The sequence below is a fragment of the Nicotiana tabacum genome, chromosome 8 (genome assembly GCF_000715075.1).
Source record: "Nicotiana tabacum cultivar K326 chromosome 8, ASM71507v2, whole genome shotgun sequence".
NCBI lineage: Eukaryota > Viridiplantae > Streptophyta > Magnoliopsida > Solanales > Solanaceae > Nicotiana > Nicotiana tabacum.
This window is the reverse complement of record NC_134087.1, coordinates 179418503-179490591: the sequence shown is the minus strand read 5'-3', so window position 1 is coordinate 179490591 and position 72089 is coordinate 179418503. Positions and strand designations below refer to the sequence as shown.

General features: G+C 38.2%; 3 protein-coding genes across 3 annotated transcripts; all 3 read left to right on the top strand.

The window, feature by feature from the left end:
* The first annotated feature begins 21215 nt into the window (after nucleotides 1-21215).
* LOC107831711 (persulfide dioxygenase ETHE1 homolog, mitochondrial-like) lies at nucleotides 21216-25811 on the top strand. Its single transcript, XM_016659498.2, has 9 exons — nucleotides 21216-21615; nucleotides 23205-23333; nucleotides 23444-23551; nucleotides 24017-24151; nucleotides 24858-24899; nucleotides 25028-25087; nucleotides 25170-25223; nucleotides 25503-25527; nucleotides 25613-25811. The coding sequence occupies exons 1-9, from the start codon at nucleotides 21379-21381 to the stop codon at nucleotides 25687-25689; spliced, it is 867 nt and encodes a 288-aa protein (XP_016514984.1). The 5' UTR covers nucleotides 21216-21378; the 3' UTR covers nucleotides 25690-25811.
* Nucleotides 25812-27083: 1272 nt separating this feature from the next.
* LOC107831710 (large ribosomal subunit protein eL20z) lies at nucleotides 27084-30560 on the top strand. Its single transcript, XM_016659497.2, has 4 exons — nucleotides 27084-27368; nucleotides 28492-28573; nucleotides 29859-29973; nucleotides 30262-30560. The coding sequence occupies exons 1-4, from the start codon at nucleotides 27164-27166 to the stop codon at nucleotides 30307-30309; spliced, it is 450 nt and encodes a 149-aa protein (XP_016514983.1). The 5' UTR covers nucleotides 27084-27163; the 3' UTR covers nucleotides 30310-30560.
* Nucleotides 30561-47142: 16582 nt separating this feature from the next.
* Nucleotides 47143-48500, top strand: LOC107831708 (uncharacterized). Its single transcript, XM_016659496.1, has 3 exons — nucleotides 47143-47469; nucleotides 47512-48063; nucleotides 48213-48500. Exons 1-3 carry the CDS (start codon nucleotides 47143-47145, stop codon nucleotides 48498-48500), a joined length of 1167 nt encoding a protein of 388 aa, XP_016514982.1.
* Nucleotides 48501-72089: the final 23589 nt, after the last annotated feature.

Below are 72089 nucleotides of genomic sequence, written 5' to 3'. Positions count from 1 at the left end.
GCAATGAACCTACTGATGTAATTCAACCTCCCTAATAAACTCATCACCTCAGTTTTATTCCTTGGGGTGTCAATTCTTGGATAGCTTTGATTTTTGATGGGTCCAATTCAATACCTCGATGGTTGAGTATAAATCCCAACAATTTTTCAGATGGCACACCAAATGCGCATTTTGCAGGATTGAGCTTAAGATTGTACTTACGAAGCCTTTGGAAGAATTTTCTCAAATCTTTGACATGATCAGACTGTTTTCTAGACTTTATGATTACATCATCCACGTAAACCTCGATCTCCTTGTGTATCATGTCGTGGAATATGGTTGTCATTGCCCTCAAGTAAGTTGCCCCAGCATTTTTCAAACCGAAAGGCATGACCCTGTAGCAATATGTTCCCCATGGTGTGATGAATGCCGTCTTCTACGCATCTTTCTCATCCATTAAGATTTGATGATAGCCCGCATAACAGTCCACAAAAGACCCAAGCTCATGTTTGGCGCAATTGTCAATCAGAATATGGATATTTGGCAGTGGGAAGTTGTCATTGGGACTTGCCTTGTTGAGATCACAATAATCAACACACACCTGGTCTTGCCATCCTTCTTTGGCACATGTACTACATTGGCTAACCAAATGGGATACCGAGTGACCTGAATGACTTTTGCATCGAACTGCTTGGTAACCTCTTCTTTGATCTTCACACTTATATCAGTTTTAAATTTCCTCAGCTTCTGCTTGACAGGAGGGAATGCCGGGTCAATGGGCAATTTGTGAACCACCAAGTTAGTGCTTAAACCCAGCATATCGTCATATGACCATGCAAAAATATCTTTGTATTCAAACAACGCTTTAATTATCTTCTCCCTGAGTTGAGGTTCAAGATGGACACTTATCTTAGTTTCTCTGATATTATCTGGGTCCCCTAAATTGATTGCTTCTGTATCACTCAGGTTAGGCTTGAGTTTTTCTTCAAAATGGCTTAATTCTTTACTAATCTCTTCAAAGTCCTCATCCTCATCATACTCCGATTCATCATCACACTCTATTTCTTGAATTACTATTTCAGAATTAGATTGGTTTTTAAGACTGAGCCAGAGAATTTCATGCATGTCATGCCATTGAAACCGGCATAAAAAGAACTGTACAAGGAAGAAAAGAAAAACAAAATAAAACTATCACGAAAGAAGAAAAATGGAAATTTCATTTCATTGAAATTAACGATAACAAGGTTTATACATCCAAATGGACGAAACATAGAATCTGAATTACAACCTGGAATAATCCAGATAAACTGAAAGAAAATCAAAGTAAACTACCAAAACTCCTTCCTGTGGGGAGAGGAGTAGCTTCCCAATTGTTAATCTTTGCACTGGGCCCAACAAATTGCACATCCGCCTTGCTAGAACCCTCTCCAGCTTCCACCATGTTCACATCGGCGAATAACCTCTCGAACCTTTCAATGAACTTTTTATCAGGACCACCCACAGAACTGGGAACTGTTTTTACTGGGCGTTTCTTGGTGCCAGGCCTGACAAATGATCTGGAGAGCCATGGGATGGGCTTTGGGAGGACCTAGGCTCTCTGTTTCAACTTTCTAGCTCTTTTTATATCCGCAACTATGGGCTTGAACCCCAAACCAAATGTATCCAAGTTTTTGGGGAGAGACACCAGCTGTACGATACCTTGCAGAGATGCACCCAAACCCTTGCCTAGTACAAAACCAATTTTTAATATTTCAATGGCTACTATGACTGATGCAGCAGCTACCCTCGGAATTGGGACGCACTTCCCTTCTAGAATTTTCTCTACCGACACCGTGTCAAAAACTTGGTAGACCCAAGGACCCTTATTGTCTTCAACCTCAATGAACGGAACAATGGCATCACCGGGAGCACACAAATTATCCTCGCCGTGCACAACAGTTTCCTGTCTATCCTATTTAAACTTTACCATCTGATGCAGTGTAGACATGACTGCTTTAGCAGCATGAATCCAGGGTCGACCCAATAGCAGATTATAAGAAACAGCCACATCAAGCACCTGGAATTCCATGGTAAATTCAACTGGTCCGATTGTCAGCTCGAGCACTATGTCACCGACTGAATCTTTCCCTCCACCGTCGAATCCCCGAACGCAGATACTGTTCTTGTGAATTCTTTCATCATCCACTTTCAACTTGTTCAGAGTGGAGAGAGGGCAAATATTCGCACTAGAACCATTGTCGATCAATACTCGAGTAACCATGGAATCTTCACACTTCACCGTAAGATAGAGGGCTCTATTGTGCTCAGTGCCCTCCACGGGAAACTCATCATCAGAAAAAGTGACTTTGTTTACCTCAAATATCTTGTTAGCTATCTTTTCCAAGTGGTTTGCAAAGATTTTGCCAGGAACGTGGGACTCATTCAGGATTTTCATCAAAGCCCGACGGTGCTCGTCTGAATGGATCAATAATGACAATAGTGAAATCTGAGCATGTGTCCTCCTCAACTTCTCCACAATGGAATAGTCCTGCATTTTCATCTTTCTCAAGAATTCCTCTTCTTCTTCCTCGGTCACAGCTTTCTTCACTAGCACCGGGTTATCTTTGGAGATCTTAGCTTTTCTCAACTCTTCGGGGGCAAAGCATCTTCCCGATCGCATCAAACCATGGGTCTCGCAAACTTCTTCTTTAACCTCTTTCCCCTTGTAAGTCACTGTCACTCGTTCATAATTCCACGGGACCGCCTTGCTGTTGACTATCGGTAATTGAGTTACCGACTTGATAATGACAGGATCTGTGTGGGCACCCTCCACAATTACAACAGGCTTGTTCGCCACTCCTGGCACAACTACTTTTGCTCTTTCTTGTTTTACTGCCACATCACTTGGGGTCCCCTTCTTGACTACTGCAGATGGTTCACTGTTTGCCCCGCTCAACCTGATCACTAATTTCTCACTTGTTGGATTTTCAACCGGCCTGACTTCACTGGATCGAATTATCATGACGGTCTGTGAAGGCTTCTTAGGCTCCCCTCCCCTATGCACTATCTCGATAATATTTGTCTCATGATGGGCCGACAATGGATTCTGGTTGATATTAGGCACCTCCGGAGCTTGGACCTCAATCCGATTAGTATCAATGAGCTCTTGAATAACTGTTTTTAATTGCCAGCATTTCTCTGTGTCGTGACCCGGAGCACCGGAACAAAATTCGCAACTCACATAGTGATCAAGATTCCTCGGGGGAAGATTTGGCAGTTTTGGCTCGATCGGACTCAGCATACCCAATTATCGCAACTTGTGGAATAAACTGGTATAGGATTCTCCCAATGGAATGAAGGTTTTCTTCTTCTACAACCTCTCATTCTTAAATGCTTGGTTGGGCTGGAAACCTAATCCGGGAGGTTTCGGTAGGCTCTTGGGGGTGGATAGGCATTTTGTGGAGCTGAGTATGTATTTTGTGGGACTGGCGCACGCCATTATGCGTGGGCTAGAGGTTGGTTGTATGCTTGGGCATGGTGGACAGAAAAATGGGGGTCTGGTAGTGGGTAGTAGTGTTTGGTGGGCCATACGGGGTATGGGGTAGGTTTGGTGGTGGGGTCGAGGCTGGTTATAGTAGTGTGATGGGCCCATAGGTCTGAACTAAGCTCCTGAATCAATCGTTGCTACATCCTCTTTCTTCTTCTTTCTAATTACTCCCCCAGTTCCGCTTTGAATGGCTTGGGTGGTTGCCTTAATAGCCAAATAACTCATGAGTTTGTTTGTCTTGAGCCCTTCTTCTACCATACCGCCCATCTTTACCACTTCATTGAAGGACTTACCTATAGCTGATACCAGATGGCCGTAATAAGTAGGTTCTAAGGCCTGTAGAAAATAATCCACCATTTCGCTTTCTTTCATTAGAGGGTCAACCCTTGCTGCATGTTCTCTCCACTTAAAACCATACTCTCTGAAACTCTCATTGTGCGTTTTCTCAAGTTTCGTCAAAGACAGACGATCCGGAATAATCTCGAGATTGTACTGGAAGTGACAAGCAAATGCCTGGGCTAGATCATCCCATGTGTACCATCTTCAGTGATCCTACCGAGTATACCATTCCAGTGCTGAACCACTCAGACTCTGACTGAAATACACCATTAGCAGCTCGTCTTTCTCTCCAGCTCCCCTCATTTTGCTACAAAACCCTCTCAAATGTGCCACTGGATCACCGTGCCCATCATACAAATCAAACATGGGAATCTTAAACCCTACCGGTAATTGCACATCTGGAAACAGACATAGGTCTTTGTAGGCCACACTTACTTGACCTCCTAACCCCCGCATGTCTCTGATTGATTATTCCAGGCTTTTAACTTTCCTGAACATCTCCTTTTGTTTGGGATTTTTAGATGATTTTTCGGTTTCCACAGGGAGATCAAAATGAGGAGAGTAAGAATAGGGTTCTGGAGCCTTGAAAGTGGGCTCCGGGGGGTAATAATGGTTATCATGGGCTTGGAACAAAGGCTCGCTAGAGGATCTGTGGAGTGTAGAGGGTGGGGGTGCCACGAAGACAGGAGTGGCTGGTGGAGGAGGGTATGGAACTGGTTTGGGTGGCGGAGCTGGTGGTGTTTGGGAAATGGTACTCTGATAATGCTAGTAAATGGGAAAGCTCGGGGACGAATCGGTAGCAGGAAGTTCCTGAGACTGAGCCAATGGAGGGATGAAGGCAAGGTTGGCGGGGTAGCTCGTGGTGGTTGCCCTTTTTCCCATGCCTGGTACATTTCATCCATCTGTTGTTTCAGCTTATACATCTCTTCTTTCATCAAATTAACATCCAACTCTTCCACCTCTCTCGACGGATCGATGACACTCGCATCAAGTTCTTGGTTGGCCATGATCAATTTGTTTTTGAAACGGGTGTTGTATGGGTGAGTTGCCAGAATGCCACACAAACTAACCACCTGCATGTCACTTGACGACAACAACAAACTGGTTAGCGATCAGGGTTTAACAGATAGGCAACCGCACATTTAGGAAATGAATGCACCTAAGCAGTTAACCGTTTCTATCATGCATTTGATCGGTTGCTTGCGTCATCCCGATTTTTTCTTATTTCCATTTGCAACGTCTCTCTTTTTTTTCATGCCTTTCTCTGCTTGATTTCTCTTTGTTTTTTATTCTCATTGTTTCCTCCCCATGGTTTCTTATTTTTCTCTCTTTTCTTTTCTTGTTTTTTTTCTTTGTCTTTCCTCTCTTTTCTCTTCTTTTCTATTTTTTTTCTCTTTCTTTTGGTTATGGTCGAATCTTATGGAGACTGCCTACGTATCATGACCCCGCATGAATTAGATCGAGCGTAGTTCTTGAAGATAAGTGCAGAAAATAAATAACAAAACATTTTTGGGATTTCAAAATTTTTTCCATAAAATAAAATAGTTTTGATTACAACCACTCATTCTACCAAATTATAAAATTAACAGACTCGAAAAGGGAAATTAATAGACTCTAACTCAAAACAAGACCAACAGACTCTGACAGAAAGGTGAAAACAACAGACTCGAAAACCAACTAACAGACTCCAATAAAAATCATGAATACATTAATGCCTCAAATGCTCCTGGGGCCCGCGGGACATCATTCAGTCTCGCCACGGGCCTATATGCAAGATCCCTTTGGAGCCTCTCCAAATCACTCATTATCTGTCGGACAAACGTCATCACTGTCGCAAAGAAAGTGGTGCGAGTCATATCCTCACTTGCTTGGCATTTCACAACAATGTAGTCGTCAATGGCTCTGACCCACTCTTAGATTCTACCCTTTTCCTGAAGCAGACACCCGACCTGTTGATTCCGGGCTTCAAACACCTGAGTGTCACAGAGATGTTGATTTTGCAACTGTTGCATTTCTTCCTCCATCTGAGCCATCAAATCATAACAGTGTTCCCTATCAACTTTAAAGTCCATGGCCTACTTGGCTGCCTTATTCTCATGGGTAGTCATTTTTCTCTTCAGGCTGGTGATTGTCCCTTCATACTTTCTTTTCATTTGTTGCACAAACTGTGCCTGCTCTTCCGCATTTTCTGCCAATTAAGCTCGGACTTTCGCCAGACTGGCCTCAGACTTTTCTAGGTCATCCTGACACTCAAGGGCTTTCTTTTTCAGACTGCTTATGAGCCTTTCATCCGCTCGGCTTATTTCCGGGTTTCTAGCAGCTATTTTCAACTTCTGGATTTGAGCTTTGAGGGCTTCATTTTCCTGAGTTAACTTCTTCTTCTTGCCTTCATCTGCGGCGGCTTGCAACCAATTCTCAAACTGAAGGTCCATGACTTGATTTTCCAGCCTGCTTATGGTGGTTCGGTACTCATTTTCTTTGGTCAACCAGTCCCATTGTACATGTGCTCCGTCGGTAAATTGTTGGACATGGGGTTTCTTTGCGGACCTTTCGGGCTCATGATGAACTTGGGATCTTTTACCATACCAAGCAGTGTAACTAGGCTCCACCTCGCCTCTGGATAGATCTCGTACTTGAGTTCTAGGCTCTAAGAATCTACACTGATGCCAAATTCGATGCACTTTTTCTTCTGGAAAAACGGCTTTTGGTTCCAACTCAATAACCTGTCGACTCAAATCCTCATCGTGTGGGATGGTCTGATATCGGCCTAACTGACGTAGAACTCGGTGCAGAGCATAAGGCTGGATACTTCGAAGACCCATCAATAGCAGAAAACATACCTCAGCTGACAGATAAATTACTTCAATGACCGAGAGCCACCCGAGTATCCATTCGATCTTATTTACAGTCAAAGATTTCAAATGAGCATGCCATGCTTCCGTACCATTCGGGAACTCATAACACTCTACCTGCTTTTCATGTTTTTCAATGCACTCGAGGCCAGTCATACCACAATTCAAGTATCTAGGACGGTGTTCCTCCATCCATAATTGTAACAGCATATTGCACCCTTCAAAGAACTTTCCCCCTTCTCGACAAAGGGTCAGAGCTTGGTAAATTTTTGCCAAAATCATCAGCACTATGGTCCCATTTGCATTTTTCATCATAAAGTCGGCTATCCCCACGAGTCCCAACTCTATGTTCCCGTCTTTTCTGGGGCAAATCAAAGTACCCAGGAACGCTATTATAAAAGCTAATCCTCTCCGAGCTTCCCACTTGTCTTGGTTTCCCGCGTGAGTAAGACCGGTATCTGGCATCTCAAAGCCACGGGAATTCCTGTAACGTCAGTACAAAAAGTAGAAGGTACAGAATTCTTTGGCAAAATTTCCGTCTCGGATGTCCCGACTGATGCTTAACAAGTCCAAAAATATGTAAGGGGTTACTGTTCTCGGTGCTACCGGGTATTGATTTCTAAGATTCCCCTTGAAACCGGCGTAGCCTGCTATCTCTTCCAGTGTAGGAGTTAACTCGAACTCAGTAAAGTGAAATACATTATGCACTGGGTCCCAAAATGGTATCAAGGCCTCAATTATGTCCTTTCTCGGCTTAACATTCAAGAGCCCGACAAGACTACCCAACGCTTTTGTCACAACTTTTCTGCTATTGTCCCCCAAATCATGCCACCACATATGTAGCTCCAACGGGATCTCTTCACGGACTGAGAAAGGTTCATTTTGATTTGTGCTCATCCTGCACATTTATTAAGGTGATTTTAGTTAAAAGAAAACTATGACTCATACGTATTGATTTCTAAGATTCCCTTTGAAACTGGCGTATCCTGCTATCTCTTCCAGTGTAGGAGTTAACTCGAAATCAGCAAAGTGGAATACATTATGCACTAGGTCCCAAAATGGTATCAAGGCCTCAATTATGTCCTTTCTCGGCTTAACCTTCAAGATCCCGACAAGACTACCCAACGCTTTTGTCACAACTTTTCTGCTATTGTCCCCCAAATCATGCCACCACATATGCAGCTCCAACGGGATCTCTTCACAGACTGAGAAAGGTTCATTTTGATTTGTGCTCATCCTGCACATTTTGACTCAAGAAAAATGACCATTTTTTCAAAATTTTCAAAAAAATATCCGGCTTTGCCAATACGGCCTTTTAGCACTCCGAAAATGAAGATTTTAAGGTTGTGTTTGCTAAACGGCAAAAACCTTGAAAAATGACCAAAGGTGGCTATTCTTGCAAAAACGGCCTTCCGGCGCCCTTTTGGGGACATTCGGCTATTTTAGACAAGAATGACATCACCTTACTTATTTGCAATAAAATTAAAATGTTTGTTCTTTGTGGGCTATTTTTGCAAAAAGGAAGTTGGACCCGATGGGGGTTGCCTACGTATCTCACACCCTCTGAGAATCAAATTGGCGTAGTTCGGGCAAATGAAACAAAACCAACTGTTTTTGAAAACCAGACTTTCTCTTTTTTTCATCTTTCTCAAAAATTCAGCAGAGTTTCAGTACCATTTGGACATTGATCTCTTAAAATAGGTAATTAGCTCTCTTAACTCTCACACTGCTATTTTCTTTTCCCAACTTTCTCCTATTATTCAGAAGCCAGTCAGCATGCAAATCCGAAGCAAATAAATGCACAAGTAGAAAGTAAGATGCATCAGGATGGTTTTTTTCATTTTTGGTACACCTGTCCTAGACAGACCCAACCCCTGTGTTGAGTCTCCAAAGTCAAATGCACGTGATGCAAACAAACGTCCCTACTAGGGATCCGGCATGAGGTCTTGTTATACTAGGTTTGAAAACCTGGGTTTGTTGTTCTAGACCCGGGTTACCCGAGCGAACAGCTCGAGCCGAGGGGGGCAGCGTACCGGAAATACAGAAGCTTCACCGGCTTTGCAACTTGTCCGAACCTCGTTCTAAATTTGGGATATGACTCTAACAGAAGAGAAGTCATATGAAGTGCACACTTCTCCATGATATAGAAGACTCAGAGAGAGAAGGGGTTTCGTAGCAATTTATATACAGTTCACATAATATCAAAGCGGTAAAAGCAATAATTAGCACATTAGGTCCAAACATGTAACAAAATCAGATAATGGATAAGGCCAACTATAACAATTCATCTAAGCTCGAATTCTTGAACCCTGAATCAGAGATTCTGGGTTCGTGTCCCCAGTAGAGTCACTAGAGCTGTCACACCTCCTTTTTTACCTACACCTCCAAAAAAAAGGTATAAGAGAGTTTTTCCAATTAAAGTGACAATCAAAACGGGATTGTTTATATTAAGAAATTCAGAGCCGCCACTTGGAAGATTTATAGTGTCCCAAGTCACCGATTAAATCCCGAATCGAGGAGAAGATTGACTCTATTTTACAGTCCGCGAACTAGAAATCCGGGTAAGGGATTCTGTTAACCCAGGAGAAGGTGTTAGGCATTCCCAAGTTCTGTGGTTCTAGCACGGTCGCTCAACTACTATAATTGGCATAATTATCTGATTTTAAGACGTTTTGAACCTATGTGCATTTTAACCTTAAAACCGCTTTTATTCAATTTAACGAAGATTTAACGTCGTCTAAAATATGTCTTTGGATTGCACCACATGAAATGCACCCTCAATCTGAAACACATTTTATTCAACGTTGTTGAGATTTGGATTTGGGTCACATGAAATGCACACCCGAGTTTAGGAAGGTAATGTTATTAAAATAACGCGCCTAAAATAATTACGCATTTTTAACTTTGCGAGAGCCATAAAAATTTGCTAAACGGCGCGCCTTGAATTCTAAGGAATGAACAAGATTAATTAAATGAGGGCCACACATTTTGAGATTTTGTTGGGCGCGACACACCCCAATTTATTTTTAAAAGGGAATTCAAACAAAATTTCGGAGGGCCATAAACTATTTTTGTTATTTAACATGGCTCACATCCACTAATTAAATAAGGAAGTTGGAAGGATTCTAATTATTTTTTTAACCAAAAGATTCTATCCGGCTAATTTACTAAAGCACATCGTATTAATGAATCAAATGCTAAAAAGGAAAACTACTTCGAACATGCAACTGAACAAACCCCTTTGAAAAGTGCCTTTTAGCTTTGGGCTCAAGGTAAGCCCAATTCATAACTTGGATTTGTGGGATTGAGTTGCCTGACCCAAACTTTGGATTTAAAAATATTTTGCACACATTAAAAGAAATCTAGATCTCCTACAACTCTTTTTATATCACGCACTTCGGATCCAATCCGGTCTCACGATGATCTAAATCAACGGATGAGTTACTGGGCCCTAAAGACCAGCCCAGCCAAACAAATTATCTTTGCAAATAATTTCAAGCTTCAAAGCTCGATGGGCCCAAAACCTGGAAGGACAAGGCTAAGGACCCGGACTCGACATCGAGTCCTTACTACAACAGACGACCCTTTTGCATTTAATCATAATCAACAGCCCTTTCTAATACTAACATTAATCAATCCGAAATAACAATTAAATTCATGCCTCAACTTCACTATTCTAATTTGGTAGCTAACGAACGTTTTGTGTAATCTAAAATTACCAACGCATTGTGGAATACAGAATCAACTACTCTTCTAACAATAATAAAAAAACTGAAGAATTAAAACAAATGGGAATCATCAGGCGTTAAATATCATTCCATTTACATTTTGACATGAGTCTCATTACTTATAGCATAGCTTTATTCTAAACATGATAAAATAAGAGAGTGAATCAATAAGTCAAATGGGAAAGTGAACAAAAGAGACCTATAATGAAACAAAAATTTTCATTTTCTTCCTCAAAACATCACATGAGTCAGTCTTTACATTTTTGAGATCAAAGGTAGGTACCTGAGTATGACAAAACATAATCAGAAATCGAATTAGAGATCCAGAAGAAGCAGCAACAACAGTAAACAGCAGTAGCAGTAACTCAGTAGGAATCAGCTCAAACCAACAATAAAATAGTGTTTTCCAAACAATAAACCCAAAGCAGTTTTTACAATATCTAAAATTCAACTCATTTTTAGCCCAGAATCAGCTTTCAAAACCAGATTAAACTATCCTCAAACCCATGTGAATCAGAGATGCTTCAGAAATTTGAAACCTCAGGAATTATAGAAACCAATTCAATGGAACAGTAGTTTTCTATCCAAAATCTTAGCCGTTTTTTATTTTTAGACTTGTATGCTCTATTTTTTTCTTTTTTTAAAAGTCCCCCTTAAATGCCAAGTAGATATGCCTTTATAGGCAAGGCATTAGGGCAGCCCTTAGGAACTAGTTTTGCATTTGCCCCTTTTTTAATTTTTATATTAGCTCAAATACCCCTAAGTAGTTTTTAGAATTTCAAAACAATCCCCAATACCACTTTCAAGAAGCTTCCCAAGCAGTTACAAAAACGATTCCTTACCTACACTTCCCAAATTAACCCCTGCAACCCCTGAAATTACCCCTGAACCCAAACGGGTCATGGGTCAATTTTGACCCAACTGTTTCAATTCTAAATCTGGGCTAACCCCTTTCCTTTGGACCCAAGTCCATTTCAATAATTCAAATAGAGAAGTCCAGAGGGCAGACAAACAGACTAGTATTGAAATCAGATGGACTTTTGTACTAACGCTCCCACTACGGCCCAAAATTTAGAAATAAGGAAATTAAGCAACCACTAAACTAATGAATCCAACCAACCTAAAAGGGAAAACAACAATTAACTTCAAAACTGAACTAAGAAAAAACATGCAAAGATGATTTTTGAGAAAACGGAATGAAAGAAAAAAATAAAATAAAAGAAGATAACAATACAAACAATGGAAAAGAAAAAGGCGGGAATACCTACCAAATTGAACGGACAACCGACTTGGACCGATCTTTGAGGACTCTTCAAATTTTGGCTGAAATAGACCCTAACTGGGTGTTCTCGACTGAAAACATGCGATTAAGGTCAAATTCGACCTTAAATTCTCCATCGTCTTGCCGGTTTGATTTTCTGGGGTTTTAGGGTTCACTCTCGATCTAATATTTGAGGAGTTCTGGGGAAATTTGAAGACAACAAAGTGGGGATTTGAGATGAGGGGAGTGAGGTAGTTCTAGGGTGTAATTTTGGGATCGATTGGTTGCCGGCCGCCGCCGTAGGCGATTTCCGGCGGGTGGCTGGCGGTGGCGATTTAGAGAGACGAAAGGGTCTCTGGGAGTGCAAGGTGAGAGATGAAATGGGGGATGGGGGGTAGGAGTTTGGACATATAAATATTAAAAGGACCCTTACTTTCGGACCGTCCGATTAAATAAAATCAACGGTCCAGATCGAGGGGCCTTCAAACGGGGTCGTTTGGTCGATGGGGGGACTGGACCGGGTATGGAGTGGGTTTTGGGCTGGTCTGGGCGGGTATTTGGGAATTTTAATTGGCCTGGGGGAAAATGAATTGATTTTGGCCCAAAACAGATTTTTCCTCTTCTATTTCCTTTTCCTTTTCAATTCTTATTTTTTTTCTCTTTAATTTCTTTGTAAATTAAAATAAAAAAAATAAATCTAAATTAATTCCTACTCCAAATTATCTAATAAAATTAATTATTACAAACAATACTTACTACTATTAATTAAAACCAAATTAAAGGAAAACTACCAAAATTCAAGAATTAAAAAGCAAAAATAAACTATTTTTTGTGATTTTTCCAATTCTTATAAAACAACTAATTTACTACTTAATTCGAAAATGTAAAGTTAAATCCTAAATGCAAATGCAACATATTTTTTATTTTTCATTAATTAAATAAAATAACATGCACAGACAAATGCAGAAAATACCACAAAAATCCACAAAATTGCAAACAATGAGAAAAATTATTTTGTTTTGAATTGGTGGGAGTAATTCGTATAGGGCAAAAATCACGTGCTCAATATAGCATGAGGAAGTATGCATCTCTATGCTTGTATGTCATGTATGCATGTGAATGCCATGTATCTCAAAGATAAAACATGTACTCACACTCTTAGAGTACTCAATCTCATTGCCTTGCATCTTCTCTTACTAAGCTCAATACTTAGCACACTAAATCACTCATCGGTCCTCACGCAGTCATCACTCTCTCCAGTCTCACTCACGGGCTCAAAATGTCATGAAACTAGCCCGACAACAATCATATGATGCATCAACAATAACAGCCAAGACTGAGATACAATATGAATGCATGAATATGACTGAGTACAAAATATCAATGAAAATCAGTGAGATGACAACAAGAAATAACCACTATGGGTACAAACAATATCAGTATAAAGCCTAAACATGATATTTAGTATGATTGACAGCTCAATTACTTTATCACATGATGAAAACACAAATATCAACAAAATAGGGCCACTATACAGGGCCATAGGAACAATAGAGTCCCATTTCACAGGGTGCACACCCACACGCCTCTCACCTAGCATGTGTGTCACCTCAATACCATACACATAACACGTAGTTCGGGTTTCATACCCTCAGCACTAAGCTTAGAAGAGTTACTTATCTTAAACAAGCTAATTCCGCCACCAAGCAAGCCAATCGATGCTCCAAGAATCCCATCACGCACCTTTCGACCTCCGAATGGCTCGAAACTAATAAAAACTAACTCAAATACATCAAATAATTCTAAAGGAACCAATCCCAATCGAAAAAGGTCGAATCTTTAATTAAAAGCCCAAAATCGGCCAAAAAGCCCAACCCGGGCCCGCACTTCAGAACCCAACAAAACTCACAAAATTCCGTCAACCCATTCAATTACGAGTTCAACCATACTAGTTTTACCCAAATACGACTCCGAATCGGTGTTCAAAACTCAAAAATTCATATTATGAAAATTTACGCCAAAACCCCCAATTTCTTCTTTAAAATTCATCAACCAAAAATTAAAATCGAAGATAGATTCATGAAATATAACCAAAATCGAGTAGAGAACACTTACCCCAATTCATATGCTGAAAAATGCCTCGAAAAGTTGCCCAATTCCGAGCTCCACTACTTAAAATATGTTAAATGCATAAAACTCTCGTTTTAACATTGTTCTACCTCGTTTCTTGTGCCAAAAGATCTTGAAACTCACTTTTGATACCTCCAATAAATTCCTTGTGAAATTCTAATCAAGATAACCTCTTGAATCACTCAATATGATCTTATATTGAAGGATATATATTGGTTTTAATATTTGGAAATAGTGCAGATTTTTAAATACACAGCAGTGGCAATTTCGTAATTAATATGAAAAATCTGGCAACTCAATTTTTAGTAAAATGACCATAAATCCTCATACGATGTCCAAATTTAACGATTCTTTTTGTTATGGCTCTGTAATTATGATACGGATCTAATGCTTCAATAAAAACAGAAATCAGAGCTTATTTGTTCAATGTGGTATCATTTATGCTTGAAGAAACGACGTCGAAACATAAGAAAAACGAGCGCAACACAACCCAAACCTATCCGAAACTTACCTAAGCCCCTCGGGACCCCACCTAAACATACCAAAAAGTTCCATATCATAATACGGGCATACTCGAGGCCTCAAAACACACATAACAATATCGAAACGACGAAATGCACCTCAAATTAAACTTAATGAACTTTCGAACTTTCGACTACCAAAAACCCACGCCGAAACATATCAAATCAACTTGGAATGAATCCAAATTTTGCACATAAGTCCTAATACATCATACGGAGCTACTCGTGCCCCCAAACTACCAAGCGAAGTGATAATGCTCAAAACAATCGGTCGAGTCATTACAAAAACCTTCAGGTTGCTTTATGTAGATGTCTTCTTTAAGGTCACCATGCAAGAAAGCAATTTTAACATCTAGCTGCTCCAAATGCAAATTTTCTGCAGCTAAGATACTTAGCACCAACTTGATAGTAGTTAATTTGACTACAGGAGAGAAGATCTCTTTGTAGTCAATTCCTTTCTTCTGCTGAAATCCTTTTACTACCGATCGTGCTTTGTATCTCTTCTTATCGTCATGCTCTTCCTTGATCCTGTATACCCACTTGTTCTGCAATGCCTTCTTCCCTTTTGGTAACTCTATAAGTATCCATGTTTAATCTTTTGAAGAGAATTCATCTCTTCTTTCATGGCTAGCTTTCACTTATCAGAGTTTATCACATGTATTGCTTCAACAAAATGCTCTGGTTCTCCAACATCAATCAAAAATAAATAATGGAGAGAGGGAGAGAGGGGGAGAGAGAGAGAGAGAGAATTAACCTATCTGGAGCATTTGTGACTCTTTTCGAACTCCTCAATGTAGGTTCAGGAGTAACTAACCCCAAGTTTGATTCAAGTCCTGGCTCCAGATGTGGTTCTCCATCTAATTCTATCATTGGTTCTGGTTCTGATTCTGATCTAGATTATCCTTATGGTTCTGCATCGTCAATTTCAGAATTAGTTGTAATCTCTCTAGCCACTTCATTTTCTGAGATTTCTTTTAACTCAATTTTTTCAGATGTCTGTTTGCTGGTGTTGGTTGGTTCTACTCCAAGCTTGTTCATGTACATCACATTTTCATTGAATGTAACATTCCTATATCTTAAGATAATTCTATTATGATCATCCCAAAATCGATAACTAAAATTATCATCACCATAGCCAATAAAGAAATATTTCTTGGCTTTAGGATTAAGCTTATCTCTATCACTAGAGTTTACATGCACATAAGCAACACAATAAAAAAAATTTCAGATGTGAGAGAGTTACCTCCTTTCCTGTCCATACCTCCCCAGGAATTTCAAAATTCAGCGATGCAGAGGGTCCCCTATTTATGAGGTAAGCTACCGTGTTAACATCCTCAGCCCAAAAATACTTCGGCAACACATAATATATTCTCATACTTTCGACTCGTTCATTCAGGGTTCTGTTCATCCTCTCAGCGATGCCATTTTGTTCCGGTGTTCCAGGAACTATCTTGATCATTCTGATCCCATTCTCAAAGTAGAATGCTTTGAACTCTTGACTATCATACTCTCCTCTATTGTCAGACTTCGGACATTTTAACTTTAGGTTTGTCTGATTTTCAACTTCAGCTTTCCATATTTCAAAAGGTAACAAACACATCAGATTTATTTTTCAGAAAATAAACCCTATCTTTCTCATGGAATCATCAACGAAGGTGACAAAATAGCATGAGCCTTCTAGAGAAATTACAGGAGCTGGTCTCCACACATCTGTATGCACTAGTTCCAGCTTCTCTTTCTTTGGCGTCCTTCCCACCTTTGAGAAACTAACTCTCTTTTGTTTTCCGTAAATGCAATCTTCGCACAAACCTAATTCAACATGTTTGAGGTTTGGAAACGTTTTTTTGATGCTAACAGCTTCATTCCCTTCTCACTCATATGCCCAAGCCTCTGGTGCCACAGTGTTGAGTCACGACCATGGTCAACTACTGCTATAGTATCTCTCTGTATTGCGGTTGCATACAATGTTCCTTTCTTGTAGTCTCGTGCCACAACCAAATTTCCTTTGGTTATTTTCCATGATCTGTTACTGAATACTGTTGTGTATCCTTCACTATCAATCTGATCCATAGATATCAGATTTTTCTTGAGGCCAGGAACATGCCGGGCATTTTGTAATTTCCATAGCGTCCCTTGTGAAATCTTTATATGAACGTCACCTTTCCCAACAATATCTAGAGGTTCGCCATCTTGCTAGATAAACCTTCCGAATTTTCCAGTAATATAATTATGCAATAATTCTCTGCATGTGGTAGTGTGAAAGGATGGACCTGAGTCCAGAATCTAAGATTCGACTGGACTGTTTGCAAAACAAATTAGTGCATCACCGACTTGTTCAGCAATTACATTTGCTGAATTTTCATCATTCTTCTTCTTTGGTTCTCTACACTGACTACTGTAGTGACTCTTTTTATCACAATTCCAACAAGTAATGTCTTTGCGATTTTTGGATTTCCCTCTTCTCCTTGACTTTGATCTGCCACGACCATGACTCTGTCCTCTTTGGCTGCTTCTCCCCTTGCTTTCGGTATTAAAAGCAGATTATGGGGAATCACTTGATTCTCTCCGGCGAATATCTTCGCTTAGAACCAAGTCTCTAATATCATCCAATTTGAGTTTGGTACTACCTGATGAACTGCTAACTGCAATTACTGTTCTAGACCAACTCTCCGGTAGAGATGATAGTAGAATCAACGCCCTGACTTCGTCGTCAAATGTTACTCAACTGAGTTAATATTATATTAAACTCATTGATATGTTCCGTAACAGATCCACCTTATGTCATATTTAAGTTGAACAATCGATGCATCAAATAGACTTTATTTGAATCAAATGGCTTCTCGTACATATTTGATAATGCCTTTACTAGGCCTGTAGTGGTCTTCTCGTTAATGCTGTTAAATGCCACATTTAGTGTTAGGGTCAAATGAATCACACCAAGAGCTTGGCGATCTAATAGATCTCAATCCGTGTTTGCCATATTCTCTGGTTTTATCCCGGTCAGAGGTAAGTATAATTTTTTCTGGTACAAATATTCTTCTATTTGCATTTTTCAAAATCCAAAATCTTTGTCATTGAACATGTATACTCTTTTTCCTTCACTAGAATTTTTTTTACTAGGTTTTTCCTAGTAAGATTTTAACGAGTCACATTATATACTAATGGAAATTCAAGGGGTAGTATTATAAATAATATTAAGAATGAATGTCCATGCATTATGAAGTTACTTGGGAGCAAGTTAGTTAGTCATAAACTAGTCTAGTTACTTCGTCACCAAGATTGGTTACTTGGCCATCAAGACTAGTTACTTGGTCACCAAGCAACTCTATTATAAATAGGAGACTTTTCTACTCATTTGTATAACATAATGAAGAAAGGTTTATTAATTATCTCCCTCTAAATTCCTCTTGTGTTACTTTATTCCATATTATTTCATAACATATTTAATCTTGTGCTAAAATTATTCTAATGGCTTGTCCAATTCTATCATTAGATTATGAATATAAAATTTATGACTTATAAGAATCAATAATTTAATTTTTCATGTAAATCTAAAATGCTATACACTAAATCATCTGCTATATGGTACAAGTACACACAGATAAATACAAGTCTATTTTAAACCAAATTTTATTATATTAAATAAATTAATAAATAATTATTCCATAAAGAATACTATAACAAAATACATAGATTATAGTATATACTAATAATATTGACAATGTAGAGAACATTACAATATCATATATTGTAACATATATCTAATAGAAGTTAATTATCATTTTATTAAGTTACCATCTGCACACTTGAGTTTGACTTTTAAATCAAAGAGGACAAGTAAAAATATAACTTAGTTTTAATTTTTGTCCAATTTGATTTACTATTTTTATTCGTTAATCATTGTCTTTTTTTCAATCAAAAAATAATAATGAGGAGCATGATGCATCTATTTCTCTTTTTTCTTTCTCTTTCTGATTTTTAATTTTTTGGAGAGTAGTTCAAAAAAATGTACATGAAAAATAGAGCTGTCTGACCGAGAATCAATGAATGAAAATGGCCTGGTATAGGATAATTCTTCCAGATTTTTCAGGTATTTAGTAGTGGCATATTAAAAGGAAAGTTTCACGAAAGATTCTATCTTCGGTTAAGATAAATGTGCAAAATGGGTTTATTTAAGTTTAATAAATTAATAAATTTGGTCTATAGTACCCTTCAATTTAATATAGGCAATATTATGTTTGCACATAGACAACAAGATTTTTTTTCGGATCTGCACATAATAAGGTTAATCATGAGCTCGATTTGGGTGCGAACTTGGAAATTTTGGTATTCACATTTCTTTTTCAATAGTGGGGTTGTCATCTAATCGCTCCATCGACACTCGTATTTCCTTTTGCCATTTCGAGGGCTATGTAAAGATATTTTTTTCTAATGTGTGACGATCAAAATCTTCACCATAATAACTAGTTTGAACCATGCTCTAAAGATAAGAGAGGGTCGCTTATGTAGTAAGCACCCTCCAACCTTGAGGTTGCAAGTTTGAGTCATCAAGGAAACATAACGGGGAAGCTTCTAGGGAGGGGTAAAAAAAATCATGCTCTAAATAGTTCATAAGTCATGACACATTAACAAGATTTGATGTTATTTTTATTTTATATATCTTGTTAAATTGTTTCAAGTTATGACAAATCTTGATACTATTTTTATTTTTCAATTAGTTTCTTAGAACCTTCCTTACAAAAGTTCTTTTTATTTTTTATTGTTGGTTTTTTCATTCAAAAAAAAAAAAACAATTGATAGTTAAGAGATGTTACAAATTAAGTCAACAGTCGTGGAAAACTGAAAAAAGATCACTAATTTGATTATGACATCTTGATAAGAGAAAAATTATTAGTTTCAATCCACATGTTCAGACCTATACAATTTTTTAACTAGTCAAATCAGATCATATCTCGATAAACAGCATTGTTAGTTAAGCAAACGTCTAATTTTTTAAAATTTATATCGACTTTTAAATCATACTTTTTTTTTTGGTTTTCATCCGGTGTCCGGTACTCGCATTGAAGCTCGATTATATCCGGATTCGCGCCGCGTAGGGCCCCATTCGGGGGGAGACGCTCCATACCAAGAATTTTTCCATACCCAGAGCTCAAAATCGAGACCTCTGATTAAGGGGAAAGCGATCTCATCCACTGCACCACATCCTTTGGTGGTGTTAAATCATACTCATATTCTGCAGTTTGTTGTGCTTAGCTGTCTCTTTTTTTATACAGTCAACGAACCAATCTAAATCTTAGGAACATAACATAAAACTCTCTACAACATCTCTACTCAAAAGTTTTATTATGAGGTTCTCAACTTTTGTATTATTAAGTCAACAACAACCGCCATGGTAATCTCACTAGTGGGGTCTGGGGAGGGTAGTATGTACGCAGACCTTACCTCTACCCTGAGGGGTAGAGAGGCTGTTTCCAGGAGACCCTCAGCTCAAGAAGACGACAAGAGACGATATATTAGTACTATCAATAGAATCATAATAAAATAATAGCAATATAAAAAAACATGAAAATAGATGGAAAGTACAACAATAACCAGTAGGTAAAGACCGACATCAGTAGAAACCACTAACATCCTAAGACTAAATCCTAACTGGCAAGTCTCACTCTGATGCACCGCAGAAATATTTACAACTACCTCCTAACCTATAACCTTAATGCTCGACCTCCACAGTTCCCTGTCAAGGGTCATGTCCTCAGTAATCCTAAGTCGTGCCATGTCCTGTCTGATCACTTCTCCCCAATACTTCTTGGGCCGTCCTATACCTCTCCTCGTGTCCACCACAGCTAGTCGCTCATATCTCCTCACCGGAACATCAATGCTCCTCCTCTGAATGTGCCCGAACCATCTGAGTCTTGCTTCCCTCATCTTGTCCTCCACGGGGGCTACGCCCACCTTCTCCCGAATAACTTCATTCCTAATCTTATCCATCTTACTATGCTCGCACATCCACCTCAACATCCTCATCTCTGCTACTTTCATCTTCTGGATATGTGAGTTCTTAACCGACCAACATTCGGTCCTAGTTCCAAATTAAAGGGCTGAAAAGATTCTAGTCCAAACTTATCTAACTAACTGGCCGGGTTGGGATTGTCTCATGTGCAAAGTTAATTTTGACAATTAAGATAATGTTTATAAGTTCTTATTAACTAATGATCTCAGTTTGTTAAATTCGTATTGTAAATAATGGTACAAATTGAGATATTAGATGATAAGAACTTATAAAAATATTATCTTAATGGTGGATGTTTTTGATAAAGATATTACAGAAACTTTGATGAGTAAAGTTGCCACATACCTTTTGATGGTGGGAGCTAGCAAGTACATGAAGATATGTTTATACAATAAAAAGAAAAGAAAAAAAATCAAATAAAAATATATAAAAAAATTTTAATTACAGTTAAAACTTTTTTTTAAGGTTTGACTTTAGGCCACTAGTTAGAGAAAAATAACTTTCCTATTTTGAGATAGAAGGGTCTTTGGTTATAGTAATCAATTGGGAGACAACTTAAAGGATAATCTTTACTCTTTATGTTCCCTTTAATTGAATTTTTTTGGTCAATATTTGATTTTTTTAAATATTAAGAAGGAATTATTTTTTATTTTTTTTACAAAGTTGTCTTTGGAGTAAAGAACCTAGGATTATTTGTTATATTTGTAATAAATAAATTAATACTAAAAGTTAAATTCTTTTATATGCGTGAAAAATAGCCACAAAAAAAAAAAATCAATTAAGGCGCAAAGCTTCTAGACACTTGGGTCATATAGTGCGGTGTATAGGAAGTTTACAAGTGGACGCTTTTACCGCCAACGCCCCTTGATTCGTTGAAAGTGGCATCAACTTTCGGGTAAAGCACGTATGACCTCCATTAATGGAAATCATTCTCAATTGGAAAATTCTATTGGAATTGGTCACAAGTCACAACTTCTTCTTTGGTTTTGGAATCTTGACATTTGATGCATATACAATCATAACCATTTAATAATGATGCTGAGTTTCCGCTGTTTTCGTTTCTCTACATCATCACCTTCTTCTTATAACTTCTCTATTTTCTTGCCAAAACCTCATAGCTTTCTTCCTTTTACATTTTCACTAAAAATGACGTCGTCTTCAGCACAAAGCACGCCTTCTAAACTGCTTTTCCGTCAGTTATTTGAGAAGGAGTCGTCTACCTATACTTACCTTCTTGCTGATGCTTTGCATCCTGAAAAACCAGCACTGGTAAAATTATGCAACTCAGCTTTTTTTGTTCATATTGAACTTCTCTTTTCAATCTTGATTGATGGGGTTTTCATGGGTTGTGATTAGCGTATTGTTGAACTGTATTACCATCTCATCTGAAATGTTAAGCTAATACACTATTTTTTAAATTTAGTTATATCTTCAATACACACTCGATTCCTTCTTATGAGCTAATCACGTGAAAACTTCTTTTGATAACGGGTGATGTGAGACTTGAACGACCTTTACTTGATGTGATATCATGTTGAAGTATGTGACCGTCTTATCTTGTTAGAGATAGGACGTTTTTATTTATCAGTTGTGTCTTTTACTGTAGTAATTCTGTGTTGCTCTAGTGGTCAAAATATGGAATAAACAAGAGCTCTTACGAAAGATTGCAGCTCTTTTTGTCTTTTACGATCTTTGTTAGTATGAAACTACACGAGTAAACTGTTGGAATCGGTAGCAAAATATAATGGAAAGAATGAGGTTCGGCTCAATGCTACGCCTCTGCCTCCAATTTATGAGTCGTGGGTTCCAGTCAAATTCGGAACGCGTTCAACCTTTAGGTTCTTATATCTAAACCCATTTACACTTTCAAAATTATGAGTTCAGAATTTAATATTTGTAAGAAACTTTAGTGATATTTCACATATGTATGTGTCGAAAGTAGTGATTCAGTTGAATCCATTGATTATATTGCGCCTCTGGTCACATTGGCATAAGTGGCTAAGTAGGGAACCACTATTGATTCCTTCAAGGTATGGGGGGATAAAAAGAAACATAGTCGAAGAAAGAAACTAAGGTACAAGGATATTCTTTTCCATATTGATCGCTAGATAAACATTTGGAATTTCATGCATTAGTCATTTTAAACGTGTTTTATGTGAAATAAGTGAATGGTGTATACTCAGTATTTATGAAGTCTAGCTTTTGGTTTAAAAACAAGATGAAGGAAAGCAACTGTGAGATAGAGAATCACTATTTAGCGGAGAAACCTTGAAGTTATGAGTCGATTATAGGTGAGCACTCTGTATTCTGTTTTCCATCCTTTAACTACCGATAATGCTAAGCATATGTGCCCTTTTGATGTAAATAACTGTGAATTCACTTGCCTGAGACAAGAGGAAGGGGGAGATAACTAACTATACTATTTTGGTATTTATGCTAGCTTATATCAGGATTAGCCAACTTAATACATAATTTGCTTATATTTGGAATCACCTCATATATAGATAATCGAGTTCAAATCCGAATATAATCAATTGAAAAGATAAACAGGAAGATAGCATAGATGGTAGGAGCTTATCTGTTGGCAACTAGTATCTTCTGTTAAGGTGACTGTTGCCATAAATGCATCATCGAGCTCGACATCCATTTAATTTTTTAGTTTTCTACAATTAGATTTATTCATCAACTTCTGCTCTCAGTTAAACTTTTTATTAGCAAGACCTGTCTTTTGAATTGAGGAATAAAGAATCGTTTGTTTCTTCATTTCAGATTTTGTAACTTACCTCTCATTTTCTGCGTGGTGCGTTATGTTAAATTTATCCATTCAGAATTAACTGATGTAAGTAATACAACTGCAGCTGATCGACCCGGTGGACAAAACAGTGGATCGTGATCTTGCACTTGTTAAAGAATTAGGTTTGAATCTTATATATGCTATAAACACGCATGTACATGCCGATCATGTTACTGGCACCGGCTTGATTAAGGTCCGATTTATTTTCTTCGAATATGATAACTGATTACCAACAATTTCTTCTTGATACTTTTATCACCCACCCTATTTTCTGGTGCTTCATTATTGTTTTCATTCTTGCAGACTAAGGTGCCTGATGTAAAATCAATCATTTCCAAAGCAAGCAATGCAAAAGCCGATCTTTTTGTTGAACCTGGTGATAAAATCTATTTTGGTGATATTTTTCTGGAGGTATGCAGACATATGTTTTTGCATATAAGATAGTAGTACTTCTTTTGGTGATAAATGTGCATATAAAGGATACTTAAGTTTAGATTTTGTTCAAATGGTTGTAAAGGTCGAAAATCATAACGATGAATTGAATGGTTCTATGAAGCTCCCGTTGGGAGAAAATTTAGTACGATTCTGACATGTCATGTCATAAACATCTAAGCGACTCGCAAACACATGACAATGCTATCAGTTGACCATGTGATTCTATTTTAGAAAAGATGAAACTGCTTTAGTATTTTTCCAATTTAGTCAGCCTAGTGGCTGGTAAGATTCTTCAACAGTTCTATGGGACCAAATAAAATAGGACAAGGGATACAAGACGAATGCCTACCAAAAATTTAACGAATATCTGGCTGTAGCTCAAATTTCTGGCTGATATTTACTTTCTATCTTTGAGTTACATCCTGATACATTACAATACAGGTTCGTGCAACTCCTGGTCATACATTGGGCTGTGTCACCTATGTTACAGGAGATGGACCCAATCAGCCTCAGCCAAGGATGGCATTTACTGGTGATGCTCTTTTGATACGGGGATGTGGACGGACAGACTTTCAGGTACATCTTCTTGCTGCAGTATGTCATTTTAGCTAAATTCTGCTGGACCTTGGGCCAAAAGAAAATTGAGAGCGTCTGCTCCAGCACATTTAAATGCGCTCCTTAAATACCTAAGATATTGATCAGTTTCTAGCTTACAAAATGTAAATGATGCTCTAAGATCGAGAATGTTCTTGAGGGGTAGGCTTAATGCTCTGTTTGGGACCAGGAAAGGAAGGATTATGTGAAGAAAACTATTGATAAAGTAGTTGCCTGTAAACATTATATATGGATTTTATAATATCTAAGGGATGGGGTTAATGCTCTATTTGGCAAAGAAAACTATTGAATGACATTGTCTGTAACATTATATTTGGATTTTATATCCCTTGCTGAAAATTTAAGACAAAGATGTCATCCAAACTACTTCACTAATTCAAGAACAATTATTATGTTACCAAATTTAGAATATCCTGGTCTTGGATGTCGTCAGATATACATAGTTAAACCAAAAAACTTTGTTACACAAATTTCAATCTTTAATTGGCCGAGGTTGCCAGGGTCCTTCCTCTGAAATCCTGGAAATTGCTTAAAGCAATTATCATCATTGTGCTCAAAAAATGGTGGTCTTTACTTGTTAGTAGTTTGAGGTGGGCCTCAGGAAATGAAATGGGTTTTTCTGTCTTTTAGTATCAAAGTTTACTCATATTTTCCTACTTAATTGCAGGGCGGAAGTTCAGACAAATTATATGATTCTGTTCATTCACAGGCAAGGAAATAGAGCTTGTACATTTATGCATATTGTTACCTGTAAAAGAAAAATATAACAAATGTAATGTTGAATCCATTCTTTTCTTATCCCTACTATTGCTGATCATCATCGCTTTGTGATAGCAGATTTTCACATTGCCCAAAGACACATTGGTGTATCCGGCTCATGACTACAAGGGATTCACCGTAAGGATACACCTATCATCGTTTTTGCCGTTTCTAGTGTTGCATATTTCAACTTGTTTACGCTGGTGCATTTCATTTTCAGGTCAGCGCAGTGGGGGAGGAGATGCTGTACAATCCACGCCTTTCAAAAGATAAGGTACTTCTCCACTAGTAGTTTTTACTCTAGTTTTAGAAGGCTAAGCTTCGCCTTTGTGGTTAAAGAGTGGGGAAACTTGCTGACTGTAGTCACATCGCTTCGCGAAAAGGAATCTATTTAATTTCCATTTGCATCATTGAGCTAACTGTAGTTACCTAAAGTTCTAACTATATGTGTCCATTGTTCTAACTGTATTTAAAGTTATTTTATCTTTCTTTTTCTAAGAAAACCTTGTTCAGTTCTTGCTACTCATATTTACTAAAAAAACAATGTTTGCAGGAAACATTCAAAAACATCATGCAAAGTGAGTAAGCCATTCAAATTCTTTCCTTTTTCCCTCTCGATTGCTTTTTATCTTTAGTTGCTAATGAGGGCACTTTTTTGAGCAGATTTGAATTTGTCATATCCAAAAATGATGGACGTAGCGGTTCCATCTAACATGGTTTGTGGATTGCAAGAGACTTGAAATCTTGTCTTTGATTTGATCCTTTCATGGTACCAGAGGCTGTAAATAGAGAGCAGGGTATACACATTTCGAAGTGTAAATGAACTATACTATTGAATAATGTTGAATAATGGTTCATCCAATATATGAGTTTCCAAAAGCTTTCTTTAGATAATATGAATCTTGAGTGTTTATAACTTCATAATGATCTTTTTTTTACATCCTCTTCTTCTTAGTTGGTTGCTCCAAAGTTATAGTTAAATCATTTGGCTGAAAGATTTTCTTGCATTACGACAGCAGATAGATGACTAAACATGCTACTGCCTATTCTGTCAAAAGTTTTCTATTTTTTTATGCAATCTTTAGACCACAAGCTCACTTATATCTATAGGTTATAACATGACAACTCAAGTACTAAAGACGATTTTTCAGGAGTTGAATGACAATGTGCATATAGTGTAAGGTGTTAAAGGTACTTTCACAATTTCGGCAAAGAATTGTAGCAGAAGCAGAGCAAGGGGTTACCACTGTACTCACACTTCATGGTGCAATGCCAAATGGATTTAAACTTTATGGGTGCAGCATTTAAGATTTTTAGCATTGAACTCATTATATTTTTAAAGCTATGGGTTCAAATCTACTATTTGTTGAAATGTTTGTATATATTGCACATAAATTTATGTGACGCGTCGAAAGTTATAGGTTCAGTTGAACCCGTCACGTATATGCTACATACCCAGGCCAAATGAAGTGCGCCTAAATTAGTAAAAGTACATTACTGAAAAGCTCAAATAGATGGAAAAAGATTGCAGGGGCCATCTTGAAGATGTGCACTTTAACAGCATCAAAACATATTTTATCTTGTGCATCTAAGGATACCTGAGGTTAAAAATGTCTAGGTACATGTGTGTATGGTAGGATGAAAGATATTTTTTTCGAAAAATGTTTCTGAAAATAATTGATTGGAGAGTGAAAAATATTTTCTATAAATTTTTTTACCAAAGATTGATAATAATGTTAACAAGTTACGACGTTGTTTCAATGAATTTGAGTAGTAAAAATTAATAATAATTATAAAGTAAAATGAATTTTGCCCAAATAAGAAGAACATCTTTTTTCAGCAACAATATTTTTGAACACCAAAAATTCTACTTTTGCTATCTGCAAGGAAAAAATACTTACCAAAACGTGTTGGAAAAAAATACACTTATCTAAACGTCCCCTGTGACTTTCTTGTTTCTTTTTATTCTTTTTCATTATTCGAGATGGAGTTGCACATGTGAACGTGGAGGGCCATGATTAGTCAATTATTACACCAGCACAGACGAATACCAGGTCACCAAGTAAGCAAACACAGAAATTAATCCAAATTCCAAAGTCAAAACCTGTTCCTCCTCACTTAACTCCCTGTAAATTCCCACAACTACAAGTTCAACTTCTACTTTCTTGAAAACTCAGACAACTAATTTCTGAATTCAATTATTGGAATTTAAATATGAGTGAAGACGGCAAGGACAGTCATCACCATCACCACCACTTCCTACCCCACCACCATGAAGGAGACCAACCACCGCCTCCTCCCGCCGCATATGGAACTTTTCAACCTCAACTGGTGATCGGTTTTCCTCAGCCAGTCCCTCCGCCTGGCGCCACCGCATCATCACCTGAATATTATGCTCATGGTTATCAGGCCGTTCCAGGTTCTTCTCTCACCCTCTGCTCCTATACTGTGTTCATGATTTTAATAGTTACTGCAATTAATTACTCAGATGCCGAAAAAATTCACCTGAAATACTTGATATTCATGATTTTCGTGAATTGCTGTTGCGTTTTTCAGTGATTATGGATGGTTTGACTTTATTTTGTCGATAAGAATCTTGTAGTAGGTTGGTAACAATAGTGAAATTATGATGAATTCTTGTAGAAACGGATTAATATCTCAAAGATTTATATCTCGAACCCAACCAGGGGCGCAGTTAGAAGCTCGATTATGGGTTCGCCCGAACCCAGTAGCTTTTGCTCAAACTGTGTATTTGTGTTAAGAAAATTCATTGATTATGTACAAATAATAAATTTAGAACTCAATTATTAGCACTTGAAGTCGTCGTTCTAAAAGTCAGAACCCACAAAGTTGGAATGCCGACTCAGCCTCTGAACTCAACTAGTTTAGGATTGAGGTATAGCTGATTGATTGATAATGGATTGACCCCGACTAATTTGATAGTTGATTGGTTGGCTGGAAAAAACCAACTCAGTAATAAAAATGCTAAACTTAATATATAACCTATTTCGAGGTATTAATCTTGGAGGATTGTTACTTTATATATTGGACTATTGTTGACTCTATCGTTTAAGCAAAGAATCAGTTGTATTTAGTAGGAAAAATTGGATGGCTAATCAGAATTAAGGCACTGTGCGACTATTACTGTCCCCACTTCAATTTATTTGACACTCTTTCCTTTTAGTCAGCCATAGAAAGAAATGACACCTTTCTATATTTAGTAACAATTCAACTTTAAAATGTCCATTTTACCTTTAATGAGAAGTTTTATAGCTAAACAAATATCTATGACTCATTTTTGACGACAAGTTTCAAAAGTTTTCTTTTTTTTCTTAAATTCTGTGCCCAGTCAAACACAGTATTGGGACGGAGGGAGTATATTTTTTAAGGCACTCTGGCACTGCAGTATGAATGTCTTATACTTCTAGAGCACACTGAGACTATTAGTGAGTTCGCTCATTTGGATCATCAATATTATATGTTTACCTGAAGTATGGACTAGTTTGATTTGATATTTTATGCTACTACTCTTGATATTTTAGGTTATACTGTTCCTGATCCTGAGGGAAGACCTGAAAGAGAGCATCGCCTTCCTTGCTGTGGTATTGGTCTTGGCTGGTTCCTGTAAGTTCCCCGTTATCCTTTCTCTTGCAAATCATTAGTCATATTTCAAGTTGAATAGTTTTTGCTTTGTGTTTTTAGCAACTTATGGTACTTCCCGCTTATCTTCCACACTCAAGTTTCAAGTTTAAATCCGACACAGTTCCTGGTTATTACTTTTAGTCTATGGTTGCTTTTATGTGTATATAACTTTAAAAGTATAGTGGATTCAATGCTTAAAAACTTAAAAGTTGAACGCATAGAGTGAAATTCTAGATCCGCCTCTGACGGCTATGGTCTATCTCACGGGCGAAGCTACAGTCTTGTAAGAGTGGTCAATTGACCACCCCTCATCGGAAAATTACACTGTATATGTAGGTAAAATATAAGATTTTAGAAGTATATAACATATATTGAACACCCTTTGTCGGGAATTGTTTTTGACTTCTTTCAAGTTTGAACACCCTTGGAGAAATTCCTAGCTTTGCCACTGGTCTATCTTCTCTATCCCTCTGCTCCATCATTGTATTTTCTCCTTCTGCGATCTACTTTCCCACAAGTGGATACACCAATTGTGTTTCTTATAAACTGCATGGTGGTCTTATATATGTGTATTGAAAGTAAAGTCACGACTGTTCCTTGAAAGCATGCTGGAAACTTCGTAATCTTGATGTTTCATATTCTCATCCAAAACATGTTCAGGGGAGAAATAACAAATAACTGCATCTTGAAAAGAATCATTAAAACAAAAGGTGAATTGATTAATTCATTCCATATAGTGGCTTGAAGCTTCAATGATGCTTGATATAATCTTTAATTTCCCCTCTGAGGTTTCTCCTTGTTCTTTATTGGTTGGAAAAACTCAAAAAAGAAAGGGGGGGAGCTCCTGCAGTTTCTTGTTTCTTTCATTCTCTAGCAAGGAGCTTTTTGACGAAACTTCTCATACTCTAGGAAGGAGGAAACATAAAATTTCTACAACATATTTATACTGATATCATTCACAGTAGAGATAAAGAACAAGCCATTGGACCTATAGTTTCAAAATGATGAATGATACAAGAGCTTCTGTTGAACTTTTTATTCAGATTTCGATTTCTTGACAGTTGTTATACTAGATCCATTTACGTTTAGCGAACATTGTTGAGTGGATGTTAGGATAAAGAGCTTGTCTTACTTGGTCAGTTAATTAACATAGTTTATTTTGGTCCCTATGACCCTGCAGTTTGACCTTATGTGTATTACTAAGGCTGTCTCACAGGATAATAATGATTAATGAGCTCTCTCTTTTACTTTGGTTTCATTTTTGAAGGTTCATAATTGGTTTCTTTCTCGCTGGAATCCCTTGGTATCTTGGTGCTTTTGTCCTGCTTTGTGCACAAATTGATCCTAGAGAGAAACCAGGATATATTACATGCACCATTGCGGTAAGTGTTCTTTTTCTCTTAGGCAATTGTTTCAGTTTTCGTTATATTAGTTATAAATTTGTGTCATGCTGGGTGAGCAGGTTTGATAATGGGGGGTTTGATTTTAAGCTGAAAACTAAATACGCCTTTTCTATCTACTGAGGCGAAGAGGAGCAATTTTTTCCTCTTCTTTTCTTAATCTTTGATGATCAATTAAAATGTTATCTTAAGATGTTGTCAGTGAAATGGCAAGCACCTAACAATGATCACCTTCTAGCTTAATACAATGTAATAAATTGCACATTGCAGGCTGTTCTTGCTACTTTTGTCCTCATATTTGGTCTGTCGAAGACTTGACTCACGAGATGTGACCAATCGGTATGCTATCTGGCTTGATTAACGTGTATCTTTTTCGAATATCCTGTAAAAATTGCACATCTTTGATTTCCTTCTTGTATATTAATGAAGATTCCAACACTGTCATGTACACGTGCTTGTGAAGAGTGATTGTGATTTTAGTCGTGGAAAGAGTATGCACTTGTAATTACTGGTAATCAATTGAATTTTATTATATATTGCACCAGAACTCTCCAGGGACTGTAAAGTAACTTGTATACCGATGGGTTAGATCCAGTGGAAACTCTTGTCCAGAAAAAGAGGCAAAAAAAAGAACCTATCAGTATTTAGGTAGGAGTTAATCTCTCTACCATTGGTATTGGACGATGTCTGTGTAATTTGATCGAAAAGGTTGGGTCGACAATGTGAAGACCGCAATTTCGACTTGGAATAATCAAACCTCATCACGAGTCACGTGGGCACCCCACCACATAGAATAATTGTGATATCCCCATTAAAATCTGACTTTAATATGAGATTAATCTTTTTTTCTTCACATTCGCTTTGATGTAAATGTTAAAATGAGTGTAAGTCAAGTCAATATATCAAAAAGGTTGGTCAACTTGGGTTATATTGCTAGCTCAAATCAATCCACAAAAGAATTTTGCCAAGAATGTAGGGGAAAAAAAGATAATCAAAACTATTTGATTGTAAACATAATTAACCTGTTCAATGTATTATGTTTTATCTACTCATTTGTATAGTTTAACAAAAACGCAAACAAGTAGTTTTGAATTTTTTATTTTATTGTTTTTTTTTTGGGGGGTTGCACTTATGACTCATCTTCACCCTATTCATTTTGGCTAAATAAAATTATATAAATTAAGCAAATTACATAAGTTATCCCTAAACTGTGGACCAAATCCTTGTTACGCATTTTTTGCGGATAAAAATAACCTTATGCACTCAACCTTTCTAGAGAACATGTGTAATATCACACACCAATAAAGTCTTGGCATGTATTATTATTTTTATTATAAAATAAAACACTTAAAATTACAACTATACCCCTCATCTTCCCCATCTAAACCACCATGGCTGCCGTCTTCTTCCTCTCTTCACCATCAACCACCATAGCCTCTTCTCACACCTTTCACTTAAAGATAAAGCCACTATTAACTAACAAAAATTACTAGAAAAACACCCACAAAACCATCTTTTCCACTAAAATAGAATCAGAAATTTTGAACCCAGATTCGCCTCGTTTTTCATTTCTCTTTGGTAAGAGTCCAATCACAATTAACTGCCATCACCTTGTTTCAATTTTCTATTTGTGCCATTCCTACTCCCACAATTGAAGCAATGAGGTTGTAATATTAAGGTAGAAAGTACATTTCCTAGAGAAGAAGATTAATAACTTTACGATTCAGTATTTGAAAATTCACCCGTTAACAAAATTAAAGAATGTGCTTATGTGCAAAAGCTTGAGCTAAGCTTTAATGGTTGAGAAATTTTTCAAAAAATTTCACCTGTCCGGAAAATTTAATTTCGCCACCGCAAAAACTCAAGCTAAGCTTCTTTGCAAAAAAATATAATCTTCTATGCAAAAGCTTGAGCCAAGCTTTAATGGTTTAGGGGAGCTAACAAAAGCTTTAATATCTGAATCTAATCACAATTTCTCAGACAAAAAATATGCAAAAAGCTAAAAACTAATCAACGAGAAGAGATATGAAAAGTCATGGTGGGTTTATTTGATAAGAAGAAGAACTGAGAGGGGAGAAAGTGGCGTAGCAAGGAATTCTGCCAAGGATGTTCTAACTTTAAATAAGTCAATAAATTTTTTGTCGATGAATGGTGTACCAAAAATTTTAAATCAAACTACGCAACATTTAGCTAAACAATAAAAAAATTAAGAACTATAGTTTTATAAATCAAAATTAAAATAACAAAAGGACAACATTTGAAATTTTACTAATAAAAGTAATCATAAAACTAAAGTAAAGAGAGAGTCGAGAGAATTTGTACTTTATAGAGAGCTTTTGTTGAAGAAATTTTTCGAGAGCTTGACTTTTAAATTATAAAATTTATTTTAAAAGTAGCTTTTAGTTAAAATATTACTTTCAAGATTAGTTGTTTATTACTACACAAGTTTTAAGTTTTAAAAGTTATTTTATTAGAAATTTTTTTAAATTGAAAAAGAATCAAATAGACCACACATGGTGGTTTACGTTTAGTTTTGGCAAACAAAATAAGCAGAACATTGAACCCGTAAATCACACGTCACTTTGAAAACCTTGAACCGTAGGGCTGTCTCACTCAACTGTGTTAAGAGTGTTCAAATATAAGATATAACCATATAAAGTTGTACTTAACTTATATACGCAATATAATTTTTCGGCGAAGAGTGTGCGCTTGACCACCTTGACATAAGGTGGCTACTCCACTGGTGGAGAGAAGTGGGTCTAAGTGTTAAGGAGCAGTCGTGGCAGATTTGTGAATTTTTTAAACAAGAGAGAAGATGACCCAATTTAAAATTTTAAAAAATAAAATATAAAATAATCGACATTGTGAGCACCTAATTTTTGACCACTCTTAGATTTTTCTAAACTCCCTCACGTCGTTTAGCACATACCTTACCACCAACACAATTATTCCCTCACATACTTTACACTAACCATACACTCATTTTTCACTTACAAAATTATTCCCTACCCCATTCTCCTTTATTCCTCATCCCACTTTTCCTTGTCCCCCATGCTTGTCCCCATCACATGTTCCCCACTCCCCCTTCCCTCATTCTCCCTACTTAAAACACACACACGAACGGAAAAAAAAAGGAGAAGAGGGCACAAAAAAAATGGAACTCACTCCCTTTTTCCTCTAGGAGCAAGCCTTAAAAACTAGCAATTAAATTCCACCGAAAAATCAGCAAAAATCAGCCTCAAAACACTGCAAATCCTAGCCAAAAAATTAGTCCAAAAGCAGCCATAAACCACCATAAATCATCCCCAAAAGCTTCAGCAAAATAATCTCCAATCAACATCACAAATCACTCAATTTTCGGTTTCTTTATTGCGGAGTTTTAAGGTTCCGGCTACAGTCCGAATTCTATTTTTGTTATATAATCATGCATCAATAGCAGTGCCATTACTTGAAGAACCCTTTCATCTATAAAAGGTCCAATCTTTTTATCTTGTTTGCTTTGTCTGTTTATTGTTCCATTTAGATGATATGTACTAATATGCCTCTTTGCTTGGATCTGTTATTCTTTTTTTGAGCACATGATTTTTCTTACTTGTTAATTCTTATCGTTAAGTTTATTAGCCTGTATTGTTGAGTGAGAATCTAAAAGGAAAATTTTAGGGAAAAAAAATAGAACTTAAAAATGATGAGGAAAACGTGATGGTAACATTAATGTATTTGGATCCTAACATTAGTTTTATCATTTGGTCGAATTAATTTCTAACATTGTTTTAACTGACTTATAATAATTTTATTAATCCTTTAATAATCCTCTCTTGACTTGTGGTAGGTACTAAATAAAATACTTTCATAACTCTTGAGCATCATAATAATCCTAACTTACGAAATAAGTAATTTAAAATGCTTAGGCAATTTTAAGCGTGTCTTCAAAAGTTGACCATGTGCTCTTGCACGATCCTTGGTTAATATCAATTAATAAAATAGTCATGTGTGCATTCCCGCTCCTTGACTCTCTAACTAACAAATTACATTTAGCCATGTGTTCATACTCGTGCCATGGTTTAAACGCACATGATAAAAGGACCTTGTGTGCTTACACGCTCCTAAGCCGAAATTGATAAAATTTGATTAATTATTAAGCGGTACTAGACAATAAAACATGAAAACCAATAAATCACAGTATGTCCAAAATTAATTTAAGCCAAGTTTAAGTCAATAAAGCGACCGTACTAGAACCACGGGACTCGGGGAATGCCTTACACCTTCTCCCCGGTCAAAAGAATTCCTTACCCGAACATTATTTTTGCAGACTAATAATAATAGAGTCAAACGTTCCTTTGAATAAGGATTCAAATAAAAGGTGAATTGGAACACCGACAAAAATCAATTCCAAGTGGCGACTCTGTAAATAAAATAATCCCTACTCAAATTTGTCACTTCAATTGGAAAAACTCTTTAACCCACAATCCTTAATAACACATTATCTTTTGGAGGGTAGAAAAGGGGTGTGACAGCTCTAGCGACTCTGCTGGGGAATATACATAATAAGAATTCGAGCTTGTACATGTTGACTTTTTATTTGGCTTTATTAATTTTGTAAATATTGTGATTTATTTGTGCCTAATGTGCTACCCGTTTGCTTTTTATCATTTTGATATTGTTGAAATGTACATATAAACTGTTTTCTCACACACCCCCTCTGAGTCTTCTTGAAATTAAAAATTGGGCATTTGCTTGACATAGCCCACTTTCTTTGAGATAGCCGAGGTGCTTGTCACTCGGTGAAGGATTTTAGTCACACATGTTTTTAGGCAGGGAGCACCACCAGTTAAGCCGAAAAGCAATGCTACCGATACACTGACCCTCCTCGGCTCAAGTTGTCTGCTCGAGTAAGCCAGTCTAGATATCTTCTCCACCAGGATTTAAACCTAGAAGAACAAACCTCATGCCGGATATCCCTAGTAGGTTCGTTTTATGTGCATCACGTGCATTTAACTTAGCGAAACTCGGCACAGGGGCCGGGTCCGTATAAGACAGGTATCCTCTTTGAGACCATCATGTCCACTTATGTGCTACTTGATACATCATTTGGAAAGCTTGCTTACATTGTTGACCGGATTTAGAAAATTAGTTGAGCGAAAGAAGAAAAAAAAGATTAAAAAAACGTTCCCTCGTTTTTGGTACAAATAATCCGTTTTTCCAAGTCTTGGACCGAACTACGCGGGTTTGATTCTCACCGAATGTGAGATACGCAGGCAAACCTCATCGGTTTCGACCCCCAATTTTCCAAAAAAAAAAGAAGAAAAATCCAAACATATTCTCTTTTTCCTTAATTCCTTCTTAGAAATCTTTCCTTAGAAAATAAAAAAAAAATCAAAAAAAAATAATTTCTTTCAAAAATAAATAAAAAAGTCAAAAAAGAAAACTTCTTTCAAAAATTCCAAAAAAAGGATTGAATTCCGAAATATTGTTTTTCTTTCACAATTAAAAGGAAAAATTTCAAAATTCAAAAATGTTTTATTTCTTCTTTAGAAGTCTTTCTTTCAAAAATTTCAAAAAAAAAATCAAAATTTAAAAACAAAAAAAAAAAAATTTGCTCTTCTTTAGAAGTCCTTCTTTCAACAATTCAATAAAAAAATTTGAAATCCAAAAAATATCTTTATTTTTTGAAGTATTTCTTTCTAAAAAGAAAATCCAAAAATATTTTCCTTGTTAGGAGCTTTCATGGAGTTATTTTGTATATCAGTAAAAAAAAGAATGAGAGTTAATTTGTTTACTTTATTTCTGATTTTTCCGAACTACGTAAGATCTAATTCATGCGGCGTCATGATACGTAGGCAATCCCCATCGGATTCGATCATAGCCATAGAATTAATTGAGTGAAAAAATAAACCAAAAAATATAAAAATATTGAAAAAAAAAGAAAAAAAAAGTGATACAAACAGGAGAGAAGAGGGAGTCATGATAGCTTCTAGCTCGAGGGGGCGCCACAGGTCATTCAACCAATCATACATTCTTCCTAAGGTCCCACAACACTATTATCCCCATCAACATGTTGTTTATGCCATGACACCGCCTCCCTATGCGGTAATGAACGCGCAACCCTACCCGCGACTACAACATTATCTGCAAAACCGAGCTCCACTTCCCAGAAATGACATCCTTACCAAGCTCCATATAATCCTCAACCAAATGATCCTCAATACAATCCTCGCCCAAGAGATCCTTTCAGAAAGAATCAGTTCACCCCTATTGGTGAATCGTATTCAAGCTTGTTCCAAAAGCTAATCAGGCTAGATCTATTGCAGCCAGTGGCCCCAAACTGGCCGAACCCCGAGTCCCCCTCGCACCGAGCTGATTCTAGATGTGAATACCACTTTGGAGAAGTGGGACACAGTACATAGGACTGTTGGACCCTTAAAAGGGCAGTTGAAGATTTGATTGAAGCTGAAAGAATTATTTTTCAGGATGAAGAAGCTCTTGATGTGATGAATAATATGTTGCCTGCACACAACATCGGGCCAATAGTCGAAAAGATTTGTGAAGATGAAGAATTTGATTCAACATTGAAGGCCATTGCAGCCATTGCCAAGACAGAAGAACAAAAACAAAAAAAAAACGGTCGCCAAGCCTGAAAGTTCCCCGTCAGACGGGAGTCTCGGTAGCCGGTCTTGCTATCCTTTCTGCGTCCGGATTATCTCAGGGTGTGATCCGGATGTTTTACTTTATTGTCTTACTTTCCGATGTAAACCCTTCAAAAATTGAAATAAAAAATCCAAAATAAAAAAAATCAAATGAAATTAATATTTCATTGTCCATGAATGTCTATTTTCTTAATCTTGTCACTTTTCTTATTCTTTTTTTTAGTTCTGTTAAATGCAGATTTCAATAACATGACATACTTGCGGACTTCATGCCCAGATCGTGAAACGCTGTCAGAACTCGGAATAACGAATCAAGAGTAGGTTGTAATGAAGATAGGTCCAACGAAATAAAACAAAGAATCGGAATAGCTAAAGGAAAATTGGCTTCAGTTTGGAAAGGTCCGTACATTGCAACAAGAGTACTGCCAAAAAAGTGCGTTATACTTGGGACACATCGAAGGAAATGTCCCTATAACAACTGTCAATGCAAATGTAGCCAAAAGGTACTATGTTTGGTCCTCCATATAGTATTAATATTCTCCGGTTGGGATGACGAAGACTTTCATTCTTGCTACCCAAACACTATCAACCCTTTGCAAACCCTTTGAGCCGGTTGCTCTTCTTTGATTACCCTCTTTGGAACCTGAAAGTGTTATTAAAAAAATAGTTTTGAAAAAAAAATTAAAAAAAGAGAAAAAAAAATACAAAAAAGGGTGGAAGAAAAAACAAAGAAAATGAAAAAAGAGGAAAAGGAAAGGAAAAAGAAGGAGAAAACAAAACAAAACAGAAGCAAAGTTCTCTGAACTACGTTCGACTTGATTCCGAATGGATACGTAGGCAGTCTCTCTTTGGGGTTCAGTCACACCAAAATAAAAATTCAAATTCCCCCAAAAGTGAAACTGGGGCAGATGTTATAATGGTTCGGCGATGGTTTGCCTGAAAGATTCCAATGTTGTAATTCAGTCCAAACTTTTTTTTACCCCAAGTCATGTTCAAGTCCTTCCGATCAATCGGTAAAGATGTCCAAAATTGGAGGATACAACTACTTGGATCCAATGCAATCAAATGAGAAAAATAAAATGAGAGAGTCTTATTGGTGAAAACTCACACAGGCACCGTGAGGCAACGGTAAGTAGAGAAATTAAAATGAGAGAGTATTGTTGGTGAAAACCCACACGGGTACCGTGAGGCGACAGTAAGTAAAGAAATCAAAATGAGAGAGTCTTGTTAGTGAAAACTCGCAAAGAGCACTATAAGGCGATGGTGAGTAGAGAAATGAGAGAGGTCAGCTCGTGAAAACCCACAAAGGGCGCCCCTGATCAAAAAGAGGATTCTCACAACCATCGGCATCGACAGAGTCCTGGATAGGTTTCTCGATTTTGAAGCAAAAGTTGTGATGAGTTTCTGAGAGTCGGACGGTTTAGACAGATCAAGCATCTAGTCCAAAAGACATGTCATGTTCATTGAAGTCCGCATGTACTCCAGATAAATCCTTCTTTCCTTTCCTCGAAAGGGACACTCCTTGTTTTAAACTCATTCTCCATTCCATTGTTTGTTTTCTTTGAATCCCTTTCGGTTTAACTCTATTCCGAAACTAAGACAAAGAAAGGATGATAAATATGATTTACAGGGTTCTCATTTGATACAAGCTAATATGCAAAAAGGCACCCAGCCTCGTCAGGGGGCATAAGTCAGCATCGATTGGCCATGGCGGCCGATGCTTCGAAATTAAAACTCTTGGAAGGAGAAAATCAAATTGAAGTGCCTATAAAGGCAAATGAAGTTGAAAAGGTTGAGTCCCACATGGCCAACCATCTCGGCAAAAGTTTTGAAAGCCAAGGTCTCCAGAAAATAATACAGAGCAGTCAAGCATCTCGGTGCCACGCTGACAAAATTAGTTCTTCGACAACAGTGGTCGTGAATCAAACTATCCAGCGTATCAAGGCCACAAACCAACCACCACTTTGGAAAACTGACAAATTTTTCTTTGTTTGAAGCAGGAACAAAGCATGCAGAATGGTGATTCTAAAAGAATGAATGTCACCAACGTAAGCTCCTTAAAATCTCCATTTTTCTTTTACTTTTGGCATACATCACTATTGTTCACACCTCCTATTTTTACGTAGCTTAACCCAGGTAGAACCTTTTCGCCTAGGGTGATCCAGCTAATAGTTCCGGGTAGAAGTACTATTCGCTCAGGTTGTTTTTATGCAGCTTAACCCAGGTAGAACCTTTTCGCCAGGGGGATCCAGCTCATAGTTCTGGGTAGAAGTACTCTTCGCTCAGGTTGTTTTTCCTCAGCTTAACCCAGGTAGAACCTTTTTTGCCTAGGGGGATCCCGCTCATAGTTCTGGGTAGAAGTACTCTTCGCTCAAGTTGTTTTTCCTCATCTTAACCCAGGTAGAACCTTTTCGCCTAGGGGGATCCAGCTCATAGTTCCGGGTAGAAGTACTCTTCGCTCATGTTGTTTTTGCGCAGCTTAATGGTAGAACCTTTTCACCTAAGGGGACCCAGCTCATAGTTCCGGGTAGAAGTACTTTTCGCTCAGTTTGTTTTACATAGCTTAACCCAGGTATAGCCATTTCGCCTAGGGGGATCCAGCTCATATTTCCGGGTAGAAGTACTCTTCGCCCAGACTTAGTTTTCGTAGCTTAACCCAGGTAGAACTTTTTCACCTAGGGGGATCCAGCACATATTTCCGGGTAGAAGCACTCTTCACTCAGGTTGTTTTACACAGCTTAACCCAGGTATAACCATTTCGCCCAGGGGATCCAGCTCATATTTCCGGGTAGAAGTACTCTTCGCCTAGGCTTAGTTTTCGTAGCTTAACCCAGGTAGAACTTTTTCACCTAGGGGGGTCCAGCACATATTTCCGGGTAGAATCACTCTTCACTCAGGTTGTTTTACACAGCTTAACCCAGGTATAACCATTTCGCCTAAGGGGATCCAGCTCATATTTCCGGGTAGAAGTACTCTTCGCCCAGGCTTAATTTTCGTAGCTTAACCCAGATAGAACTTTTTCACCTAGGGGATCCAGCTCATATTTCCGGGTAGAAGCACTCTTCGCTTAGGTTGTTTTACACAGCTTAACCTAGATAGAACCATTTCGCCTAAGGGGATCCAGCTCATATTTCCGGGTAGTAGTACTTTTCGCCCAGGCTTAGGTTTCGTAGTTTAACCTGGGTAGAACCTTTTCCCCTAGGGGGATCCAGCTCATATTTCTGGGTAAAAGTACTCTTTGCCCAGGCTTAGTTTTTGTATCTTAAACTAGGTAGAACCTTTTCGCCTAAGGGATCCAGCTCTTATTTCCACATAGAAGTACTCTTCGCCCAGGATTCGTTTTCGTAGCTTAACCCGGGTAGAACTTTTTCGCCTAGGGGCATCTTGCACCTATTTTCGGGTAGAAGTACTCTTTGCTCAGGCTTGCTTTTCGTAGTTTATCGTAGGTAGAACTTTTTCACTAAGAGGGATTCAACATTTTTTCCGTAATACAGGGTGCCAACCCCTGGTTACATTCCTTTTCCATCATATAGTGTACCAACCCTTAGTTATATTTCCTTACCATAGGGTACACCAAATCCTAGCTGTATTTTCCAACATAGGGTCTCCACTCCCTAGTTGATTTTATTTTAGACATAGGGTATCCACTCCCTAGTCTCCTTCTCCAATATAGGGTCTATATTCCCTAGTTGATTTTATTTCATACATAGGGCCACCGCTCCCTAGTCTCCTTACCAGTATAGGGTACACCAATCCCTAACTATTCTTTTTCCAACATAGGGTTCCCCACTCCTTAGTTGAGTCGAGCTTAAATGCATGGTACACCACTCCCTAGTATCTTTGTTAATACGGGGTACACCATTCTCTATCCATGTTTTTCCAACATAAGGTACACCAATCCTTAGTTGAGACACCATTTAGACAATCAGGATACACCATTCCTGAAGAATTATGTTTTCCTAGGGTACACCAATCTCGACACTTTATTGCTTTTAATAAAGTAGTTTATAATTTTATTACAATAACTCACAAAATTTTCCTAGGGAAAACTGGGGCAGAAAAATTTCGTTCGTTTGTTTGTTTTGGTGTCTGAGCAGGTCTTACCTCAAGGTGCAGGGTTCAAGATGACCAAGAGAAGTATCAAAATGGAGAAGCAAATAAAATAATGTGGATTGTTCAAGACATGACTGAATTCACGAGCATTGCATTTTTCCGTTTTGATCAGAAGAAGTCGTAGAAGAATGAACTAGCACCTATAGCTAGCAAGCATCAAGGTTCAGATCAGAGTCTGCGTGGAGAACCAGTCAAGAATCAAGGACAAGTTTCAAAAGACTCATAGATAGAATCTTTTAACTCATAGCTGATAGGCTTGTTTAGTTTCTTTTTGATTTTTGATGTAATAACAGACTTACGGACCGGAGCATCGACGGAACCTCACTCGACTTCTCAACTTATCATTCCATAATTCTGGTTGAACTACACGCGACTTGATTCCCCTATATCCCGGGATATGAAGGTTGTCCAAAACCAAGACTCGGTTGCACCCTTTCTCTTTTCTCTTATCATTATTTCTTCCCTTTCGAATAAAGATATGTTCAAAAATTAGTCATATCGCTCATCTTGTCTTTGCATCAAAACTCTTCATGTTTCCAAGCAAAGACGGGCATGCTGTGAGCACCTAATTTTTGACCACTCTTAGATTTTTCTAAACTCCCTCACGTCGTTTAGCACATACTTTACCACCAACACAATTATTCCCTCACATACTTTACACTAACCATACACTCATTTTCCACTTACAAAATTATTCCCTACCCCATGCTCCTTTATTCCTTACCCCACTTTCCCTTGTCCCCCTCACATGTTCCCCACTCCCCCTTCCCTCATTCTCTCTACTTAAAATACACACACACGGACGGAAAAAAAAGGAGAAGAGGGCACAAAAAAATGAAACTCACTCCCTTTTTCTTCTAGGAGCAAGCCTCAAAACAGTGCAAATCCTAGCCAAAATATCAGTCCAAAAGCAGCCATAAACCACCATAAATCATCCCCAAATGCTTTAGCAAAATAGTCCCCAATCAACATCACAAATCACTCAATTTTTTGTTTCTTTATTGCGGAGTTTCAAGGTTCCGGCTACAGTCCGAATTCTATTTTTGTTGTATAATCATGCATCAATAAGCAGTGCCATTACTTGAAGAACCCTTTCATCTATAAAAGGTCCAATCTTTTTATCTTGTTTACTTTTTCTGTTTATTGTTCCATTTAGATGATATGTGCTAATATGCCTCTTTGCTTGGATCTGTTATTCTTTTTTTGAGCACATAATTTTTCTTAGTTGTTAATTCTTATCGTTAAGTTTATTAGCCTGTGTATGTCACACCCCGAACCTGGGCCTAACGTAACACGACACTCGGTGCCTAACTGCATGTGACCGAGCGAACCAACTGGCTAACTGAATCAACATGTGATATCATAACATACTAAATGCGGAAGATAAACTAACATATGTTGATATACTGAAAGTTTGGATGATATAAATCAAAGTGCGGAAATACTAATATAATTCTAAAACATATTTGTAGCCAACATAGCTTAATATGAAAGTCTGAGACTCTGTCTAACTGTTACTCTAGTCTATGAAGTCTCTATTGAAGTACTGAAAACACTGACTATCTTTAAATACTGAAAGGCTGTAAAGTAATGATAATGCCCCGAAAGAACTAGGGATCACCAAATAGCTGGTACGAGAATCCTAGCGCTCTACGTCGTCGACCTGTAAATCATTACCTGCATTGTGAGATGCAGGCCCCGGGCAAAAAAGGGACGTTAGTACATTTGAATTGTACTGGTATGTAAGGCAACTGAAAGAAAGAATTATAAATGCTGAAACTGAAACTAAGCTGATATCTGAGAATTGATAATTGATAACTGATATGATAACTATTGAAACTGAAACTAAAATGATAACTGATAACTGATAAATGAAATGATAGCTAATAAATGATAACTAGACTGATAACTGATAACTGAACTGATAACTGATAATTGAACTGATAACTGGTAACTCATATGATAACTGATAACTGAACGGTGACTAATAATTGAACTGAAAGGAAGTAAGGATATGAATACTCCCTCTTCTGAATGATGAACAACCTGTTTATCTGAATATTAAACTGCGGCCTCAGGCCCAATATATATATGTGCACAAACTACGGCATCAGGCCCAAGTATACGTATACATAACTGCGACCTCAGGTCCAAAATGCTTAAAGCATAAACTGCGGCCTCAGGCCCAAAGATGTATAAAGCATAAACTGCGGCCTCAGGCCCAAAGATGCATAAAGCATAAACTGTGGCCTCAGGCCCAAAGATGCATAAAGCATAAACTGTGACCTTCGGCCCAAGTACAAGTGTTCAACATTCAGGGATTTAAAATCAGGAACTGAGAATCATACTGCAATATATGATAGTGAAATACTGAATCACATTGAGTTACATAATACTGGGATACTGAATAGGACTAGACTGAGACATGTATTCTTGAACTGATTATGAACACTGAAACTTCAACTGTTTATGGCATACTGAGTAATCTATACTAAGACTCGGGGGCATCAAACTCAAGTCTATATTGAATACACACTGAGCTTACAACGTTCAGAATGAAAGTCATGAACGAGTTATGAAGCTATAGAATAGAAGCTCTACAACTATTCAAGGAACTAGGCTTAACTATATGAGGCAATTGATACGTCGTAAAAGAAATGTAGTGTAGGGAGAATCATTAATATTCCCAAACATAGAGAGTTAGCCTCACATACCTTAACTTCCTGCTCTTGAGCATAATACAACATTCGCCAACCCCTTCAACTTCAATATATATCAATACAAGTCAAATGGATTCCGTATTAGCAATAATACTCATGTTTTGGTCAATTAGGCATTTTCTAAAACACTTGGTGGCATAAAGCTTCATAGTCCTTATTAATGGTGTCTCTACACCCAATAACCCATTCTTTTGCTCCTAGATAAATTCTAAAGTCTCAAATAGTTGATTATTCTTTATCACCCATAAGGTAAACAACACCCTTAACCAATAATCAACAATCAACAAGCCAAACCTATAATTGTTCATGTTTTTCTATCAAACCCATCAACTCATATCTCATGATGAGTCAATAATCATTAATCCAATGCTAGAATCAATTAGAGGGTAAAGACATTACCTTTTTGATGTTCAATCTTCTTGAATTCGAGTTCTAGGGTTTCTTCTCTCAACAATGATGCCCCAAATGAATATCTAATGATATGGAGGGTTTACCCATGTTAATAAGATGTTGGTATATTGAAATTAACTTAGAATCACCATTAGAACTTACCTTGGGTGGTGGGAGGACCCTTAAGGAGTTAGGTTTTTGAGAGTTTCTCTTTCTAGAGCAAGTTTTTATGTTTTGGGGCTGTGGGGGACGAAATATAGCTTTAAAACGACCCCCACTAGCGCACCTGTACATCTGAAGGCCTGCCCGCACTACTGACCGCGCTAAACAGCAGTAACACTGCCTCAAAATTAGCGCGGCCGCGCTAAGGGTGCGCTACCGGCGCGCATATCGCATACTATTCTGTAAAATGCGCATAACATTTTGCACAAAGATCTGTTCGGGCTCCATAATATATCATTGGAAATCTTTTTCAAAGTCCTACGACTTTCATGCTTTGTGTTTTCCTAAATGCCTTACTCATTTTCACTAAAACCTGCTGGAATATGAACCTTCTGCAAACTTAGTCGATTTTGTCAAATCTTATGCACCTCACTTTCCATCTTGATTTTGAAATAACTATTTTCACCCATAATCATCTCGATGGGACTTTACATGCCCAAAATATAACCTTACTACTCCTTTAACTCATTCATACCTGAGCCAAATTTACGGGGTGTTATATTATCTCCCCCTTGGGATCTTTCCTCCTCGAATGATTGTCCTGACTGTAACTTCTGCTAACTTCGAACCTTAAACGGGTCTGGTGGAAACATGAACTTTCATTAACACTTGTATACTAAACTGAATGAATACCTGATTACTGAACTGTTGCAATACTAAACTGAATGACTACTGCATTGACTAAATATTGGTCTTCCATGGATACGTGAATACTGAACTAATATGGATATATGAATATTGAACTGGCACGAATATTTGAGTAATCTGAGTACTAAGTTGGCATAAATGTCTAAGTATTGGACTAACATGAGTATCTGATATTGAGTTGACATGAGTATCTAAGTACTGAACTGACATGAATATCTGAGTACTGAACTAACATGAGTATCTGAGTACTGAACTGACATGAGTATCTGAGTACTGGAAACTTGAATGTTATAACATGAAACGTGAAATATTGGCTGTACCACCACTAATTATGGTGGAAACTCCAACTCATAAGCTAATTGACCGATCCTTCGCAAGAATCTATATGGCCCAATATAGCAGAGACTATGCTTCCCCTTCTTCCCAAATCTCACAACGCTTTTCATAAATGAAACTTTCAGAAACACCCAATCATTAACTTGAAACTCTAAGTCTCTATGCCGCACGTTCGAATAGGACTTTTGGCAGCTCTGAGTTTTCTTCAAACGCTCTTGAATCAGCTTAACTTTCTCCATTGCCTGATAGACTAAATTTGGTCCCAACAATTCCTCTTCACCAACTTTGAACCAACCAATTGGTGATCTACACCTTTGCCCATACCGAGTCTCTCATAGTGCTATCTTGATACTAGAATGGTAGGTGTTATTATTAGTAAGGTCAACGAGAGATATGTGATTATCCCAATTACTTTAATATAAAGGACATATCCTCAATTGTTTGAATGATGCGCTCTGCCTGGCCATCTTTCTGAGGATGAAAAACTTGTGCATAATCCTTTCTTAAAGGACTTCTAAAAGTTCATTTTAAACTGAGCACCACAATCCGAAATGATGGACAACGGAGTCCCATACATCAGGCGATTTCCTGAATGTACAACTCAGTATAACCTTCTACTGAATCTGTAGTTTTTACTGGCAAGAAGTGTGCTAACTTGGTAAGTCGATTTACGATCATCAAATCAAATCATGCTTTTAAAATGAGCAAGATAATCCCGTTATAAATTTCCATATTTACCATCTCCACTCAAAAGTATATGTATCTTGGGATGAAAACACTAGACTTTCTACTGCTCGACTTTCACTTGCTAGCAATTCGGACAATTGGCCATAAAGTCTGCGACGTTTTTTTTCATGTCGTTCAACCAATAAATCTCCTTGGTCATGATGCATATTTGGGGAACCTGGATGGAAAGAATATCTGGGATTATGGGCTTCTAACATGATTTCCCCTCTTTAAGTCCATCTATGTCTGGAACACACAATCTGTCTTGGTACCTCAAAGTACCATCATCTCCCCCTTATTCAGAAGCCATCGTTTTATACTTGTGAATCTACCCTTTCAACTGCAACACGTAGGGATCATCAAACCGTTTCTTCTTCACTTCGGCTACTAAGGAAGAACAAATTCTGTTCTGGACAATAATTCCACCATCTTCAGAATCCAAAAGCCAAACTCTTTGCTTGGCTAAGCGGTGAACTTATTTCACCATAGTTTTCTTGTTTGTCTCAATCATGAGCTACACTTCCCATACTTGATTATCATTCTAAGCACTTCCTGAAAACACTTATAGCATTATTGCTATCTAAGTCTTTGACTTGTACTCCACAATTAGAGTCTTGTGCAATGGATTTACCCTCATAACACATAAATAGGCATGGTTTTATAGCTTTTCTTTGATCACTTTATCATCAATAACTAAGCTCGGTGATCATTCTACTCACTTTGTGTTTCTTACACATGCTATACATAATCCCTGTGGTAATTATACAATTTTCCCTCATTACCAAACTAATTTTCTTTTTTATATCCCATGCTGACTATTTGGGTTTCAAATCACTAACTGGACTTACAAAAAAAATTTGCATTGCATCTGAGTATTCCCTTCTCTCTAGGAAGACCATGAATAGTCGTTTTTCACAGAGATCTGTTCGGGCTCCATAATATATCATTGGAAATTTTTTTCAAAGTCCTACGACTTTCATGCTTTGTGTTTTCCCAAATGCCTTACTCATTTTCACTAAAACCTGTTGGAATATGAACCTTCTGCAAACTTAGTCGATTTTGTCAAATCTTATGCACCTCACTTTCCATCTTGATTTTGAAATAACTATTTTCACCCTTATGAGGAGGGAGGCATAGGTTTCAGGTCCCTACATGATGTATCCAAGGCCCTTTTCTGCAAATTGTGGTGGAATTTCAGGACTAAGCCTACTTTATGGAGTGCATTTATTAGTCAAAAGTACTACAAGAAACTAAATGCAGTAATTGTACCTTGGAAGCGTGGATCCCACGTGTGGAGAAAAATGCTATAATGTAGGGATTTGATTGAGCACCAAATCTACTGGAAACTGAGAATGGGATCAACACAATTCTGGTTCGACAATTGGACTGAGATGGGAGCCTTATATTTCCAAGTGCTTGCAGAGTTTGGCATCGATGAGGATATTCATAATGTTAATGATCTGGTTGAAAATGGTATGTGGAATGTGGATAAAATGTTTGAGAGCCTACCTGAAGATTTTGCACACCACATTGTGCAGAACATTAGACCACCAACTGAAAGTTCACAGTTAGATACTCCTTTCTGGATGCTTGAAACAAGGGGACATTTTACAGTAAAGTCTGCATGGGATTACCTGCGAAGAAGAGCCAACCCAAGATTAGCTTACAAGATGATATGGGTATAAGGTTTACCTTTCAAGATATCATTCTTCCTATGGAAGGTGTGGAAAGCCAAACTGCCACTTGATGATTTCTTGCGTAGACTAGGATACTCCATGCCTTCTAAATGTTGGTGTTGTGCTGATCCTAAGGAGGAGTCATTAGTACATTTGTTCTTCACATCAAATACAGCTAGAAGTGTTTGGAGTTACTTCATGAGGAGAGCAGGAATTGCATTAGATGGGTTGTCATTACATCAAGCAATTACTAAGTGTTGGACAGCACCAATAGTACCTAGATTGAAGCCAGTATTACAAGCTTTACCTGCATGCATAGTATGGGAACTCTGGAAAAGAAGAAACAGTTTGAAATATGGAGAAGCAGTGTCAGTGAGTAGAGTTATTTACCAAGTGTCATATACTTTGCAATCGCTGGTCAAACTGAAAAAGCCAGGACTACAGGTGCCTCACAAGTGGCTGGACTTACTGACAATGATAGAGCAATACACACCTCGACTGAAATATGATAAAGTGTTATGGGAATTTCCTTCAAGAGGATGGATCAAAGTGAATACGGATGGAGCATGTAGAGGGAACCCAGGAGGAGTTCAATTGGTTTATGCATAAGGGATGAGGCAGGTGATTTGATATATGCAGAAGGAAGGGAGATCTCTGAAGGAACTTATAATGTATCAGAAGCAGCAGCTATTGCGGAGGCATTGAAGATGTGCAAAAGTCTTAATTATTTCCGGATATGGTTGTAGACAGATTCTCTTCTATTAAAGAACATTATAGAGGAATCATGGAATCCTCCTTGGTATATAACTGAACATGTAGAGGAGATTATAAGACTGAAGGAACAAAGTATCATCAAGGTCACTCACATATTCAGAGAAGGGAAAACATTAGCAGACCACATTGCCAATTATGCTCTAGATGAAAGAAATACTGAGTGCCATGGTTTCTGGGATCTGGACTCAAAAGGAAGGAGGATCATTAACGAAGATAAGATGCAATGTCCTTACATAAGAGTAAAGGTTGCAAGGAATTAGGAGGACAAGGGGAAGGAACAAAGCCAAAAAAGAGATAAATATGGAGTGGAACAAAGGCAAAATGAGGAGGAGAAACGGAATGGACTTAACTAATCAGCAGGGTCGAATCTTATGGGAAGAGATCTTGATGATCTTCTATTATACTAACATTTGGTGTTTATGTGTAGGGAATGGTAATGTGGAGATGACTTATCATGATTGTCAATTTCATTGGGTGGTATTAGTACATGGTACTCAATACCTTGAAAGAGATATCGTGATATGCATAAGCAGGGAACATATGATCAGAATGCCCAGATCGATTGCATGGGGCACTGAAGTCGAGTCTAATGCACAAGTTGTGATACACCCTCAAGTATCACAATGCTTATGGCATTCAATGATGCAAATTTTCGACAAAACCTCTGCTAAAGAACAAAAGCAAATCAATAATAGAGCACAAAAGGGATGGCTAAAGGCATTGGAAACATATCCAGCATGGGGTGCAAGCGTGCATTCAATTCCTTGGATATACAACCAGCATGTTGTACAAGTGCTTAATTTCGATGAGAATCTTGCCATTAAACAAAAGCCATCGCAGCTTTTAGCATGTGGAGCTCGCCAGATTCCAAGAAGAGATGGATACGAAGGCCAATGCTGTCTTTTTGATATTTTAAATGGATACATGCTTCATCAAGGACATGGAATACACAAATGCTTTCTACCATTATTATATGAATGCATGTTTCAAGATGTTTGGGTCCTAGAGAGTACTCGGTCGACGAGCTACAAGAGTTGGGAGGACATTGTAAATTAAAATAGGATTGCACGCCTGTTTTTCACAAAGAATTGCACGCTGGCATACACATGGGAAAGAAGGAATGCGCACGGGGTTTCGATAACAAAAAGCTGGGACATGGAACTGTTGTCTGGCAGTGTAACGCAAGCTGGACAATGAATTGGAATATGCTATTTTGGTCAAGCATGATTTTTCACATTTCTGGAGGGGCATGCATGGCATACGCATGGATGCAGAAAGGCATGCACTAGTACATTGGGATGGCAATGCTGTCGAGAAAGAAAGGACAACAACTGGATTAAGAATCGAAAGGAGCAATGCACTTTTGGCAGCTTTTAATTGTTTATTAGTTATCGACGGATGCTTTTTCAACGAGGAAGTCAGCCATTATACAATAGGGACAGCAGATCAACGCACGCTTGACTTTTCATCTGAGCACGTTGAAAAAGATTTGCATCAGAAGCATGTTGCAACCCTGTTCCTAGCTGAAATATTTGATTGTTCCTCTATCGCATGAGGAGTCGACAAAAACAATGCAAGGACGTAGAATTTGAGCATGCAATTCAATTTAGCAACTCCATAAAATCTGGGGTGCTGGAGCAAAAAACTGGAGAATGAACATGCTCTTGAACATTAGAGGACCTTTAGAGACTTGGGCAACGCATGGTAATCTTCAGTTTGTAATCACTAAAGAAGTCATGGAGATTCGACAATGGATTAGCGTCTTTTTGAAAAAAAAGGTCTTATACTTGCGGTTCCTTCCCTTTTTTTTCGGGATTCTAACAACTTTCTTTATCTTCTGCAACTCTTTGCACTTTACGTTAATGATGACTCATCTCCCAACTTACCTCTGAGAAATCTTTCTTGCTAGGAAAAACTAAATTATTTACATAAACGGAAAGCTTATGTCTTCATAACTATCCTACATAATCGTAATGATTTAACTCTGCCCACACTATCAATCCTAGAGAAATCACATTTTGATAATTCCTAAAGGCTATTCTTCTATAGTTTGCTCTCTCACTGTTAGCTGATTTTTTTTCCACTGCCACTGTACTTCGGGTTTAACTTAAACTCTTTGGGCTCTGACACATGCGTTCGGTATTTTCAAACTGCCATCCACTCACTAGAGATAACCTGGCTAAGTGGACCAAATCTCACCTCTACTAGCTCAGCTGAAATTGCTAATTCACTGTATCTACTCAAAACTTACTTAATATCCTTTTACTAACCACCTACTAGCATCATATTTTCTTCTCCTGCTTTGAATAACTAAAATGAAGCATAAGGTTACTCCTAACTTCCCTTATCATCTGACCATATTCTTTTTCCACAGATTATCATTTTTTTGAACTATGTACATGGATCACACTTAGGGAAATTCATCTGTCTTAAACAAAATTAGAATATTTAACCCCAAACTTTCTATATAATACAAAATCATATCATACTATAAACATCCGCGGTAATCACTTAGTCACATAACCTAAGGGGGAACTGCCATATCTTTTATCTTATGTCAATAGCTGCTTCTTATAGTAGCCTACTAGCGTGGTACTTCTAGTTCTGATTTGAATAATTCTAAACAACTTAAAATCATTCCCTGAAATTCAGTATTGGCTGCTCTTGGTTCTCATTTCATACATCATATCTTCTTGTCATTTGCATGAGTTATACGAAATCACATCTTTGGTAATAACAAACGTTTCTGACTCCTAGGTATTTTCCCCTTAGTCTTTTTTTTTTCCAAAACTATAATGACCAATTCTAGGCCATTTGCGGTCAAATTCTTAACCTGCTACACTGTAGGGTCTGACATACAGATACACTACCACACACATCTGATAAATCACTTCATGCACCATCCAGTGAGTCTTGGGTCTTAATCCCTAAAACTTGCGAAGATTTCGCTATAATCATTGTTACTTACATTTTCCTCGAGAACCCATATGCATCCCACTTTTAACGTCCTCTCAAGTCTCATTTTACCAACTTGTACTCCATAATTATACCCCCAATGATCAATTATCCTCTCTAAGACCTTAGGTTTCTCCTGCGCGTCGCTTGGGCATCCAATACGTTTGGAATTCGATAGGAAGAGAAGGTTAACTATGGCTCTAAGCTTCATGGCACGATCTAGAGTAGAAAGAAATGAGCAATCCTAGATGTCTTGGTAGTTAACCGTTTATATGAGTGGCCGGCACACACATATAAAGGAAACTCCACTGGACACGGCTTCATGGACTCCCTAGGACTCTTGAACCTAGTGCTCTGATACCAAGCTTTGTCACGCCCCGAACCTGGACCTGGACGTAACACGGCACTCGGTGCCTAACTACATGTGACCGAGCGAACCAACTGGCTGGCTGAATCAACATGTGATATCATAACATACTAAATGCGGAAGATAAACTAACATATGTTGATATACTGAAAGTCTGGATGATATAAATCAAAGTGCGGAAATACTAATACAATTCTGAAACATATTTGTAGCCAACATAGCTTAATATGAAAAGTCTGAGACTCTGTCTAACTGTTACTCTAGTCTATAAAGTCTCTATTGAAGTACTAAAAAAACTGACTATCTGTAAATACAGAAAGGCTTTAAAGTAATGATAATGCCCCGAAAGAACTGGGGATCACCAAATAGCTGGTACGAGAATCCTAGCGCTCTGCGTCGTCGACATGTAAATCATTACTTGCATTGTGAGATGTAGGCCCCGGGAAAAAAGGAACATCAGTACATTTGAATTGTACTGGTATGTAAGGCAACTGAAAGAAAGAATTATAAATGACGAAACTGAAACTAAGCTGATATCTAAGAATTGATAATTGATAACTGAAATAATAACTTTTGAAACTGAAATGATAACTGATAACTGATAATTGATAAATGAAATGATAGCTAATAAATGATAACTGGACTGATAACTGGTAACTGAACTGATAACTGATAACTGAACTGATAACTGGTAACTGATATGATAACTGATAAATGAACGGTAACTAATAATTGAACTGAAAGGAAGTAACGATATGAATACTCCCTCTTTTGAATGATGAACAACCTGTTTATCTGAATATTAAACTGCGGCCTTAGGCCCAATATATATATGTGAATGATGAACAACATGTTTAACTGAATATTAAAATGCGGCCTCGGGCCCAAGTATACGTATACATAACTGCGACCTCAGGTCCAAAATGCATAAAGCATAAACTGCGGCCCCAGGCCTAAAGATGCATAAAGCATAAACTGCAGCCTCAGGCCCAAATACAAGTGTTCGACATTCAGGGATTTAAAATCAGGAACTGAGAATCATATTGCAATATATGATAGTGAAATACTGAATCACATTGAGTTATATAATACTGGGATACTGAATAGGACTAGACTGAGACATGTATTCTTGAACTGATTATGAACACTGAAACTTCAACTGTTTATGGCATACTGAGTAATCTATACTAAAACTCAGGGGTATCAAACCCAAGTCTATATTGAATGCGCATTGAGCTCACAACGTTTAGAATGAAAGTCATGAACGAATTATGAAGCTATAGAATAGAAGCTCTACAACTATTCAAGGAACTAGGCTTAACTATATTTTTTTGAGGCAATTGATACGTCGTAAAAGAAACGTATTGTACGGAGAATCATTAATATTCCCAAACATAGAGAGTTAGCCTCACATACCTTAACTTCCTGCTCTTGAGTATAATACAACATTCGCCAACCCCTTCAACTTCAATATATATCAATACAAGTCAAAGGGATTCCGTATTAGCAATAATACTCATGTTTTGGTCACTTAGGCATTTTCTAAAACACTTGGTGGCATAAAGCTTCACAGTCCTTATTAATGGTGTCTCTACACCCAATAACCCATTCTCTTGCTCCTAGATAAATTCTAAAGTCTCAAATAGTTGATTATTCTTTATCGCCCATAAGGTAAACAACACCCTTAACCAATAATCAACAATCAACAAGCCAAACCTATAATTGTTCATGTTTTTCTATCAAACCCATCAACTCATATCTCATGATGAGTCAATAATCATTAATCCAATGCTAGAATCAATTAGAGGGTAAAGATATTACCTTTTTGATGTTCAATCTTCTTGAATTCGAGTTCTAGGGTTTCTTCTCTCAACAATGATGCCCCAAATGAATATCTACTGATATGGAGGGTTTACCCATGTTAATAAGATGTTGTGATATTGAAATTAACTTAGAATCACCATTAGAACTTACCTTGGGTGGTGGGAGGACCCTTAAGGAGTTAGGTTTTTGAGAGTTTCTCTTTCTAGAGCAAGTTTTTATGTTTTGGGGTTGTGGGGGATGAAATATAGCTAGACCCCCACTAGTGCGCCCGCGCATCTAGAGGCTTGCCCGCGCTATTGACCGCGCTAAACGGCAGTAACACTGCCTCAAAATTAGCGCGGTCGCGCTACCGATGTGCATATCGCATACTATTCTGTAAAATGCGCATAACATTTTGCACAGAGATCCGTTCGGGATCCCTAATATATCATTGGAAATCTTTTTCAAAGTTCTACGACTTTCATGCTTTGAGTTTGCCCAAATGCCTTACTCATTTTCACTAAAACCTGCTGGAATACGAACTTTTTACAAACTTAGTCGATTTTGTCAAATCTTATGCACCTCACTTTCCATCTTGATTTTGAAATAACTATTTTCACTCATAATCATCCTGATGGGACTTTACATGCCCAAAATATAACTTTACTACTCCTTTAACTCATTCATACCTGAGCCGAATTTACGGGGTATTACAGTTGCGTGAGAATCTAAAAGGAAAATTTCAAGAAAAAAAAATAGAACTTAAAAATGATGAGGAAAACGTGATGGTAACAATAATGTATTTGGATCCTAATGTTTGGTTTTTATAAAAAAAAATTTCTTTATCAAAATAAACTAATCAATTTTAGTAAGTTCCTAGCGTTAGTTTTATCATTTGGTCGAATTAATTTCTAACATTGTTTTAACTGACTTATAATAATTTTATTAATACTTCAATAATCCTCTCTTGACTTGTGCTAAGTACTAAATAAAATACTTTCATAACTCTTGAGCATCACAATAATCCTAACTTAGGAAATAAGTAATTTAAAATGCTTAGGCAATTTTAGGCGCGTCTTCAAAAGTTGACCATGTGCTCTTGCACGATCCTTGGTTAATATCAATTAATAAAAATAGTCATGTGTGCATTCCCGCTCCTTGACTCTCTAACTAACAAATTACGTTTAGCCATGTGTTCATACATGTGCCTTTGTTTAAACACACATGATAAAAGGACCTTGTGTGCTTACGCACTCCTAGGCTGAAATCAATAAAATTTTATTAATTATTAAGCGGTACTAGACAATAGTAATTTAAGGCAAATAAATCACAGTTTATCTAGAATTAATTCAAGCCAAGTTTAAATCAATAAAGCGACTGTGCTAGAACCACGAGACTCGAGGAATGCCTTACACCTTCTCCCCGGTCAAAAGAATTCCTTACCCGAATATTATTTTCGCAGACCAATAATAATAGAGTCAAACCTTCCTTTGAAAGGGATTCAAATAAAAGGTGACTTGGAACACCGGCAAAAATCAATTCCAAGTGGCGACTCTGTAAATAAAATAATCCCTACTCAAATTTGTCACTTCAATTGGAAAAACTCTTTAACCCACAATCCTTAATAACACATTATCTTTTGGAGGGTAGAAAAGGGGTGTGATAGACATATACCCAAAAATTCTCATGTTCACGCGCTTCACTTGTTGAGAAATATATGCACTGACCACGTGGGCAAAATGGCGTGTGACACACTGTAAAAGGTTAAATGTATAAGGTGATTTTCGTCTACAAAAAGTGTGTAACAAGGATTTGGTCATAGTTTAGTGGGTAATTTATGTATTTTGCCAATATATTATAATCAATGCTTGACACGAACCGTTTGTGTTCCGTCTATAATTTGACCTGGCCAATACAATCGTGAAAATGACAGTAGGTAGCCACTTTTAAATATGATGTTTAAAATATATTCATATTTAAAGACTAGCCAATTCACTCAAACTTCAGGACATCGTGTCCTAAAGTTCGAAAATTATTTTCAGAAATTCAAACCTTATGTCCTGAATTTTAAATTAGTAGTTTAGAAATTCATGACACTTAGTCCTGAATTGCAAATTAACAGATCAAAAATTTAGGATTCTAAGTCCTGAATTGTAAAGTAGCAGCTCAAAAAATTTATGATATAAAAATTTAGGATATTTGGTACTGAAGTTTGGGTGAATTGGCTAATTTTTAAATACATTACAAAGTGTGAATATATTTTAAAAAGGCAAAATACATAAAGAGACACCTAAAGTTGGCTCAGATGTCTATCTCACACTCCAACTTACCAGGTGACTATCTGACACTTTATGTTTGTTTAAGTCAGCCTAGTATACTCCCCATGTTGAGATGGAAAAACAAGTGTGTTTCACTTGTTTTTAAGCGCGTGAAACCTTAAGAAAATATATTTTTTTTCTTTTCTCAACCAACTCAATCTGTGAATACCATAAGAGAAAGAAGGTCAAGCCCCATGCTAGAATCGCCGCCAAAACTAACATTTCTGTCGCAACTGCCGTTACTGGTGGCGCCGATACCAGCTTCTTGTATCTCTATTTTTTTCCACCAAAAGACCACCACTATAAACCACCAGACCCTTAGTATTCACCACCCTCTCATTACGTCCTTTTCAACACCATCCTACACTTCATACAATTATTAATTTTCAGAACAACCATCTTTGTTTACTATTACCCATTAACAAAGGTGAAGAAGAAGAAAAAGGGGATCGAGGATCGGGGGAGGGGTCCTCGGTGGAGATCTTAATTTCACGTGAAGATGGAAAGGTTGGCCACCAAAACTCATTTATTTTGGCTAATTTATGAGAGGCGGTTAAAAAATTTAGATTGAAATTGGCCACCAAAACCAATTTCTTGATATTCTTTTTGAGTTTAAAAAGCCAACTTAATTTTAGAGAAGAAATTACCACAAAATAATAGGCATTAATGGGTTCAATAATAAAAATAGGAAGAAGAGGGGTAAATGAGCTTGTTGATCTAGATGAACAAGAAACGAATTTTAAGATTGAAGAGTTGTATACTGATTTTGTTTGGATGAAGAAAAAAGAGATTGGCTTTTTGGAGGGGGGCAGTGGGTTGCGGAAGGGAGGGGCTTATTAAGGGTTTTCTTTTTCTTTTTTTAGTTAATTTTTTTTCCTTTTTTAGTTTAAAAATTACAGCTGACACTTTTTTATTTGTCCATCTGATACGTTATTCGTGTCTATATTACACACGATAGATTTGTTGGATCCAGGTATGTACGAGGCTCACTTAAGCCAACATAAAATGCCTAGATGGTCACATGGTAAGTTGGAGTGTGAGATAGACATCTGGGGCCAACTTTAGGTGTCTCTTTATGTATTTCACCTTTAAAAAAAGAGACTTAAAAGTGAGTATTCGTGCACTTCGCCCAATACAATCTATGAGTTTGAAAGTCAAAATATAACCCAATTCAGCGACTCTTTATTTTCATTCTGGCCCAGAAATTGGACTAAGAATTTGACTTATTACACTCCTTTTTGCCAGCAATTTGGAGTATATGCATTTAAATAAGGAAATCTTACGGAAATGTCTTAAATAAGTTCTAACTTATCAACCTCTATCCATTATTTATGGATTTACTAAAACTAGCCAAGCACATACAAAAATTGAAAATTCAAATAAATAAGGATTCTTTCTCTCCAAAAATCACATGCAAGATCTCCTTCCATATTTTTAAGAATGATCGGCAACATCAGATATAATACGGAAAGAAAATTTTATGGATGAGGTAGCAAACAAGGTGATAAAATACAAATATATATATATATATATATATATATATATATACAAGATTCCAAAAATCTAAGCAAAAATGGACTTTTTTTAATGGTATGGTTAAAATTTATTGAAAACATACAGATGAGCCAATATACAAAATTTGAGGAAGATTGGAGGTGATTTGCATTAAGTTGGTATCAAAATCGTAGTTAAAATCGAGTTCAAAAAATTCTTCTACAACACTTGTATCAAATATGTATCACGTATGTATCTCACACATAGGTATACATGGATATACATATGATACATATTTGATACAAATATAATACATATGTGATACACAAATGATATTCAGTGTCATACACCTATCATATTTTTTCATGTTCATCTGTATTGGGTAAGATCGATTGATATTTAATGTTCGTATGATAGCGTGACATGTGGAATTAGAGGCAAATGATAGATGAAGCGAGTAGAAACCAAGTCCGAGGATAACATCTTCAATTGGCACAGGGAAGACCCCGAAGGGAACACAGTCAACGGAAGCAAATGAATATTTGTCACCAAATGATATTTAATGAAGAATATTCTTCGGTATTAAATAACATAGTCGTTGCAGAGAATTTTGGTATACATGGCCTGTCGTTACATATTCATCAATGACCCCCATTATTGTCATTTAAGAGGGCTTGATCCTCGGACATTGTTCTTTAGGTATAGCTATAAATAGTGACTTCAACAACCATTGTTACACACAAAAATTCTGAAAAACTTATGCTATACATTGTTCCCAAGTATTCTTATTGCTTCCTTCGAAAGCCTTGCTCTCGGAACCAAGCTATCTGCTATTTAACTCAATTTCAATACTAAGTCTTGCATTTTATTTAATTCATTTATCATTTTGGAATCAAATCGGTTAGTTTGTTTATAAATCACGCTATAAATTTAACTATATCGTTTTACGGGTAAACAGTTTAGCGCCCACCGTGGAGCTTAGACAGCTGCATAATTGAGTTTATCCTTACATATAGTACTAACCTGTTTGATTCTTTTTTCCTAGCAAAAATTGTAAAAGATGGTAGCTAACGATGTCAACATTTCACACAACGTTGAGACACAAGAAAATCTGCCTCAACACGAAGATTCGATCAGTGACACCCGCAAAAATGAGGACGTAACAATGTCGATTCATGGTGGGTGATATCCCCGACATGTACGGGAGGCGACTCCTGATGATGCTGAAGACGAGCATGTTGCGAAAACAGTGAGGATCTTGAAAGAACAACAAAAGGCCATCATGGGCCATCTCTCACGACAAGACCAGGCTATGATAGAACTAAGGCAAGGCGTTGTCGGGTTCTTCTAATAACGCAAATGGAAGAGACCATGTTCCTCCTACTGCTCCTACAAATCAAATAGCACAAAGGGTTGATAATAACACCCAGAGGGGTGAGATTGGCTTTGATGGGGCAAGGGGAATCATCAGCGGATCTGGTAACGACAACAGTAATGATCCTTTCAAAATCGAGCTCATGCGGTTTAGAGGGAAATGAACGAGTGGATGGACCAGAATGCGAAAGAGTTCCATGATCGAATGGACCAAATTCAGGGTGCACCACCAGTGCTGAAAGGCCCGGACTCAAGGACATACACCAATTGCCGTTCAAACCGAGGGCAACACCACGGTTGATTCTGAAGCGGTTAAAAATGCCAGATGTACCGAAATATGATAGGACTTCTGACCTTCAGGAGCACATCACTACCTATACAATGACAGTGAAAGGAAACGACTTGGCTTAACATGAGATTGAGTCAGTCCTACCGAAGAAGTTCGGAGAAACCCTCATGAAGAGGTCCCTAACATAGTACTCACTCTTACTCGAACACTCAATAGATTCCTTTGAGATGCTCGCAGACTCTTTCATCAAGGCCCATGCCGGGGCCAGGAAGGTCCAGGCCCGGAAGGCGGACATATTTAGAATTTCACAATGAGAGTCCTAGTTGCTGCGTGAGTTCGTGATCAGGTTTCACAAAGAAAGGATGCTACAACCGGTCGTGCCAGATGAATGGGAAGCTGAGGCATTTACTAAAGGGTTGAACCCGAGGAGCTCCAACGCCTCTCGAAAACTGAAAGAAATCCTACTCGAGTTCCAGGCAACTATATGGGCGAATGTCCATAACCGTAACGAATCAAAGATAAGAATAGACGATGATTAGCTCGAGTTCTAGATATCAACTAAGGGTTGGGATCGAGAAAAGAACAGGTATAAATTGAAGGATGATTTTGATGCAGATCGACGATCATCTAAAGGCCGGTTTTTGCCCTATGAAAGGGCCGAAGGACGCGGCAGTAGAGGGTTTCGGTCTGCCTACTGAGAAACCACAGAAGCTAAGATCCGACTGGGCTATAAAATATCTAACCTCACAAACCGATTGGCCAAAGCCTGGACATCAACTGCAAGGGGCCTCTCCCCAACAGGAATATAAGCCAAACTGCCCATACTCACCGCCTTCCTACTCAAAGCATCAGACACTACATTGGCCTTTCCCGGATAATACAAGATAGTAATATCATAGTCCTTTAGCAGCTCCAACCATCTTAGCTTCCTCAAATTGAGATCTTTCTATTTGAACAAGTGCTGGAGGCTACGATGATCAGTAAACACCTCACAAGACACACCATAGAGATAATGCCTCCAAATCTTCAACGCGTGAACAATGGCAGCCAACTCTAAATCATGGACATGGTAGTTCTTCTCATGGGGCTTCAACTGACGAGAAGCATAAGCAATCACTCTAACCTCCTGTATCAACACACACCCGATACCAACTCTAGAAGCATCACGATATATTGTATATGAACCTGAAGCTGATGGCAATACTAATACTGGAGTTATGATCAAGGTAATCTTGAGCTTCTGAAAGCTCACCTCACACTCATCCGACCAGCTGAAAGGAGCACCTTTTGAGTCAATTTAGTCAAAGGTGATGCTATAGATGAAAATCCCTGAATGAACAGACGGTAATAACCCGCCAATCTAAGAAAGCCACAAATCTCTATGGCTGAGGATGGTCTGGGCCAACTCCGGACCGCCTCTATCTTCTTCGGATCAACCTGAATAGCCTCACTGGGCCCCAAGAAAGCCATTGAACTGAGCTAAAACTCACACTTGGAGAACTTTGCATAAAGCTTCTCCCCCCTCAACCGATGCAACAAAACTCTCAAATGCTCAGCATGCTCTTCCTGACTATGCAAGTACACCAGAATATCATCAACGATAACAATCACAAACGAGTCGAGATAAGGTTGAAACACGATGTTCATAAGATGCATGAATGTTGCTGGGGCATTTGTTAGCCCAAATGACATCACAAGGAACTCATAATGACTGTATCGGGTCCTAAAAGCTATCTTAAAAATGTACGAGTCCCTGATATTCAACTGATGGTACCCCGAATGGAGATCAATCATGGAGAACACTCTCACTCCCTGAAGTTGGTCAAATAAATCAATACGAGGCAAAGGATTCTTGTTCTTGATTGTGACTTTGTTCAACTTCCTATAATCAATGCACATCCTCATCGTGCCATCCTTCTTCTTCACAAATAGCACGGGCGCACCTCAAGGCGACACACTAGGCCGAATAAACCCTTTATCAAGGAGTTCCTTAATCTGCTCCTTCAAATTCGCCGGTGCCATACGATGCGGTGGAATAGAAATGGGCTGAGTGCCCGGTACCAAATCAATACCAAAGTCAATATCCCTGTCCGGTGGCATGCCCGGAAGGTCTGCAGGAAACACATCTGAAAAGTCCCTCACTACCGGAACTGAATCAATGGTAGGAGTCTCTGCACTAACATCCCTCACGAAGGCCAAATAAGAAAGACAACCCTTCCCAAACCATCCGTTGGGCCTTCAAAAATGAAATCACTCTACTGGGAACATAATCCGTCGAACCTCGCCACTCAATTCGTGGCACCCCTGGCATGACAGTCCAAAATAGCACGACATAGAGAAAACCAATCCATACTCAATATCACATTAAAATAAACCATACTAAGCAAAAAGAGACTCACTCGGGTATCCAAACCCCAAATAGTCACCACACATGACCGATATACGCGATCCACAACAATAGTATCGCCCACCGGAGTAGATACACGAATAGATGAAACTAGAGACTCGCGGGGCGTATCCAAATAATGAGCAAAATATGATGACATATATGAAAAAGTGGAACCGGGGTCAAATAATATAGAGGCATCTCTGTGGCATACAGAGACAATACCTATAGTCACAGCATCTGAAGCAATAGCATCTGGCCTGGCTGGAAGTGCATAGAAACGGGCCTGACCACCACCTGATCGACCTCCCCCTCTAGGGCGACCCCTAGCTGACTGACCTCCACCCCGAGCTGGCTGGGCAGGTGGGAAAGTAACTGGTGTTGAAGTTGAAAGCTGACTCCTCTACTGGGATGAACCTCTCATAAGACGGGGACAAAACCTCTTGATATGACCTAAATCTCCACACTCGAAGCAACCTCTCCCAGCAAATGGGGCGAGGACTGAAGGGAACCCCGAGCACTGGGATACCCACTAGAAGAACCAAGCATAGATGTGCCTTAAACTAATGGTGCATGAGTCGAACTCTGAGCTGGATGGGCACTGAGAGATGAGTGACCCTGATGTGAACTGTGAGAATCGTGGCCAGATGATCCACCACAGTGACCCAAACGGGCTGGCTGAGCATGTTTGAATGGACGACCTCTGCCGTGCTGAAACTGACCTCTCGAAGGAACACTACCGAAACTACTAGATCTCCGAGGCCTCTTGGCCTCCCTCTTATCTCGCTTCTGGCAGCGAACTGACTCTATCTCTCTGGCAATGTCAACCACCTCCTCAAAAGAAACACCAGATACTCTCTCTCTCTAGTAAAAAAAAATCAATAGTTGATAAGTGAGGCCATCAATGAACCTCCTGATCCTCTCCCTATCCGTGGGAACTAGCTAGATAGCATGATGGGCCAACTCGGGGAATCTCATCTCATACTGCATCATAGTCATATCCCCTTAACGCAGCTGCTCGAACTGCCTAGGCAACTCCTCTCTATGGGAATGCGGTACATACTTCTCTAGGAAGAGAATGGAGAACCGATGCCTGATAAGGGGCACTGCACCAACATGCCTACGCCTCTCATAAGCCTCCTACAAAGTGAAGGTAGCTCCAGAAAACTGAAAAGTTGTAAATGAGACCCCACTGTCACACCTCCTTTTTTACACTACACCCCCGTAAAGGGGTATATAAGGGAGTTTTTTCCAACTTAAAGTGACAATCGAAACAGGATTTATTATTAAAAGATTCAGAGCCGTCACTTGGGATAATTTATGGTGTCCCAAGTCACCGGTTTAATCCTGAATCGAGGAAAAGCTTGACTCTATTTAACAGTCCGCGAACTAGAAATTCAAGTAAGGAATTCTGTTAACCCGGGAGAAGTTGTTAGGCATTCCCGAGTTCCGTGGTTCTAGCACAGTCGCTCAACTGTTATATTCGGCTTAATTATCTGATTTTAAACAATTTTGAACCTATGCACATTTTAACCTTAAACCGCTTTTAATTATATGAAGGAAGATTTCAACATCATCTAAAACACGTCTTTGGATCACGCCATATGAAATTCACCCGCGGTCCGAGACACATTTTATTTAACGTTGTTAAGATTTGGATTTGGGTCACATGAAATGCACACCCGAGTTTAGGAAGGTAAATTATCAAAATAACGCGCCTAAAGCAACTACGCGTTTTAAATTTGCGAGGGCCATGAAAATTTGCTAAATGGCGCGCCTCGATTTCTATTAGAGGTATTTATAAACTTAGTTGTTAGGTCCATAAATTAAAAGATGTCTACATATGGCGCCTCAAATCTATTTAATGGAATCCAATTAATTAAACACTAATGGAATTTGAATTCTTACTATCAAGTGAGTGGTTCAATCCAAACTCGTTCAACTACAAGTCTGACATTAAAATAAACACTCATTCAATTAAGGGGAGGGCCTAAACTAAAATAGGCCCAATTACTTGTGCGGCGCACCCGTTCAAGATTGAAGAGAAACAAGTGGGCTCGAATTACAGGCCCAAAAAAGTTGTGAATACAAGCCATCCCCTTTCGTTTCAGCATGGATTCGGAATCCAAACCCCAAGGCAAAGCAAATTTTTTTTTAAAATGACGCAAGGCCAAAACAAGACCCGAGATTGAGTCCCTGCAGCTCACAAAAGGGACGCCTGGACATCAGACTATCATATTCAAACAAATCAGTCCTTTAGCTAATTCAACAAAAGCAATTGTGCGAGATTGTACAACTGATTCAACCTCATTTCAATATGTTCAATAACAAATTACACCTCATGAGACTGTTAAATAAGTGAATCTGAATTTAAATAATAGACTCATACTCAACATGTTTACGAATAATCAAGGTAATTCTATATACGTCTCAAACCCTAAAGTGATAATCCAAAACATTTTTCTTGTCCAAAAATACTATAAAACTGAATACTAACTTAAAACCCATCCAATCTGCCAATTCATAAAAACCAAATACTATTTAAGTACACCAAGCATGCCATGACAATTCAAATGAATTACACAGCAAAAGAAGCCTTCATACAATCCACATTACTCGATTTACATGCTTGAAGGTAGAGTCTAACTACTGATTTGACTAAACAAGTCATTCATCAAGTTTCTATGATAATCCAGGGTCAGATTCAGGGATAGGAGTTCAACTGCCCAAAAACCAACATTTAGCTATGAGATATTTGATAGAAAATGGAGTCAGCCGCTAGTTACAAACCAAATTCAGCTCTCAGAAGGGTATTATCAACAGCCATCAGAATACAATGCACTATATGACTCAAAACAATGCAATCAAAACAAAATAAAGCTAAGACTATGAGCGAAACAAGTTGACACTATGCTTCAAAGCTCCAGATTTTATTTCATCTTTGAATCAGGCCTCACATTAGATAGAACTCAGAAATGTGTACCTGAATACAGCAAAAGAATCAGAAATTTAGCTTGAGACTAGGAGAAAACAGCAGTTGCAGCGATCATCAATGTAACAGTAACAACAAAACTCAAACCCAAACTTTTAAAGATCCAAAACTCAATCCATTTCAACCCAAGTGCAAGACTTTGACATTTTCAGTAGTTTTAAACTAAACAATGAGGATCAGAAAACCAAAAACCAAGCAGAATTTTGAGTAGTTTCGACAATGAAATGCAGGGAATTCAGTGTTGTTTTTCAGAATTTCAGTCGTTTCTTCAATTTTTGTATTTTTTTTCCTCTCTAAAGTTCTCTTGGGTCTCTTAGGTCTACCTTACAATGCAAGAAAAGGTCCCTTTATAGGCAAGCCAATATGGCAATCTTTCAGATTTTTGTTTTACCCTTTCACCCCTTTTCAAATTTGCTTTTAGCTTAGAGATCCCTAAGATTTTGACTTGTTGACCAAGCTATCCTACTAACAATCTGAACTTCAAATTAAAACCCTTACTAGAAGCTACCTATTTCTGTTATCAGAGAGATTACCTCAAACAAATACCCAAACTAACCCCCATGCCCCTGTTATTTCCCTTTTGAACCCAATGGGTATGGGTCAATGCTGACCCAAGGCGAACCAGATATGGGCCTTCAAAAACCCGGGCTAGTCCCTTTCTTATGAGCCCAGGTCCAAGTCAGAAGTTTAGAAGAAACTAGAGAGCAGAAAGATGAAAGGCGATTAGGATTTCATTTAGCCTTTCGAACCAAATGCTCTCAATCGGCCCAAGACTAAAGGGAACAATCAAACAAACTAGCCTAACGAACTCAAACAAAACTGAAAAAGCTAATAACTAACCATTAATCCTGACTTAAAAAGAAACACATGCAGTGGTGATTTTAAGAACACAGAAGAAGAAGAAGAAGAAGAAGAAGAAAAGTAGAAGAAGATAAGAAAAATGGGATAGAGAAAATACTAGGAAAACCTGCCAAGCCGGACGGACACAAGTCTTGAACTAATCTTCAAACGAATCCTGATTTTTGGCCGAGATAGACTTTAACCGTGTGTTCTCGACTGAAAACACACGATTAAAGTCAATTTCAAACTCAAAAATCTCGAAACCTTGCTACTCTGATTTTTGGGACTTTGGGTTCGTATTTTCAAATCCAGATTCGACGGGTCTGGTGAAGATTCGAGGGAAACAAATTGTGAAACAGGTATGAGGGGGTCAAGGGGGTTACAGGGTGTTATTTTGGGGCCAATCGGATGAGTTAGGCTTTCAGTCATTCCTTTCGATTCAAGATTCAAGAGGTTGGGCTGGGATTCGAGAGTGGGGATTTAGATATTTGGAAAGAGGAGAAGGAGAAGAATCGATGGTGTAAAAATGGGGTCAATTGGAGTAACGTCGGCGGCGGTGGCGATTTCTGGCAGGCAGCTCACGACGGAGGCGGTGAAGGGTTCTTTGAGTGTGTGGGGACGATGAGAGGGGGTAGGGGGTGCATTTGGACACTAATATACTTATGAAGCTTCAGTTCTGAGCCGTTTGATCAAGGGGAGATCAACGGCTCAGATTCCACAATCCAAAACGGCGTCGTTTGATTTATTGACTGGCCGGACCGGGTATTGGGGCGGATCTGGGATGCAATTGGGTGGGTATTGTAACGGGTTTGGGCTGTGATTAACCGGGTTTTGAGGAGGAATCTATTGGGCTGGGGTAATTCAAATCGAACATGGCCCAAAACCTTTGAACCATTCAATGCTTTCTCTTTTTCTTTTTAAAATTAACTCTTTTTAATTTCTTTTAAATTAAAACTAAAAATAAACCTAAATTAATTCCTAATCAAGTTATCTTAGAAAATTAATTACCACAAATAGTACTTACTACATTTAATTAAAACCAAATTTAAAGGAAAAAACTACCAAAGTTCAAGAATTAAAATTAAAAGTGCAAAATAAACTATTTTGTGATTTTTTCCATTTTTATAAAACACTAAATTACTAATTAATTCAAGAATGCAAAATTAGATCCTAAATGAAAATGCAGCATATTTTTGTATTTTTCATTAATTAAACAAAAATAAAAATGCACAGACAAATGCAAACAATTATCAGAAAATGCCACAAAATCCACAAAAATTGCAAATAATGAAAAGAAATTGTTTTGTTTTGAATTTATGAGAGTAATTAATATAGGGCCAAAATCACGTGCTCACAGCTGCCCCTCTTTGCTCGGAAACACGCAAAGTTTTCGGGTAAAGACAAAAGTGAGCGTATACGAGCGATTTTTGCCCGTTTGAATATTTCGTGAGAAGCATTTTTGAAAGATTTGACTGCACTCTGCTTTCGAGGTTGCCTACATATCCTCGGCTAAAAAGGAATCAGTTCAGTGTAGTTCAGGAAGTTTCGGTAGTTGGGACTACCATGAAGCTGTGATTTCACTGTTGTTGCTGCTGCTGCTTACTGCATCCCCTTATTACACCATGATAAAATAAAAAGAAGTTAGACTAAACTATGATCTATGCATTACAAAATCCTATCTATAGCTTCAAACTTGTTCTTGTGGTTCTTGTTGCCTTGCTGACTTGTATTCTCTCGGTGGAATCCCTTTGTTGCCGCCTTGAATGGTAATCTGAGATGTTTTTCCTTTTCTCCAGGTAGATGCCTGACTGCCAACTACACTTGAGATATTTTTATTTTCTCCAGGTGGACGCTTGACTGCTGAACTTGAATGTATTCTCTGCTCTCCAAGTGGGCTCCTGATTGCTGAACTTGAAATGTATTCCCTGCTCTCCAGGCGGGCTCCTGACTTCAACAAAATAAACAAAAACAAAGAAACTTTTCTGCCCGTTTGGGTATCTGGGCATACATGTAAGTGTAAAATGGATCACATTACCAAATATCAATAAGAACTTGAAAGCTAAAACTTGAATTGTACTCCCTTGTTCTCCAGGCGGGCTCCTGACTGCTGACTTGAATTGTACTCCCTGCTCTCCAAGCGGGCTCCTGATGGCTAAACTTGAAATGTATTCCCTGCTCTCCAGGCGGGCTCCTGACTGTTGACTTGAAATGTATTCCCTGCTCTCCAGGCGGGCTCCTGATGGCTAAACTTGAAATGTATTCCCTGCTCTCCAGGCTGGCTCCTGACTGCTGACTTGAAATGTATTCCCTGCTCTCCAGACGGGCTCCTGATTGCTGGCTTGGAATGTATTCCCTGCTCTCCAGGCGGGCTCCTGATTGCTGGCTTGAAAGGTATTCCCTGCTCTCCAGGCGGGCTCCTGATGGATGAACTTGAAATGTATTCCCTGCTCTCCAGGCGGGCTCCTGATTGCTGGCTTGAAATGTATTCCCTGCTCTCTAGGCGGGCTCCTAATTGCTGACTTGAATGTATTCCCATGCTCTCTAGGTGGGCGCCTGACTGCTGAACTTGAACTACTTTTCCATATTCTCCAAGTGGGTACCTGATTTCAACAAAAATAGACAAAACAAAGAAAATTTTCTGCCCCAGTTTGGTAGTTGGGCACATATGTGAGTATTAAACTGAATCATATTACCAAATATTACTAAGAATTTGAAAGCTAGGTCCCATTATCCAGGGGGGTCCTGACAACTCTTAACTAAACGACAATTTTAAATCTAAGCTATATCTTTAAAAGGTGTGACTTCTGCTAAATTTTTTTATCTAAGAGGGTCTTTAAACTACTCCCCATTATCCAGGAGGGTCCTGAAAATCAAAATTCAAATTTTATCTTAAGAGTGACAACTTTTATTTCTGAATTATACTACCCTACAGCAGAATTTATGCTAAATGTTGTTATCTAATCGAAATTTTAAAGCTAAGTCCCATTATTCCGGAGGGTCCTGAAAACTCCTAATTGAATCCTATCTCGAACATGCAAGCTTCTAAGCCAACTTATATTCCTTTGGGATGCATTTTTGCTAGATTATGCTATTTCTGAACATTTAAACTAGGTCCCATTTTTCAGGAGGGTCCTGAAAATCAAAAATCAAACCTGTTTGGTAGCTGTCTTTCTCCACGGAGGGTTTCTCCGAAACAACCGAAATTTCCTGCCCCTGTTTTAATCAAAGAAAAATTTTGTCAGTTTAAAATGTGGTGGTTAGTTGATGGCATTCTTGCTGAAGGTCTCTCTGCTGCATTGTTTTGTTTTGACTGGCTTCCCCCGAACTGGCCCTAAACCGCTTAACTTTACGACTGACTTTCAAACCTCCATGACTTTGGATGACCCGAGTGTTCTATACCCGAACCGTTGTTTCACACCTCTGACCCCTTTAACTGAACCCCTGCATCTCCCATGAAATTACTAAATCATTTTGCCGATGGAACTTTTGCTGGCACTTTATCCCACTTTACATCATGCTATCTTTGGTATGCTCTGGCCACAGTGTGCTTTGCAATCTTGAAGCTTGTAGTGAGCTTTGAAATTCCTTCTTATTTGCTTAAACAAAACTGACATCGGGAACATCTTAGAGAAATAAACCCAAAAGAAATGAAATGCAATGACTTTCAGAGTTAAGGATAAGAAAATCCAAAACTGGAAGACTATCTGAAGAGGAAAAGGAAAAGAGACTTATCTGAGTGGAGCAGCTGGCACCAATGATCATGACATACATTTCGGATTAATCGGCCCGATCTATCCAACCAATCAACTTTCAGTCTCCATACTTTGTTACCCCGGAATTTCCACAACCTGATTTCTTCATCCAAATCCTGACCTTGTTCATCCTGCGGTGCCTTGAAAGGTTTTCACCAGCAGACCTCGCTCATTTGTTCATTTGTCAACTCACTCTCGCCTTAAGGTGCCCGTGAGGGTTTTCACCAATAAGCCTCTCTCATTTTTTATTTCTCTCTACTCCCGTCGCCTTACGGTGCCCATGAGGGTTTTCACCAGTAAGACTCTCTCATTTTTATTTCTCTCAGCTCTCGTCGCCTTATGGTGCCCGTGAGGGTTTTCACCAATAAGACTCTCTCATTTTTGATTTCTTTTTCCTGTTTGGACCAGAGTGTTGCCCCTGATATGAATCACCTCCACCTACTCGACTTGGCATTTCTCGAAGACTGATCGGAAGGTCTTTCTTTGGACCGTAATGTGGGCTTTTGGATTGGGTTAGAAAGAAAGGGTATAAAAGTCTCAAAACAATTCGAATGGGTTCAAAATTACAACTTTCAGAATCAGATTTCTTACAACAATCGCAACTTCTGCCCTAATTTCTTGTTTGGGGACTTTTGGATTTTTATTTTGATGGGACCGAACCGTGAGGCTGCCTACGTATCCTTAAAAGGAATCAGGTCGAACGTAGTTCATGTCATAGAAATTACTTTGTTGTTGTGATTTTCTCTTTTCTCTTTCTTTTATTTCTCTTTTTGCTATTTTTTTCTTTTTTTGTTGCTTTTCTTCTTTCTTTTTTTTTCTCTTTTTTTTTTCTTTTTTTTTCATTCTTTTCTTCCTTTCTTTCTCTTTTTCTCTTCTTCCTTTACTTATCTTTCACGCTTGTGTTTCTGATATTCGCTATTGATTCCGAAATAGGGGTATGAAAGAAAATAAATAAGGCTCAAAAGAGGTAACAAAGGATAAAGTGTTTTAGATAGCAGAACAAAATGCCTTCGTCATTCCAAATCTTCAAAGATATGCCAAGTACAAACAAATATAAATTAACCAAAGAGAATCATACATAGTATCTCTTGACTGCATCAGAGTTGATAGCTATTTCTACACATTTGCCTTCTACATCTGTCAAATACAATGCACCATTGGACAACACTCTAGTTACAACGAACGGCCCCTGCCAGTTTGGGGCAAACTTGCCTTTTGATTCAACCTGATGTGGAAGAATACGTCTTAACACTTGCTGACCTACTTCAAACTTCCGTGGACGCACCTTCTTATTATATGCTCTTGCCATTCTTCGTTGGCCATGACACACTGCTGCCAATCTTTTCTCGTCGACCAAACTCAATTGTTCCAAGCGGGTTCTGACCCACTCATCATCATCGATCTAAGCCTCCGCGGCAATTCGAAGGGATGGAATTTCCACTTTTGCAGGTATCACTACTTCAGTGCCATACACAAACAAATAAGGAGTCGCCCCTACTGAAGTACGAACAGTAGTGCGATAACCCAACAATGCAAACGACAGCTTCTCATGCCATTGCCTGGACCCTTCCACCATTTTCTGAAGTATCTTCTTTATGTTCTTGTTGGCCGCCTCAACTACTCCGTTTGCCTTAGGGCGGTACAGGGTAGAATTGCGATGTGTAATCTTGAACTGTTGACATACCTCTTTCATCAAATGACTTTTGAGATTAGCACCATTATCTATGATGATTACCTTCGGTATCCCTAACCGGCAAATGATATTTGAGTGCATAAAATCAACCACCGCCTTCTTGGTTACAGACTTGAATGTTTTAGCCTCAACCCACTTGGTGAAATAATCTAGGGCAGCCAGAATGAACCTGTGCCCATTCGATGCTGATGGCTCAATTGGCCCAATGACATCCATGCCCCACGCAACAAAAAGCCACGGTACAGACATCGTGTGAAATTCAGATGGTGGAGAATGAATCAAATCTCCATGCACTTGGCACTGATGACATTTACGCACGAAACTGATACAATCTCGCTCTATAGTGAGCCAATAATAACCTTCCCGGAGAATCTTCTTTGCTAGCACATACCCACTCACGTGCGGTCCACAGACTCCAGAATGTACTTTAGTCATAATAGTTGTGGCCTGCCTAGCATCTATGCATCTCAGCAATTCAAGATTTGGAGTCCTTTTGTACAAAATCCCTCAGCTGAAGAAAAAGCCGCTTGCCAATCGCCTAATTGATCTCTTTTGATCGCTTGTGGCTTGTACTGGATACACCCCATCCTAATATATTCCTTGATATCATGAAACCAAGGCTCACCGTCAAGTTCTTCTGCCACCATATTACAATAAGCATGCTGGTCATGGATCTAAATATGCAACGGGTCAACATAAGCCTTATCCGGATGATGTAACATTGATGCCAGGGTAGCCAAGGCATCAACGACCTCATTATGAATCCTCGTAATATGCCTGAACTCTATTGATTGGAATCGCTGACAAAGATCATGTAAACATTGTCGATACGGTATGAGTTTTAATTCCCGTGTTTCCCACTCTCCCTAAATCTGGTGCACCAGAAGGTTCGAGTCACCCAAGACCAAGACTTCCTGGACACCCATATCCACAGCCATCCTCAAACCCAAAATGCATGCCTCGTATTCAACCATGTTGTTAGTACAGTAGGACCAAAGCTGAGCCATAACAGGGTAATGATGCCCTGTTTCAGAAACAAGTACTGCTCCTATCCCAATGCCTTTCATGTTAACGGCCCCATCAAAGAAAAGTTTCCATCTTGGCCTTTCACTCTGTTCCAACTCCTCAATGTGCATTACCTCTTCATCAGGGAAATACGTCTTCAAAGGTTCATATTCTTCATCCACAGGATTCTCAGCCAAATGGTCAGCCAATGCTTGTGCTTTCATCGCAGTCCGGGTCACGTAGACAATGTCAAATTCTATGAGCAAAATCTGTCACTTTGCGAGCCTTCCCATGGGCATAGGTTTCTGGAAGATATACTTCAATGGATCCAAGCGAGAGATGAGGTAAGTAGTATAAGATGACTAATAATGTTTCAGCTTCTGGGCTACCCAAGTTAGGGCGCAACACGTCCTCTCAAAATGAGTGTACTTAACCTCGTAAGAGGTGAATTTCTTACTGAGATAATATATGGCCTGCTCCTTCCTGCCGGTGATGTCATGCTATCCCAACACACATCCAAATGAATTGTCCAAGACTGTCAAATACAAAATCAAAGGTCTCCCTAGTTCTGGCTGGACCAA

What these genes read in the sequence shown, in the direction of transcription:
- LOC107831710 (XM_016659497.2), top strand. Translation starts at nt 27,164, where the DNA reads ATGAGTGAAGACGGCAAGGACAGTCATCACCATCACCACCACTTCCTA. An exon ending in ATTGGTCTTGGCTGGTTCCT is followed by an intron (nt 28,574 to 29,858) that starts GTAAGTTCCCCG and finishes TCATTTTTGAAG; the next exon opens with GTTCATAATTGGTTTCTTTC. An exon ending in ATATTACATGCACCATTGCG is followed by an intron (nt 29,974 to 30,261) that starts GTAAGTGTTCTT and finishes TGCACATTGCAG; the next exon opens with GCTGTTCTTGCTACTTTTGT.
- LOC107831708 (XM_016659496.1), top strand. Translation starts at nt 47,143, where the DNA reads ATGGGATCAACACAATTCTGGTTCGACAATTGGACTGAGATGGGAGCC. An exon ending in TAGCTTACAAGATGATATGG is followed by an intron (nt 47,470 to 47,511) that starts GTATAAGGTTTA and finishes TTCCTATGGAAG; the next exon opens with GTGTGGAAAGCCAAACTGCC. An exon ending in ACCCAGGAGGAGTTCAATTG is followed by an intron (nt 48,064 to 48,212) that starts GTTTATGCATAA and finishes ATATGGTTGTAG; the next exon opens with ACAGATTCTCTTCTATTAAA.
- LOC107831711 (XM_016659498.2), top strand. Translation starts at nt 21,379, where the DNA reads ATGATGCTGAGTTTCCGCTGTTTTCGTTTCTCTACATCATCACCTTCT. An exon ending in ATCCTGAAAAACCAGCACTG is followed by an intron (nt 21,616 to 23,204) that starts GTAAAATTATGC and finishes ATACAACTGCAG; the next exon opens with CTGATCGACCCGGTGGACAA. An exon ending in ATTCAAAAACATCATGCAAA is followed by an intron (nt 25,528 to 25,612) that starts GTGAGTAAGCCA and finishes TTTTTTGAGCAG; the next exon opens with ATTTGAATTTGTCATATCCA.